Genomic DNA, 72,089 nt, shown 5'->3' with positions numbered 1-72,089 from the left:
TTTGTTGAGTTCTTGAGATCTTCATGCAGGTCTGGTGTAGTTGGAATTGGCTTGTGGTTTACTGGTAGCCAAATCTTTGTATAGCCTGTGTAGAATCCTTGTCCAAGAGGAACATTCTTTGATATTATTCTTTTTTTTGTATCCTCTTATGCATTATGGTTGACTTTAGCATCTTTCAATGTTGTTCTGTTGTATATCTGGTTCTTAGGTATCCTAGGATATTGTCGAGGTTGATACCTTGTGGGCCTTCTTTCTTGGGATGGACTTGAAGTTACTTCATATGCCCTAACCTTCGGTTTTGGCATCCATATTTGTCTTTTACCTCCATAGTACTCATGTTCCTTTAATCTCCATTGTGATGTTATCCATCCCACGTGTTTGTCTTTCTGTGTTGATTTTCTGTCTTTAATCCAAACCGGATCGTTGACTTTCACTAAATTTCTCGGAACAAACACTTGCTTGACTTTCCTTTGCTTTCTTGAGTACTTTGGCTGATATATCTTGGCTTTTCTGGGTGTCACCTTAGAGGTTTCAGTTGGGTCAACAATTGACTTGAAGTTTTGAAAGCCTGACTTGCTTGAAAAAGCTAATCCATGAGGGTTCTTTGATGTAGAGGCATATGCTGTCACACCTTCTTTGCTAATCGATGGAGGTTCCACTTTAGCTTTACCTTTGTCTGCAAGATTTTTCTTTGATTCTTGTGACTTGTGCAACTCTGCATCCAACATTTTTTGTTCTATTGAAGATTTTTGTTCTGCTCTTGCCATGGTCTCATCTTGATCTAACTGTGTCTCTATGGAGGGTGGCTTGAGATCTTGTTTTCCAATCTAACGTTCATCAATTGATTCAACTGGCAATGAGTGATTGATCTTTGGACTTCCTATTGCTTCCTGGTTGACTGAAACCTCATTCTTCTTAACTTCTGGCTTTGGTGGTATTCTCTGCTCAATAGCTTCCATGGTTGCCCTTTGCTCTGTCTCATTTGCACTTTTTATTGCTTGATTTGCTTCAAGCTCTTCTGAAGTTCTGTTTGATGGAGATGATTCATTTTCAATAAGCTTTGCTTTGGCATCGGTCTCCATTTTAACTCTGCTTGAGGACCCTGTGTTGTCGTTTGCGGGTGACCATTGTTGGTCTTCATTCTTTGTTGTCTGTGATGACTCCATCCTGTTTACATTCTGTATCTTTAACATCTTTTGGGCCATTGGCATTCCCATGATGATGTCATCTGGCATATCTTTTGCTGTGATCACGTGGAATTGAGCTTTGATGATCTGTGAACTTACTTCAATGGTGGTGCAGATGATTCCCCAGCATTCTACTCGTTTTTTTCCTGATATGCTCACAAATTCAGGAGCATCTTCCAGCTGTGGTTGGCCACATCTTTTCCAAGTGTGAAAAGACATGAGGGTTTTGTCTAACTAGAAATCTAGATTTACTTCTCTTGACACCTTTTCTTCGTGTTCACCAACAATGTTGCACTTGATCCTCTCAAGATTTGTATCCGAATTGACTGCTTTTGCTATGGCAGTGTCCTTTTGTTGAGCTTTATATGTATTCTCTTTGCTTTGACCACCTGCTTCGGTTGATGGCGACTCAAATGACTGTGATACTGCACTTTTTTGCAATTGTTGAGCATTGTCCTCCTCAATTTGAGTAACCTTTGATCTTAGAAGTGTTACCATATACATGTGGTAGTGATGTGTGTGAACACACTAGGACCGCCGGGGCATTTTTTCCCTCTTTAGGAGGTTTAAACCCCCGTGCATTGTATATACACCCATCACTCTAGGGCTATCAATATTTCCATTGCACACTAAGTAAAAAACTCTCTATTGTGTGCCTTGAGCTTCCTTCGTCTTCTCCAAGGTGTGCGTGTTTCTCTGCAACCCTAATTCCAACAATTGGTATCAGAGCAGGTCACGTCCTCCCGGGCTCCAGCACACGCCTCCTCACTTTCTCTGAATTCAGTGAGCTTTGGCGAGCGTTCGCAGGTCGACAAAAATTTTGGTAAAGCTCAAAGAGCTTGGTCTGCTCAGAATTTTGATTTGGGCTCATTTCAGCCTCCATTTCCACTACAGACAGTACTGCACAGGCTATTTCGTCATTTTGTGCAGAATTTCTTTCAGTGCCGTTTTCTGCATAACAGGTGCCTTATAGTCTTCTACGGTTTGTGCTATATAGCACAGGTTGTTCCCGCTCCATTTCTCCTATTTTTGGGCAGTTTTCACATCAGGTGCAGCATTTACCATGGCTGACAACAACAACACAGATGTGTTCAAGATGTTTGTTGCTGAGGACAGGTTGGATGGGGACAACTACCCTATGTGGGCTTCTATGATGCAACATGTTCTTGTGTCAAAGGGTGTCTGGAACATTGTGAAGGGCATTGATGTACGTCCTGATTCTGAGGATGTAGGCGATGTTGAGGATGTTGCAGGTCTTGCAGGTTTTGCCTCCGGTAGAACAAGCTCGTTGGGATGTTAAGGATGCACAGGCTCATGCATTGATTGCGTTGTCTGTGAAGCGCACCATTGTTCCTCACATCCGTTCATCAAAATTTGCAAAAGAGGCTTGGGATATTCTAGCAGGTCTTTATGCAAGCCGCAATGAGGCTAAAATTGCTTTGCTGCGTCAAGAGCTGGAGTCGAAGATTATGCATGAGGAAGAAGATATGGACACTTTCCTTGCTAGTGTCAAGGATATCAATGAGCAGCTTATTTCTGCAGGTGAAGTCATTTCAGACAGTTCCCTTGTGCAGACTGTTCTTGATGCCTTACCAGATTCCTACAAGACTTTTGCTAGTACTTGGAGACTGATGACCCAAGGAAATCCTGAAGTTGTCAAGTTTGATGCATTATGCACATTGCTGTTGCAAGAGTCACTTTCTAGAAAAAACAGGACTAGGCAGCGTGTAGTTGAACATGCTTTTATTGCTTCTCAAAGAAAGGGTGGTAACAGCAATGCAGCCACTTCTTATGGTTCTGCTGCGAGTGGAAAAAATTCTGTTCCTAATGCTTCTGCTGGCAGCAATTCGTCTGGAAATTCTAGTGATAAGGGAAAAAAGAAGATGCGTTGCCATTATTGTAAATCTAAAGATCACTTGATCAAGTCGTGTCCTAAGTTGAAGGCCAAAGAGGCTAAGAAAAAAGAGGGTGGTTCCACTGCAAATGATGGTTCCACTACAAATGCAGCCATTTGTTAACCCTCACGGCTCACGGACACCCATCACCTACGATGGACGCGTATTATGTATTTGGTAGAGTCAGGTACCGGGCTTGTCGGTCCAATAGGGAAAGGTAGAGTGATCGCCGATGAGAGGCGCACTTTAACTTGGACATTCAAGGGATTAGTTGGTTAAGCATGGGCGCCCAAGTGTGAATGGGGTGAGCTCCTATAAAAGCCAACTAAACCTAATTTTTACTCATTCTCTCATTTGTGCAATTGAAGAGTGCTCTTGCTCCATCTCCATCTTCTTCTTCTTCACCTCCTTGTGTGTGTGTGTGAGAGAGAGAAAGAGAGAGAGGGAGAGTGTGTGTGCGATCGAGCATTACGAAGGCACGACGGCGGCGAAGCGGTTGAGCGCGGCACGACTGCAGCTTCTTCTTCATCGTGGCGAGGAATCCACCACGAAGGTGAGCGTAGAGCGGTGAGTGACACACCCTTTGTTTTCTTGAGCTTGCTAGTTTAGGCTTGTTGTGTGCTTGGAGCCGTTTGTGGCTCGCACACGGTGTATTGGCAAGTCCCTTGCTTCGACAGTGCGGCAAGGAGCGCACATTTTTGGCGCCGCTGCCGGGGATATGCCCTACACTAAGCTCGGTTAGCACTTTACGCTTCCTTGTGGTGCAATTTCTATTATAGGAAAGGCAGGGAAGGAGTGTGTGGAAGATTTCTGTTTTTTGCGTTTTCTGCAATTGCTGTCAAGTTTCAATTTCTGCTATTGTCTGCGTTTTTTCAATTTCTGCATTTTCAAGTTCGGCGTTTTCAATTTCTGCAATTTTCTGCATTTCTGTCAATTTGCTGCAATTTCTGCGTTTTTTCTGCATTTTTTGCAATTTCTGCGTTTTTTCTGCATTTTCTGCAATTTTTGCATTTTCTGCGTTTTTCTGCATTTTTTTCAATTTCTGTATTTTCTGCATCAACGAAAAAAAAAAATTTCAAAAAAAAAATTTAAAAGGAAAAAAAATCGGAAATTAAAAACGCGAGCGAGTGGGCGGCGATATTTTTCGAAAATAAAAAACGTGACTCTTAAAACGGACGGGTTGGTTTGTATAAAAGATAGATCGGGATCGGGATCCATTTCCCAAGCCCAAGCCCAAGCCCAAGCCCAGGCCCAGGCCCCAGTCCTCAGTCTTATGATATATACTAGACTCACTCTTATATATATACCCTACTCCCTCAAGAGAGAATGAGAGCATGTGGGACAAGTCCTCCACTCTCCTCCTTTCTCTTCCCACTTGCACCCTTAGACTTTCTAGTTTGGGCCTAGTTCCCTACTGGAAATTGACAGTTTTAGGGATTCCGAGGGCATAGAGTGACCAAACGGAGGGCTGTAAAGCACGGCACGACCCTCTGACCGATACGCTCATTTTGAGCTATCACACGGCCCATTCCACAACACGCTCTAAAAAATATAGCAAAAAAACAAACAAAAAACACGCTAAAAACTAGTCACAAGGCCTCCTAGAGCAGCTTTTTGACACCTTAGGGTATCAAAAGCACATGCACTTACGCTCTGGGCGGGTGCTAGAACACGAGCATATTGAGGGTGCCTCTGTTCATACGGACACCCATTACCCATCCACGATAAGCTCTAGACCCTCAGCGGGGACACAAGGTAGCACCACCCAAGACCCTAAAATAGCCGCTAGTGATTCCTCCTCCGACTCAGAAATCATGGAAGCATACCCTACCCAAAACACTGAGAGAGAAGGCCATGCACCTCCCGAAGCTCCACAGCCTAGTACTAGTATGTTTAGCCGTTTCATGGAAACATTAGGTAGAGCTACTCGCTCGGAACCTGATGCAAATGAAGCACACGAAGGGGGTGGGGAAGTGGACTCTCCTTTCACATCGCACGTGGACCCCACACCCCCAAAGAGTTTCCATGTGGATATCCTACCAACTTCTTACCAAGAAGGCCCTGTTGAGCTGCCTCCTTCAGAAGTTCCCTCTAGAGTACCGTTGGTGACAAGTAAAACCATGGGGAGCAACATTGCTTCTACCTCACAAGAAACCGTTAACACGTCGACTCTAGAAGGATTGTTCATTAATGATCATTGGACATACGACCTCCACACTGAGGTGTTGACGGATCTACACTCTGGCCACGCCTACCATGTAGGATGGATAGAGATTGTACAATCCACCTCTAGTGCCACGAGCATCGAAGATCAACAGAAAATGATCTGTAATGTTATCCATGGCATTATTCAATCAGAAAGGCAAAACCGAGGGGTAAATATACTCTCAACTGGCCCCATGAGATTTCTGGATACGAGCAAGGCTCAACAGCCTACTCTATCACAAATGGAGACTCCTCTAATGAGCCCCATGGACCCATCTTACGTCATTTCACCTGGGGTCTCTATGCAATCTGAGCCTCCGAGCGAAAACTTTAGCTTCCCTAACTTGGCTCAACCCTCTATCAAGGAAAACACAGTGCTCACTCCAGGGATAAGCCTGACAGAGAATGTACCGATGACATCTACGGTTAGCGCAGTGCCACTACCTAGTGTCGTAGTACCTAATATGGGGCCTCCACCATATGTGCCTCTAGCCCCTTATGCACACATGGCCCCCACACCTCCAATTGTACCACTTGCTTATGCTCCTCGAGTGCCGCTCCCTAGCTCTTATCCGAGTGGACCTATGCCCGGTTATGTTCCATATCCTGCATCATCCACACATATGCCAAGACCGGTACCCGTTCCTCTCCCACATATGATTCCAAGAGTACCTCCACCGGCCCTGCCTCCTCACATAGGTGACTTGGCAGCGTTTGCTCAAACCATAGGTCGATCTATCGCGGAAAATATGCGTCATGCATCTGATAGAGAGCCTAGAAGTAAAGCAGTACAAATTGCCAAACTCACACAAAAATTCAATGGGGACGAAGATGCTAGGAAACACATTGAAGTGTTTGAACAAGTATGTGATTCCTTAGGGGAACACAACGAACTACATAAGTGCAATGCCTTAAGCTTGACATTAAGTGGGAAGGCTGGAGATTGGTATAGGACCCTAAGGGTGGACGAGAAAACAATCTACCCTACCCTTCGAAGGTTGTTTCTAAAGGAGTACATACGAGAAGGTGTGCTTTGGGGTGTAGCATCTCAGCTACAGAAGGCCGAACGTAAGGAAGGAGAGTCAGTAAGGGACTTCATTAGTCGTCTAAAGCACTTAAACTCTCGTTGCCCTGTAAATGAGCGCTTCAACAATAACCAATTGCTTGATCGATTTATTCGAGGGTTGAGGAATGAAGGAATCTATAATGGACTAGTGATTAGAGGTATCACAACCTGGGAAGATGTCACTGCCAATGCAATCCAATTAGAGGACAACTTGATGATAGCAGGCATGAGAGTGTCTACCGACACGAGATCCACTAGCTCACAAGCCATTGAGTATGAACCCATGACTGCAAAGCCCATTGCCAATGAGCCAAAGGTATTTGAGACATTCTTGACAGACCTCACCAAGGCAATCCAAGAGTCTCTTAAGGATAATCGACCCCCTCAAAATAGTCACATGTATCCAAGAAGGGAGCAACAATGGTGTTCCATTTGCTTAGGTCCACATAGCACTAGTGAGTGCCCTACGTTTAGAGTAAAATTTAATGGAACTTGCAACGCATGTGGTAGGTATGGTCACCAAGCTAAGGATTGTTTAATGATCAAACGTATGATGGCAAATAGACCACCTGTAGCCTGGACGGATGCGCCTCGAGCTCCTGTATTGATGCCTACTCCACCTGTTGAGCAACTACCGCAACACATGGTCCCTAGACCTCAAAATGTTGTACAAGCTACGCCGTTACCACCTCCTGTGCTAGGACCGCAGCCCCCGCATCCAAGAGTCGCCCCTATGAACCAAGTGGGTTGCGAGCCATCTAATGCTTATGCAGATGGTTGTGAGGAGGAAATAGACACTAGTATTGCCTACGGACTTGATACATTGGAAGAATGTCCTATATACTACATGGAAGATTGTTGGGGACAAGTCAAGCCGGTTTATCAAGCTGCTGCTCTCGCATCCAGAGGTCAAAATATCAACACCCAGGCTAGGAGGCCACCTCTTCAATGCTACGAGTGTGGGGGACCACATCGAGTAGCGGAGTGCCCTATTAGGCTGCAAAAGAATGCTGCACAGATGCAAATGAATCAAGGGAGCACGTCTGCAATGCCAATACTCACATGTAATCGTTGTGGCATAGATCACTTGATTGCCCAATGCCCCTATAACCCAAATGCGCTTAAAATCACACCCCTGAATTTGGTCGAAATTGCTAGTGTGACATCGCCAATACCACCCGTCGCACCCGCTTATGCGATTACACGGTCCATGCTTCAAGGGCCAAGACATATCCTCGAAGAGAGAGATACCGCGTCAGTTATCCAAGCAAAGAAAAAGAAGACACGAAGGAAGAAGTCGCAGAATACGGAAAATTCAAAGCCAAGTTCCAAAACAAACATAGGAACAGGAGATGACCCCGTGTATATGAATGACCTCGAGGATGATTCAGATTCAATCGAGACAATGGAGACTAGAACCAATACCACAAAGGGAAAGACCGACAAAGAAAACCGTAACATGGAACCAAATGAAAACCGAATAAGAGAAAACCATAAAGAGCCTCTGAAAACACCACAAGTGTTTCCAAATCCAATCCAAGACCCCCAAGATAAACTGCAGGGGCAAAAAGGGAAAAATTGTAAAAAGAAGATTGGGACGTACCCAAACCCTGTAGACGAGATCAAGCAGGTGAAACATCTAAGAGGTTTAGTGGAGGAGACTCAAAGGAAACTAGAACCAGAACCCATGCATGTCAAAATTCATGACACAGTGTTTACCACGCAAGTTCATCCACCCCACATGAACCATAGACCGTTAGCCATATCTAGTATCATCCAAGAAGGGAGTGAGGACGGGACATCAGAAAGTGAGCATACACCCTTCTTGTTGGAAAGGATGTTTAACGAAGGAATACCTGATCCCATTGAGGAATATGAGATTCCATCCTCACCAGTTCCTAGTCAAGGACCTACACCCTACAAAACGCCAATGAATGTTGCCAAACTAGTGGACTTCATGTCTTCTGAGGTCCGAACCACGATCATAGCAAAGCTGTATGGAGATCCTGAGTTATTCCTTGCACTTCGAGCATTCCTTAACGGAGAGCTACGAACGGGATTACCGCAGTTTGCGCAACCAAATAGGCCTGACTCGATTATGATTGATGAGGAAAATCATGTGCAATCACTTGACTTAGATGGACACGAGTCTGTGATCGAGGTACCCATTAACGAATTAGGGCAGTATTTTGAAGGCGACGAGTCTAATGCGACCCTACCCATCACTACCAAGGGATTAACTGTAAAGGGAATTCTTGATGGTGGTGCAGGAGTTAGCATCGTTACAAAAGATTGTTGGGAATCCATGGGAAAACCCCGCCTCAGTGTTACTAACATTGTGGTAAAGATGGCAAATGGTACCATAGCCAAACCTATGGGGATGCTCAAGGATCTTAAGATCAAAGTTCTAGGATACAAGGTGCGACATACGTTCATTGTAATGGATTTCTCTAAACACCTTATGTCATATGAAATGATTTTAGGACGACCATTCACGAGGGAAGCACAAATGGTTCACGATTGGTCTAAAAATCATGTCTATTTGCAATTCCAAGACTCTGTCCTTAGAGTGGATTTGGTGACTGGTAAGGTACACCCCTTAGGGAGTAAAACCATTATTGATCATCGCTCTAACACCACAGTTCACTCGGCCCCACTACAATATTGTTACACTTGTAAGAAGGATACAGACATTGGCCAAGATTCTCCTTATATGGATGTGTTACCGGGTATGACGGAATCAGACAATGTGGATTGGGTCCACCTAGCATCAACCATAGACACTTGGGGAAATAGGGGGACGACCTGGGTAACACCTGAGGGGGATGAAATTCCTGTACCCTTAAATATGCTACAAGCAATGCATATCGCTTCCGACAAGACTCATCCTAATGTCACGAAAAAAACATACAAGTGGGTCCCTAAAGCTTCTTTAGTGACCATAGCTAGTGCTAAAAAATAGAAGCCTTGTAAGAAACGTACCACTCGCTCCAAGAAAAGTAAGAAAATGTTGCGATGGATCCCTAAACGACTATTGGAAGCCCAAGGCTACTATCAAGGAAATGATCAAATCTGGGTGCCAAAACGTAGATTGTGCTCTTACCTATCACCCGACCCAAGTGAGCCCAATCCCGTAGCTCCAAAATGAATCAATGATCGTGGAAAGAAAAAAATCACAGAATGCTACACACCCGCTCCCGAGCTAGTTTGGGTACCAAAGAAAGAACGATTTGTTCCACCTAGCTCAGGAAGGGGGGAGTCCCATGAAGATTCTAGCTCCTCATGTAATACATCCATAGAGGTAAAAGCTTCTACACAGTCTCCATCTATAGTAGTGGACCTCCATGAAGCTACAAAAGAATCCACACCTCCCAGTGTTCAAGAATCACCTAATGAACCACTTCAAGTTCGATCCTGGGAGAGTACCTTACCACCCTTGCAGCTTGACAAGGCACCTAGGGTAATAGAAAATTACTGGCAAAAATCCTCACCTATTACCAACTGGAACAATTGGTTTCAAAGGGTGACAAGCTCATTTCAAACGGTATGATCTACCCAAGGAAGGGGGGAGTGTTTGCTGACATCCATCATTCATTTGTTTCCCTCTCAACCTTTTTCCCTGACCTCTTAATCTCCGATCTTAGGGAATGTACATATAAAGCTTTATACTCACAAAAAACAAAAAATAAAGAGCAAGAGCAATTAGCAAACGAGTATGCACATTAAAAGTCAAAACATTGACTCAGACCTACACATGTCACATCTGGTACAGTGAAACAGAAACCTATGCCATAAAAAACCTTTGATCCTCATCACTTGAGTGATGGAGGGTAGGTAAGATTAGTACGATAGGAGTGTTTCTGTTTTAGAGTTGAGTGATTAGCAAAGATCTCTTTTCCCACTAATGTGCCTCCTGGAGGTATTCCTTTTGTTTCATAGTGTGTACAGGAGCGTGTTGCTATTGATAGGATTTGGACCTTCATGGAACCTTTCTCTCGTTCACACTTCAAATCAAGCGCGACCATCAACACAAACAGGTGTTTCTTGTCCATTAGCATTGCCCTTATCTTTTTTGCATCCATGTTTGTCTGCTTTGATTGTGATTGGTAGCATACTATTCAGCGCATTGGCTTAGTATCCAACATTTAATTCAATGCAATCTTTTGTCATAATCACTTGTTTAGGGGTAAAAATCAAGTAGTCCGACTAAGCTAGTTTGACCAAGCTAGGTATTAGAGATCTTCTCTTAATACCATGGGGACTGCCTTCCTAATAAACAATGGTTACTTGGGTTCTTAATCCGATTTAGGCAGCATTGTATGAAATGTACTAGGGCTTTCTAGTGGGCTTAACCCTATTGACCTTTAGCTTAAGTATTATAAAGGGAGTTTACTAATGTGATGAGCCTGGGGAGGGTAACAGTGTTATATGACCCCCCAAAGTTACAAAATTAAAATGATGAAAATGAACAAACAAAAAATCAAAGTGCCACAATGTAAAATTTTAAGCTGGAAGAGAAATCTCAGCTTGATTTGGTACTTCACTCACATGTATTGCCTATGGTACTAGAGCCCTAGAGGTTCCCAGTGTGGGCGCTTTTCCTTGAAAAGCAAAAAACCCAAGGCATACAAAAGAAGCACACACATCATAATTGAATCACTGTGAAAAGACCTTGGGGGGTCAAAGAAAAAGTAATCAGTCAGGCGATGATTTCATGAGAAATTCCTTTTATGGTAGCTTAACTACAAGGTTTTCTAGATATAGCCTCTAGTGAGCCCTTGAACATGAATACTTGGCTCTCGCGATTAAACAACTTAATTGACCACAGAAAATTAAGAAGCTTACCCATGGTATTAATATTTGATCTCTAGTGCTTTTCGATCGTCAAATTAGCGACCCCAGACTTGTTTAATTTTTTGCCTTTACATCTGTTTATGCATTTGATTACATTGCAATTTAATGTTCATTGCTATCAACTTGTTTGAAATTCTTTGACCAATCAATTTTTCTATCTAAAACTGCATATGCTTTTTAAGAGAATGCAATTACTGTGCCAATGTTGTTTGATTTTGCAGTGACTGAAGAAGGCTAAGGACATTCATCTCAAATGCTCTTCCACCTCGACGATCCAGCTTCAACTCAATAGCTTCCGAGGACGGAATCTACATCAGAAAGGGGGGCATGTTAACCCTCACGGCTCACGGACACCCATCACCTACGATGGACGCGTATTATGTATTTGGTAGAGTCAGGTACCGGGCTTGTCGGTCCAATAGGGAAAGGTAGAGTGATCGCCGATGAGAGGCGCACTTTAACTTGGACATTCAAGGGATTAGTTGGTTAAGCATGGGCGCCCAAGTGTGAATGGGGTGAGCTCCTATAAAAGCCAACTAAACCTAATTTTTACTCATTCTCTCATTTGTGCAATTGAAGAGTGCTCTTGCTCCATCTCCATCTTCTTCTTCTTCACCTCCTTGTGTGTGTGTGTGTGAGAGAGAGAGAGAGAGGGAGAGTGTGTGTGTGATCGAGCATTACGAAGGCACGACGGCGGCGAAGCGGTTGAGCGCAGCACGACTGCAGCTTCTTCTTCATCGCGGCGAGGAATCCACCACGAAGGCGAGCGTAGAGCGGTGAGTGACACACCCTTTGTTTTCTTGAGCTTGCTAGTTTAGGCTTGTTGTGTGCTTGGAGCCGTTTGTGGCTCGCACACGTTGTATTGGCAAGTCCCTTGCTTCGACAGTGCGGCAAGGAGCGCACACCATTGTTGAGTCTTCTGTGAAAGGAGACTGTGTTGTTGATGTTGATGCAGAATGGGCTTTTAGCGCAGAGTGCACTTACAATCCTGCTGTCCAAGATGCATGCTTGTCAGTTGTTGCTGCAGATTCACATGTGTGGTATTTCGACAGTGGTGCTACAAAGCACATTACCTCACATCGAGAATTTGTTTCCTCTCTCGAGTCTGTCCCTCATGGGAATTCAGTCACTTGTGGCAACAACACCTCTTATCCAGTTCAGGAAGTTGGAAAGATTGTGCTCACTGCTGCTAATGGCAGTTCCTTCACACTTGTTGATGCACTTTATGTACCTGGGATCAAGAAGAATCTCTTGTCTGTATCTGCACTTGCTAGACTTGAACTTGTAGTCAAATTTGTGGATGACAGATGTACAGTTCATGATCTCAGTTTTGGTGATGAAATTGTTGCATCTGGGCTTTTGTGTCGTGGGCTGTATAAGCTCACTTTGTATGACAAGTGTGGACAAAATTCTGCAAATGCTGTTGTAGATTCAAGGGCTATTTCAGATGCAGAACTTTGGCATACACGTTTTGGTCATCTGAATTTTGCCAGTTTGCTGCGTTTGCAAAAATCTTATATGGCTGCTTCTCTGCCACCTCTTGAAGCACCTGTCAAACATGTTTGTGAAGGCTGTATTTTGGGTAAGATGCAGCGTTCTAAATTTCCAAAGGATGGTTAAATTCGGGCCACATGCAGGTTACAGCTTGTGCATAGTGATGTTTGTGGGCCCATGCAAACTCCGTCCTTGGGCAATAACCTGTACTTCGTGACTTTCATTGATGACTACTCTAGGCATGCATGGGTATTTCTGCTTAAAGCGAAGTTCGAAGTTTTCATGTGCTTCAAGCAATTTCTGGCTATGGCTGAAAATGTCTCGAAATGTACTATGGGCACCCTCCGTTCCGATCGAGGGGGGGAGTATATGTCTCATGAATTTAATGCATTTCTGGCTAGTCGTGGGATAAAACACCAATGTACAACGCCTTATACACCTCAGCAAAATGCTGAGAGGAAAAACAGGTCACTGACTGAAATGGCACGATGTATGGTCAAAAGTCAAGCTTTGCCGCATTCTTTTTGGCTTGAGGCCATCATGTGTGCCACTTATGTACTTAATAGGTGTCCTACAAAAGCTTTGCAGTCTATTACTCCATATGAAGCATGGCATGATAGAAAGCCTTCTATTGAGCACATGCGTGTTTTTGACTGTTTGGCATATGCTTTGGTGCCACAAGTGCAGTGTAGAAAATTGGATGATAAGGCTGTCAAATGTATTTTTGTTGGTTATAGTGCTGAAAGCAAAGGTTACAGGTTGTATCATCCGCAAACAAAATGTATTCTGGTTTCTCGGGATGTAGTGTTTGTGGAAGATTCTGTTCAGCCCTTGCTGTCATGTACTAGAGACAGTAATGTAAGCTCACAGGACATTTATGACACTTTGTTGCCTCTTTTCTGTGGTGGAAATACGAATGTAAGTTCCAATGAGGCAAATGTACAGCCTATGGGGGTTTCTAAAAATGTTTTAGATCAGCCTATTACTGATGCATATGTACATGATGTACTTGATGAGGATTGAAAATGAGCAGGCTAGAGGTATGCCAAAATGGTTGGTGCACACTTTGCATGACAGTAAATTGGATGCACCTTTGTCTAGTCGTACTCGTTCAGGCTCTCGCCATGCATCTTATGCATCAGATTGTTATGATTTGGTTGTGTCTAGTTTACATGATGTTGAGGAGCCTCTGTCTTTTGATGGAGCACAGAATTCAGAAAATTGGATGGTTGCCATGCAATCAGAATATGATGCACTTATAGAAAATGACACATGGACTTTATGTGATTTGCCTCCTGGAAAAAAGGCCATTGGTACAAAGTGGGTTTACAAGTTGAAACGCAAACCGGATGGTGAGATCGATCGCCATAAGGCTCGACTTGTTGCAAAGGGTTATGCACATCAAAAACGCATAGATTATGAAGAGACTTTTGCTCCCACTTGTCGTATGACTACTATTCGTTTTCTATGTGCATTCGCAGCTCATTTTGGTTGGGATGTACATCAATCAGACATTGTTATTTCTTTCTTGAATGGTGACATATTTGAGGAAGTTTATGTAACGCAGCCTCGCGGTTTTGTCATAAAAGGACAAGAGGACAAAGTGTGCAAATGTAACAAGGCTTTGTATGGGTTGAAGCAATCTCTTCGTGCTTGGTATGAGAAAGCTGACACTCATTTGGTCAAACAACAGAAAGCACATTGTATGTAAAGCGTGAGGGTGATGTATTTCTCATCGTGGTTCTTTATGTCAATGATTTGCTGATCACTAGACCAAATGAGAGACATATTGTTGAATTTAAGGCTGATTTGAATGCTACTTTCAAGATGAAAGATTTGGGACTGTTGCATCATTACTTGGGTATACAGTTTAAGCAGTGTGATGGTGGTATTTCCTTGTGTCAGAAAAGTTACATAGAGACATTGCTATGTAAGTTTGGACTTGAGGATCCGCGATGATGCTGGCGATCCTGCTGATGTCACTCTTTACCAAATTGCTGTTGGATGCCTCATTTATCTATGCAACACGAGGCCAGATGTTCAGTTTGCAGTCTCACAGGTCAGCAGATTTATCCATAGCCCAGGGTCTAAGCATTGGCAGGCTGTCAAGAGTATTTTCCGCTACCTTAGTGGCACTTTACATCTTGGCTTGTTTTATCCCAAGGGGGGATCATTGCCGCCAGACTTACATGCTTTTTCGGACTCAGATTGGGCTGGTTGTTTTGACACGCGAGTGTCCACATTAGGTTTTTGTTTCATGCTTGGAAGTTCATGTATATCATGGTTGAGCAAGAAGCAACCTACTGTGGCCACTTCGAGTTGTGAGGCTGAGTACAGGGCAGTCTTCACAGCTATGGTTGAGTGTGTATGGCTCAGACGCCTTATGGCTGATTTGGGTGTTGGACAAGACACTGCCAACACTATCTACACTGACAGTCAGAGCGCATTGGCAGTTGCGAGGAACCCAGTTTTTCATGCTCGCACAAAGCACATTGAGGTGCATTACCACTATGTCAGGGAGAGGCTCTCAGCAGGAGAGATCATCTTGGCTTATGTGCCAACACAGGACAACCTTGCAGATCTTTTCACAAAGGCATTGTCTCGTGAGAAGCTTTAAGCTTTCCACAAAGCTTTGGGCTTACTCCCCTTTGTGCACTGATCCTATCCTCAGGGCATGGCACTTCCCTTTACTCGTGTGCCAGCTCTCGTTCACCGCATCACTCTAGGGGAGATTTGTTACCATATACATGTGGTAGTGATGTGTGTGAACACACTAGGACCGCCGGGGCATTTTTTCCCTCTTTAGGAGGTTTTTTCCCCCGTGCATTGTATATACGCCCATCACTCTAGGGATATCAATCTTTCCATTGCACACTAAGTAAAACACTCTCTATTGTGTGCCTTGAGCTTCCTTCGTCTTCTCCAAGTTGTGTGTGTTTCTTTGCAACCGTAATTCCAACAAGAAGATCCATTGTACTTTCTGGAAGAATCCGTCTCTTCGGAGGAGATTTCGGTGGTAATATTTGTATATCCTTATGGACTTTAGCTTTCATTGACTTTGACTTATCTGTTACCTATTCTGGCAGCTTGAGGTTTGCATCATCTTCAGATAGTCTTTGACTTTGCTATCACTTGTTGAGGTTTATAAAAGGGCTTACTGAGTGGGACTATAGGACAGAGGATGAGGATGACCTCATAGACTTAGGCATGGGGTGCATAGGCACCCAATTCATCTCTTGGGACATGGTTCTGGTATTGCTTGTGCTTGAGTACATGGAGAAGGGAAAATCAAAGGAAAAGGCCGACCAGAAACCTCCTATAACCATTGTGGAGGAATCAAATGAATTTATTGAAGAGGTTGATGAGCACGCTGAAGCATCTATTGCACTTGTCCTCCTACAAGATCCCAGCTCTGGAGGAAGATGGGATGATAGAGGGAGACGAGGTGTTGGAGGAAGCTCCTGACCTCCAAATTATCACTTTGCATGCAGTGGTGGTGGATGGGCATCACTTCTTGTTCATTGATGACATTGCAAAGACACTAGGACTCAGAGAAGATGAGTCGTTCTCAGTGCTCGCTATCTATGCGGGCATGAAAGATCCCAGTGGAAAGCAAGAGAAGGTCAACTTTCAAATTGACTTTGAAGACCAAGGTCTCCCACCAAGCCTCTCATTCCTCTCCCCAGTGAAAACGAACAGAATTTGGTACAAACCGTGGCAAATACACTTATGGAAATCAAATCATATGCCTCATTTTATGAAAACATCCGGGAAAACGCTTTTCTTCCACACAAATCACTGATCATTATGGGTGGAGAAGATTGCTCTAGCATTGATTTTACAAGGAAAACTCTTGAAGAGATGGATGAGGAAACTGAGATAGCCACTTTTTAACTTTATCGATAGTAAATTATATCCTATAGCAAGTGTTGAAGTTGTTTAAAATTTTTTGCAGACCGCATACCATGTTGATAAGTTTGCAATACGTACTGCAGGTTCACGCAACAATCCTATGGGTAGAGATAGCTCCCTCTAGCACTACCTTGGCCATCTCGGGCCATCCGTTCTTTGAGTTGCATACATAGAGTTCTCCAAGAATGGTTCTGTGGAGCTCCTCAAGTGGAAAGCATTAAGTGCCATCCTTTCTGAAGATTCCCTTACCCTTAATGCTCACAAGTGTATCTTGGTGGATCGAGCGGCCGCATTGTATGCCTTTACAGGAAAGCACCCTGCGTCAGTCCTTTCCCACTGTGCCTTAAGCCTAGGTCAAGGGGTGAAAAACCCAGAGGATATTGTCAAAACTGTTGGTGTCAAGTTGGCCATTCGCCCTATACCAAAAGATGTAATTTACAAGAAAGCCAACCAGCCATGATGTGGTATCTAGAGCAATATACAATAATTTTGTCTTCTACATTTTGTTTATCACTTCATGTACTTTTTTTTTCTATTGCACATATTGGTCAATAAATATTTTTCTTCAACGCGTTAACACCTCCTCGAGCATCCAAGCACCCGTCTGACGTGGGACGCCTACCGGTGAATATTTTGTGAAACACAGCCGTTTCGGGTGCGTACGGAGGCCGTGGGACAACCAAAAGCCACGACAATGACAAGAAACACGGAACGGTCCAAAAAAATGCCCTGTGCGCCACGACGCGCATGGGGCAGTTTTGACTTGGCACGGTGCACATGGCATTTTTCTTGCCCGTTCCGCATCGCTGGTCATCACCCTTGGTCAAAACTGCCCCATGCGCACCGTGGCACACAGGGAATTTTTTTGGCCCGTTCCGTGTCGTTGGTCATCGCCATGGCTTTTGGTCATCCGACGGCCTCCATACGCACCCGAAACGACTCCGTTTCACAAAATAATCATCGGTAGGCATCCCACGTCAGACGGGTGCTTGGATGGTTGAAGAGGTGAAATCTAACTACTTGATTAATTCAAATACTTCAACAATAGAAAGTACACAATCAACTATTAGAGTTACACCGAATGAGAGAAAATTGAGTCGTTTATATTACATCAAAAGATTATAAATCTCATAAACAGAGGTTACATGGGGAAACTAATTCTTATGGAGGCACCCTTCATTACTCATATTGAGCGCTAGAGCTAGATCTATATTTTTTAATGTAACTCGCTTGGCATGCACCATACAAGATACACCATCTTGGAACAACTGCACCAAAATATCCTTGGTGGCATCCTGTAAATCCAAAACAGCCGCACGCTGGATACATGTAACTGAATCTGAATATTCGTCCATAATTTCTCTTACCACCTGAGAAAAAGCTACCTTTGGTATTATTGGCTCCGTGCTCTTCTGATATTTGTGGATCTCAGGTAGAGCAATTGTTCCAAGCTTCCATTGCCTTTTCTTCTGCACTGTTGGCGGTGGTGGAGGAGCCGCTTGTTTAGCCCATTGACGAGAGTCATTCTTGTACTTTTTCCTCCTCTCTTCTTGGTCTTGTTGCTCTTCAGGTGTGAGCTTGTCCTTTTTCTTTTTCGCACATTGTTTTTCTCTCTGAGGAATTTTTGAAGGTCTGGAGCTCCCAGCCTTTGCTTGTTGGGTGGCTTGAGCCCTATCCTCTTCCGCTCTCTTCTCGACCTCTACTCGTGCTTGTAAATTAGCCAAGTGGGCTCTCTCAGCCTTGGCGCTCTGCCATTCTTCCTGCTCTCTCTGCCTTCTTTGTTCTTCATGCAATTTCTGTGCTTTTCTATCTGCTGCCTCTTTCTTTTCTAACTCTCTCATTCTCTTCCTCCTCTTGGAATCTCATGCTATTGAAATAAGATCACCGGGTATTACTTTGATCACCCTTTGTTTGACTCGTGGAGGGAATTTTCATGACGTAGTTGTGGTTGCTTGAGCTTCAGGTGTTTCTGTTGCTTGATCTCCTATTGTTGTCGTTGCTTGATCTTCAGTTGGCTGCCGTTGCATGAGCTCCAGGTCCTGTTTCCTGTGTTGGTCTGTTAAGACCTACAAATGGTTCGATCTTTGGCAGAGGTGTGTGATTCGCATGCTGTAGTAGATGGAGATCACCAAAAATCTGTCGCATGGTGTTTTGATCCTCTGTAGTTGAAGGTTGGGGGAGCGGTCGGGTGTTTGGAGCTGGTTCTTGTGGTTGAGGCTGTGGATTTGAAGGGATGGATTCTGTACGAGGTGTTGGTTGTGAATTTTCAGTGTTGTCAGTGTTGGCAGTGGTCTCATCATTGTGCGTGGTGGTCCGACTATTGAACATGTATTGCGGGAGTTTGCGGAAGAATTCTCAAAACAAGGTATAAAGCATAATACTGTATCACAGATATATGCTTTTAAACAAAAGGAGAACAAAAAAGTGAAGGAATCATCCTTGAGATTCAAGCAATACGTACATCGAGAGGTTCCCAGTGAGATAATTACCGTAGGATGAGAGATTGTCTGTGCTATTCATTGAAGGACTTAGAAACGAAACCTTGAAAACGGACCTGTAATGGGGTTGATCAGGAAAGGCTTAGACAGATTCTGCATATTCTCTGATAATTGCCTAACACTTAACCAACCACCAATACAGGACTACACAGTATGTATGCACTTCAAACCTTCAGATACTTCATCGACAAGATCAAAGGGAATACATATATCTCATATTTATACTCAGGATTTCATCAATTATTCATCAGACATAGATCAGAATCAGAACAGACAATAGATAGATAAATATAACTGCCGCCTTCCATTTCCCATCATCATCACACACCAGCGTCATCCCCATACTTCCTTACATCATCGAAGATCACAAAAGATACAAAAGCCCCTACAAAAAGTTACATCCTTTCACATAATGTCTTTTCCTACTTACTTCCTAATAGGTTTCTGATTATCTCCTGAGTTGACTCTGACCTGATAACTTCCTGATTGGAATCTGAAGTCATCCTGACAGTTCCCTGACTGCATATTAATTATGGTAAAGGTCCCCTTTACCACCTGGCACACCCGGTGGTACCAAAAAGAAACTTTTTGGCGACCTGAACCCACAATTCCCTTGATCACTCCTTTTGTTCAACCTCCAGCACACCATCTTCTTGAGTAAGCATTTCTTCAACTTTGTCCTCCACATTTTGCAATTCTGTATCTCCCTGATCATCTACTATCAGCTGTTGCAAGCTTTCATCTTCATTAATCTGCGCTTGCTACATCAGATTTGTTTCAGGTACAATCTTCTCCTTTTCTGCAACCACACTGTTTTGCCCCTAATCTGCAATCTCTTCAGAAAACTTTTCCAATTCCTGATTATCTTTTTTCACATGCTGTGCAATTGTATCCACTAAAGTATCCAACATTGGAGTCTTTAGTACATCATCTTCCTGAACACCCTCTTTTTCAATTTGTTTGCTGTCCTGTGATTGTTTCTCAAGGAGAGAGTTATATTTTTCATGTAACTCCTCATACTGAAATTTCAGTAACTCATACTCCTCCTTGTTTTCTTCTTTGGCAAATATTTCATATGGTTTAGACATCACTTCTTCTAGCCTGACTCCCAGATTTTGCCAAATTTGTTCTCCCTGCTTCCTCAGTTGAGCCTTCATGTCTTCAACCTCCTCAGGTGACAAGTACCATCCATCAATTGACAACTCATCATCTGTGCATTCTCTAATTTGCTTTTCCACATCTTTACAGGCTGCCACTCTATTCAGTAGAACCCTGTTGTCTGCTTCTAAAGCTACATTAGTATTTGCTAAATTCCCCAACTCCATAGTCAATACTGCTTTCCACTCATTCTGCCACACTTTGTACATTTTTGCATTGCTCTCTCTTCTGTGCAAATGACCCTGAAACATCTTTAACTTTTCTTCCATTTTCTGATTTTGCTCTGATGCTGCCTTGAGCTTCTCCTGCAACTCTTCAATTTCCTCCGCTGCCATTGTCTTTTTACTCAACTGCCTTGCCAATTCTTCTTTCTCCTGCTTAGCATAACTTGGGTTTAATCTGTATCTTTGTTGTACCACTGGGACTGCATCAGCCTTCAGGTTGATCCTGTGTTCACAAAAAGCTGGATCCACTCCTTTCATGTCATTGTAGTGCCAAGCAAATACATCCTTGTATTCCCTGAGTAAACCCTGCAGTCCTCTTTTAAAATTCTGATCCAGATTGACACTGACCCTGACCTTCTGAGAATTCCCCTCTATTCCTAGATCCATGTCTTCCAAATCATCTTCCCTTACCCTTGAACTTTTTGAAAGATATTCCTCAAAATCTTTCTCTACCCTGATCTCTGTCTGTTTCTGTTCTGCCTCCAAATCAGATCCTTCAGGAAACAGCTTTCTCTTGCCCAATTTTTTCTTCAATTTCTCCACCTTGGGATCATTAGCTACATATTTCTCTGCAATATTTTGTACATCCACTTCAAATATTGGAATGACATAAGAATTTACCCTCAAAAATTCCTCTTCCTCATCTTCTTCCAATTCTGGAGCCATATTGATTGTTTCTGCATGCAAAGGTCTGCAATCAGGTGGAAGTATTTTACTGGCCACCATCTTCATTCTCACTTTTTTTCTTGCCCTGTCTCAATATCACATAATCTGCTCCCCAATGTTGCTTGACTTTTGCTGCTCTAAGCCAAGGTCTCCCAAGAATCATAGGATATGACTGAGAAGACTTTTCCAACTGCAACACCACAAAATTGACTTTAAACTTGAGACCTCCAATCTCAATTTCCTTATTCCTGACAATCCCTAAAATGGCTGGATCCTCCTCTGATCTGCCATTTTCACTTGAAATGGTGCCGGATCCCAACAGGTAATGTTCATCTTCCTGCATGTTTCCTCTGGAAGTACATTCACTCCTGATCCTCCATCAATCAACACTCCTGGCAAAAATATCTGCTCCATCTTTACACTGATCACTGGAACTTTGTAATCAACATCTGCAGGTTGCATTTTTGCTACCTCAATCTCCTGATCCGGATCTTCATCTGTCTGTAAGTCAATCGGATTCTTTCCCCCATACTGTTGTTGTAACTTCTGCATGAATTGGTCTGCAAAGCTTGGTACCAAACTCAAAATCTGCCTCAAACTGATCTGAGTAGGTGCTTCCATTAATGCATCAAAAAACTCCTCAGACATCTTGACTGCAGCTTTCTTCTGTACAGTCAGTGCCTGATCATGTCCTTTACCAACTCCTTCCTGTATTCTGTCCGCCGGATACCTTACTATTGCCTCAGGGACTTCCTGAGTTTCCCTTCTTTTATCCTCCTATCGCTTGTTCACTTTATTTATCTCCTTCAATACTCCCATTCTAATCTGGTCCTGAACCTTCCAGTCGATTGGTTGTTGTTCTTCTTTTTTCTGAACCTTATCCCCCTTTACCTTTCCTGACGACCTGGTTACCACCATAGCTCCAGGAACATTATCCCCCTCTTTAACTCCTTCAATCGAGACACACTCTGTACAATCACATTGGAACAGGTTGCTTGATTCCCCTCTTCCACAGCAGCGCTCATTAGGCATCCGGGCCCTATCAGGCTCCACTTTGGCATTCATCAGGAACTCTTCAGATTCCTGTTCTTCTTCTTCCAACATGACAACATTTAACTGTGCAGGAGGCCTTTGTTGAGGCTGGCCGCCTTTATTATTATATTGTACTATAGGGATCCCCCTCTCATTCCTGTGTTTGCACCACAGGGCGCATTCAGGTCCCTGTATGTGCCCTTGTGTTCCACAATAGGTACACGGTAAATTTCCTCCCATTCTGTCCTGATTCCTTTGATTACCCCACCCTTCTTGGGCTTGAAGTCTCTGAATAGGACCTGAATTTCCCCAGTTTCTAAAATTCTGTGGCCTTCCCTGAGGCCCTCCTGCAATCATGACATTCGTTGCAAGTGGATTCATTCTTTGCTGCACCCTTTCTGGAATGCGTCCCCGATAATTTGGATTGTACCAACATCTTTCATCACTATGGCCAAACACTTGACATGTTTGACAATAAGGCCTCTCTGGCATACCCAGTTTTGTAAGACCCAAATTCTTCAATTGACTGACAATCATCTGACTGATGTCTTCTTTTCCAGGAACTGTCTGCTCCCTGCTTTTACCCTTTTTCTCTTTGTCCTTCTCCTGCCTGGAGGATTTCTTATTTTTCTTCTTACTTTTCTTCTTCTTTTTCTTTTTCTCTGACCAATCATCATCTTCTTCATCAGAATCCTTTTCAGACTCCGAGTCTTCCTCATCTGAGGAGTCATCTGTTTCTTCATCATCTTCTTCATCCTCTGAATCTGATTCTTCCCTTTTGGAAGATTTCTTTCTCTTCTCAAGGCTTCCATACCTTCTTTCTGCCCTTGTGGCTGCTTCCACCAACTCATTGAAATCTGCTTCATTGTTGATCACTCCTCTTCCTGCTATTGAACTGCGCAGCTCCAGATTCAATCCTCTACAAAAATAATTCCCAACTATTCAAATGATGGCCTCTGTGCTGCCAACAATCTGTTGTTGAGGTTTCTAAATTTCTGAGCATAGTCTTCCACTAGCAAATTTCTTTGCTTCATCTTTCTCATTTTGATCAAGATATCCTCAGGGGTCTTTTCCTCCCTGAATCTTGCCAAAAATCTGTTTCTTAATGCTTCATATGTTGGAAAAGCTGCAATACCATACTGCATAAACAAAGCCATTTCCTTCCCCTGCAATGTGGCAGCAAAATGCTCCTTCTTGGTAGCATCATTATGGATCACATTGTATCCACTTGCCATCCACCTGGTCTCAAACTGCCCCACATGACTGTCAGCATCCTCCTTGGATTTCCCGCTGAACTTGGCCGCCCCCACTTTCGGGTTGGGTGCTGGTTGAGCCATCACTACAGGTTGTGGTTGGAGTTGATTCACTGGTACTGGTACCGGTACTTGTCCTTGATTTATTTGTCTCAAAGGGTCAAATGGTAATGGTGGTGTGTGTGTTTGAAACTGGAGCCTTCTTGGTCTAAAAACCTGATTGACTGCTAATGCTCGCACAAACCTTTGCAGGTTCAGATTAGAAATCTCCTCATTCTATTGCTCAAAATCTTCGGTATTGCCAGAAGAAGTACTACTTTGCCTTTCAGGAGTTGACGGTTGACTGCCTTCCTCCTCTTCTTCTATTGCTGCGGATGAATCTACTCCTTGCCTGCTACGAAAACGTGTCCAATAAGGATGTTGTGCAGACTGGCGACCATCCTCCTCTTCACTCATACATTAAGTGGGCTTGCCAGTTGCTTGTCGGCTGAGAGCGTACTTCCTCCGAAGTTCCAAGTATCTCCTGAGTTGCCGGATGTTCACAAACGACCAACTTACAGGGAGATTATATATGCCAACCGGATGAATGCACCGGAAGAGGATCACCACTTTGATTCTAATACACTTCTGCACATCCCTAGGCAATTGTGGAAAGTACTCTCGCAGAAAAATTCTATCGTACTCCTGCTTTTCTTCTTCCTCTCTTACCCAATTGCGAAATCTGATTAGCAAATCATTTCCTTCTTCCTCTTCTGACTCCCAATGTCGAAATTCATATAGCAGGTCTGTAACATCCTCCTCTGTCATCAGAAACACTTCAGTCCTCTACGCCACAGGTAAGGAACAGATCCGAAACATTTTGCAGGATCACCAAAGTGTAATGGGGTTGATCAGGAAAGGCTTAGACAGACTCTGCATATTCTTTGATAATTGCCTAACACTTAACCAACCACCAATACAGGACTACACAGTATGTATGCACTTCAAACCTTCAGATACTTCATCGACAAGATCAAAGGGAATACATATATCTCATATTTATACTCAGGATTTCATCAATTATTCATCAGACATAGATCAGAATCAGAACAGACAATAGATAGATAAATATAACTGCCGCCTTCCATTTCCCATCATCATCACACACCAGCGTCATCCCCATACTTCCTTACATCATCGAAGATCACAAAAGATACAAAAGCCCCTACGAAAAGTTACATCCTTTCACATAATGTCTTTTCCTACTTACTTCCTAATAGGTTTCTGATTATCTCCTGAGTTGACTCTGACCTGATAACTTCCTGATTGGAATCTGAAGTCATCCTGACACTTCCCTGACTGCATATTAATTATGGTAAAGGTCCCCTTTACCAGGACCTTCACTTGAAAGCCTGTAGCACATTTGAACAGGTTACAAGGGAAGCGTTATATCTTGTTGATAACTGCAAAGCATATGGGGAAGTTTCAGAGGATACTGATTCAGTAACCAGTGGCTCTTCATCTATTAAGAGTGAACCCTCTACCAAGAAAGATGCTCAGGCTTCTTTGATGCCGACAGCTAACCAAATGATAGAGGAAGTAACGAAGAGAATGCAGCAACATATGAGATCAAATCCGGGGATGAGACAGCCTCAGAGGAGGAAATGTGACATATGTGGGGGGGATCACCCAACGCTGTGGTGCACACAACAGCCGAAAGCACCAGTTTTGCGAATGGATGAGTATTGAAATAGTGAGCAATAGAGAAAAAATGGACGAACCATGGCACGGATGAGTGTTTTTACAACAAAAACTATGTGAGAAAAAGGCCGTATGGACCTCCAGCAGGACCACCCCATCCACCTTCTCCAAGATATCAAGTTGGGCCAAATGTGAATATGATAGCAAGAGCAGACAGACCTCAACCTATGTTGGGTCAACAACCTCCATTACCACAGGAAAATAGGGCCATGATTATGTATGCTCAACCTTACGAAGCATCACCAGGAACAAATAATACACCTCAAATTTCTTATTACGAGGAACCGAATGAGCCTTACGTAACTAAACCTGAACCACAGATGTACGTAGATGAAGCCTATCAACCATGGGGAAATAACGAGGTAAGGCACCACCAACATATGTAGCACAACCTTCGAGGGATCAATATTTGGTGGACAAAAGAACGCAAATGTTCATTGTGAACCAGAACTATAAACCAAGAGGATACCGTAATAGGGCGGGACAACCTATGGGACCACCTCCTCAAAATCAACCACCAATTGGATCGTGCTATAACTGTGAAAGTGCAGATCATTGGGAGCGTAGTTGTCCTTTCAAAGGCGAAAGAGTGAAAATTTTTGGGTTTTGTGACGGGTGTGGTGTGAATCACATACTGCCAGATTGCCCAAGGAATCCGGACAACAAGGGAAAAGCAACTATGAATATTGTGGGGGTGTTACCAAGTGCAAGCAGTGGGTCCAAAACAGAGCCCAAGCCAAGGACTTAGAGAAAAACAAGCCATTGGAAGAAAAGGTCGAGTTGCCAATACCCATTGAAAACGAGAGTTTATCTGTGAGAACACATCGGAAATCTTGGAAGGAAAAATGAGATAGAATGAAAACAAGAAGGATAAAAACCCAAATTTCCATGCAAAATGAATTACATGAAACGAAAGAGCAACTGAAACAAGAGAGAGATAGTAAAACTGCTGAGGACAACAACAAGCCGAGGAAAGCATCCTCAGGGAGATCAATCTTGGTCGAGAAAGTGCTAGAGCCTTTAGATGCTCTATTACAAGCGTATGAAGCAAGGCTAAAAACAAACCAAACCTTAGAGCAGAGATGGTTGACTTATCCTCAACTGGAAGTGGAAACAAAGCGTTTGGAAATGTGTAAACACCTCATTGAAACAGCCCAGGCATTGATGGAACCTAATGCGATTAGAACCCCAGAACAAGAAGTGCCGATTCACAAAGAGCGAGAAAAACTGAAGATCAATGAATCAGAACAAGTAAACGGACCCAAGCCTGAAACTATATTGTCATTGGATCACCGAGTGTTTCCGAACACCACTGATGATGCTAAGTCAATGACTGTAATGCCAATTCCAGAAGTGGAAGAATCGTGGCCACAACAATTATGGGAAACCATTAGAAATAGAAAGAATGGAAGCGCGATGTTACAGTCTGCACCAATTCCTGAGGTTAACATGGAAAACGAATTTTATCCAGGAGATGTAGGAATGGAGGTTTCGATGGAAAGCAAAGCTCAATCCCTGAAAACCTTGCCTTCATTTATAGGTGAACACAAGGCACAATCAAAGATAAGATTAGTTCCATCCCAGAGGAGAGCTGTTCCACAAATGATCGACTCGAAGAGTCTTCAAGAGATTTTGTCGACACCTGTAACATGCACAATCACACTGTCAGAACTCTTGAGAGTCATACCACACTTATGGGAAGACATGGAAAAACATTTGGAGAACAAAGGAATAAAGATTCCTCTTCAGACAAACCCTACGGTAGAAGAAAACAAACGGGAAGGTCAACCCAAAGCCCAACCTGTGCCCATAAACAAGGTCGAAGATTACTGTGAAGGTGAGGAAGGTAATACAACCTTACCTGTCAAATATCAGGATATAAAGATGATAGATATCCTAGATAGTGGAGCGGGAGTTGTGATTGCTACAAAGAAAATCTGGGAGAAATGGGGCCGTCCAGCTCTCAGAAAGACGAGAATGAAACTGCAACTTGCAGATGGGTATGTAGAGAGACCATTGGGAATCCTGGACCAAATAGTTGTAACTTCGTGTGGAATTAACTATGAGCACACCTTTGCCGTGGTAGATTTCGGAAAAACGAACAACTTTGATATTATTTTGGGGCGACCTTTTATGCGTCAACTCAAAATGATACAAGATTGGGGTACGACCAAATTTACCTAAGGCATGAGGAGCTAATAACGAAAATCAACATGAAGGATCATAGCTATAGAGACGTTGCAAAAACACCAGTGCAAGAATTTGATTCAACCATAGTGAATGGAAAAGAAATACTTGCATGGTTACAAACGAAAGCACATGTCTGGATGTGTGGAGCATCTGATTGTGGAGACTTAATCAAAGAAGAATGTGTGTTGGAAAGGTCCGTAGAAGACGAGACTTATCTCCTAGAACCTTTCCCTGAACATTTATTTGAGCCATTTGGGTGGACTCAAATATTGTCAACCTTGGATGTATGCGTTAACGAATGCACGCCCACAAAATTTTGTGACGATGAAGGATACGACCTAGAAATGTTGCAAATGGCAGCGTCATCCTTGAGTCAGGATCATAGAGCGAGGAACAAGAAGAACCACTACGTGAGACTGAGTGTAAAAAAATAATTTATGAGATATCTATAGTGGACGATAGGAATCGAACAGAGGAGGAATTCACAGACTCACTAAGTGATGACCTTCCATCAATGGGTGACGAAATTCAAATGATAGATGCTGATGACAAAAGATCAAGTGGATTAGAGACTAATAGGAAGTATATGTCGAGACCGGACACGTTGTATGAGTTTCCTAACCAAAAACCTAGTCGACAAGAGTGGTATAGATCAAAGAGAACAAGGAAACCAAGAGCTAATAAGCATAAACCCATGCCTCTTGTCAATGACAAAATGGAATATCTAAGGCTTGTAAAAGCTGACGATTGTGTAAAAGACAAGGTCATTGGCCGGTTTATCAAAACTAAACCATGGAAAAAAAAACAAGAAGAACAAGCGCGAAAAGCAAACGACTGAGACACATAAGGAGGAGGAAACAGGGTCTAGAATGACCAAAACAAAGAGGAAAGCGGAGTACAGTAAGCTCAAACAGACCCTCAAAGACATATGGACAACTGAAATGGAAACAAATGAGGACACGAACTCTGACAAGATGGATGTGCCATCCCATTATAAGAAGTATACCATACAAGATAGAAAAATCATAGTGCAACAACCGATGAGGAAATTGAAGAAACCTGGTACATCAAACGACGGTCCTGAAAAAGCCAAACGAATAGATCTAGCGGAGCCAAGAGAAGATCCAAAACCTGCATATATTGCCACGGATCTTACTGAAGAAGAGGAAAAGCTTTTGATAGCTACTCTAAAACAATATAGAGATGTGTTTGCATGGTCATACAAAGATCTTAAGGGGGTGGATCCAAGTATCTGTCAACACACAATACCCCTTAAGAATGACGCTAAACCAAGCAGACAACGTCCTTATACTTACAATGAGATGTTTGCAAGGAAGATCAAGGAGGAGATAGATAAGCTGAAAGAGGCAGAGTTTATTTACAAAATTGAGCATACTGACTGGGTTTCACCGATTGTGGTGGTCCCGAAGAAAAATGGAAAGTTGAGAGTGTGCATCAATCTCAAGAAAGTAAACGCTGCTACAATTCGAGACAACTATCCCCTACCCATTACTGATCATGTAATAGAAAGAGTGGCAGGAAAATAAGCTTACAGTTTCTTATATGTCTTTTCAGGCTACAACCAACTCGTAATTAAGCCAGAGGATCAATACAAGACGGATTTTGCAACTGAATGGGGCATTTTTGCATTCAGGGTAATGGCTTTTGGCTTCACGAATGCACCAACCACATTTCAGAGGCTGATGGGTCATGCTTTTAAAGAATATCTAAGATAGTTCTTAGAAATTTACATGGATGACTTGTGCGTTCACTCTCTCGTAAGATTGGAGCACATAGAGTACTTGACCAAAGTATTCAACAAATGCAGACTGTATCGGATTTGCCTGAATCCGGAGAAATGTGTCTTTATGGTAAGGCAAGGCAAAATATTGGGACATATAGTGTCCAAAAATGGTATTTCAACAGACATGGAGAAGATCAGCGTAATTGTTGATCTACCACGACCAGTAAAGGTAAAGGAGGTACAGGCATTTATGGGCCATTATGGATATTATCGCAGATTTATCTACTCATACGCTATAATTGCAAAACCTCTTTACGCGTTGATAACTAAATTTGAGTGGACAGATGAGTGCGAGAAAGCTTTTCAAACTTTGAAGCAAAGATTGATATCCGCTCCAATTTTGAAGGCTCCGGATTGGGAAAATATATTTCACGTCCATGTAGATGCATCAGCATATGCTATAGGATGCATACTTGCACAACTTGGAGAAAACAACATGGATTTTCCTATCAGTTACTCCAGTAGACAACTAAACAGTGTGGAGAAGAATTACACAACAACTGAAAGGGAGGGTTTGGGTATGATCTATGCAGTGAAAAAGTTTAGACATTACCTACTTTCCAATAAATTTGTATTCTTCGTCGATCACCAAGCACTACTATACTTGGTAAACAAACCTTGCAGTACGGGGCGGATTGTACGATGGTTCATCATACTGCTTGAGTTTGACTTCACGGTTGTAGTAAAAAAAGGAACTACACACCAAAGAGCGGATCATTTATCTAAAATGGTGCATGGAGAAAACCCTGTAGGAGTTGATGATGATTTGCCAGATGCATATCTCTTCAACATAGTGAGGCGGTCCGGGGCGGGCAACAAGAAGAGCAGCCTCTAAACACCCTTCGAGGCTCCCGTGCTGCTCAAATGGGGCTGGGGAAAGCACAATCAAAGATAACAACAAACCACAGCCAGAAACCAATACAAGAAATAGGGCACCACCTAGTTCTAGATGCGAACTAGGACGAACGCGATATCTCCTTGTAATCAAACACACAAAGGTAGGGGAATGCGAGATAGCCACACACACCAAACACAAACATTCGCCAAGCCAGAGAGTTAAGAGCACAAATCAACTTGAGCAACTCAGTCTTAGCCTTAAAGGCTAGATGCACACAAAGCTTGATTAGAAATAAAGAGACAACACAAAACATGACCTTGCTTAGGTCAAGTTGTCTCAGGGTCACAGGAGCCCTCTCACCGAGCACCCTCTTACAAATGACTTTTTAGGCAAACAATTCAACAAGCCCTCAAACCATCAAGCATGAAATAGCACAACAGACTTCAAGGACAATATACCTTCAACCACCTGATGAGCCAACTTATCAAGCCAATTTGGAGAGAAGAGTCGTAGTTGCAGCATACAATTGCACCCAAAACTATGAATCTTATTTATGGACAAGAGTAGGCTACAAGTGTGATGCAGAGTATAGTATCACTTCACTCCTCTAGATGGCATAACTAACTTCAAGCTTCTCCATGCACCTATGTGTAGTGATGGAATAGAGCACTCACAATGCACACACTCTACACAACTAGGCTTGAAGAGTGGTGTGTTATGTGTTGAGAATGGTGTGGTGTAGTGTGATCATGTGATGATTTACAAGGGAGAGAAGGGATCTATTTATAACTTTTAGAAGCCCCGATTAGGATTAGACCGAATCAAGTTTATTTGAAGAAATCAAAGATTATGCATATTTTATTTTATTTTTAAATAAGGGTGGGTCTCTCTTATCCTTTGAGTCACATGGATGTGAGCTCAAGGGAAGATAATTATTAAGGATGAAAGGAGAGAGGATTGAGTGAATAATTTGGGAGTGCCTACTCTAGTAGAGGGTGGATTTTACAATAATGTTAGTGGTTAGTAGTTAGTAATTATCACTAAAAAATATTTACAAAATCATTCACCAAATGGTGAGATATATGATGAGAAAAGTTAGTTAAGGGATAAGCTTGTAAAGCAAGGTTGAAGCTTTGGAGAAGTTGACATTCACCTCTTTACAGCACCGGAAGAAGAAGCGGTCAGCATGGCGAAGTTGCACGTGTCGATGAAGCTATGTTATCTCAAAACTTTGGATAATTCATGATAAAAGCCTTCATTTGCAGAGGTAACCTTGGATTTTTGCTGATTTTTTGAAGTTCTTTACAAAGCTGAAGAGGGTATGGTAATATGGACATATATGTAGAGAGAAAGGGGAGCACCTAGGGGTGTAGAAATGGAGGATGAAGGCTATGGAGGTATGAGAGAAGTGGAAATGGTGAAGAGGGTAAATTAGGACATGGGAGTTGCAGGTTTGGGAGTGGGAAGGAGAGGAAGGAGTGTGTAAGAGTGAGTAGGTGTGTGGAAGGTTGAGAGAAATAGGAAGATTTTTTGGGTGTATGAGGTGGCAATTTTGAAGTCGGCCATAAATTTCATGTAAAATCGCCCTTGACTTCAAAATTTCTGAAAAATTATGGAGAATACTTCAGCTCACGAGCTACGTTTTGTCTTTTGGAAGTATCCTCAAACTCGGATCATAAGAAGGTGCCAAAATTCGAGCAAAAAGCTATCCCTGCAGCACCTAATAAAGCTTGAAGTGGGCCACTATTTGATTCTTTTTCCTTTGTACTCTTCCAAGTGAGCCCCCCATACATCAACCATGACCTAATATTTCCAAGGAGCTTGCACACATGTATGGTATAGGATAAGTATCAAATATAATATATACTTGTGGGGTAAGAAGATAGGCTAGCTAGTCATGAAAAATGGACACATGGGATGCATGGTGGCAAAAAATATATAAAATAAAAGGAGGAAAATCATGAGGGAAGGGACCCTCAATTATTTTCTCCTTTGAGTAATTTATGGAATTGATTTGAAGATAAAATCTATGTACTTGTGAATATTTAACTGGGAGGGATGGAAAAAAATATGACGGAGCCGATAAGGTTATTGGTGAATTTTTACAATGAAGTCACATAAAGGTTTTTCAAGGCTTGTGTGAGTTGAGCTTAAGGGATATAATGATAGTAAAATATGTATAAGAAATGACACGCGATGGAAGCTAGCATACTTAGGCCTGATAATGCACACCTAGGAATATATATTTATATAAATAAATAAAAATTGAAAAAAAAAACCCCTTTATACTTAGGTCTTTTATTTGATAGAAAATCTTTACATATAAAGAGGACCGTAATATTATAAATTTAATTTTTTGTCTCCTAGCCCAATGACTCGCTCAATGGTTTGATATAAAAAAATATGATAAAAACCTAAACGCACGCACACTATTTATAATGAAAAAGCGAGCCTAATCATTGTGCTAGGGTGTTTTTGTGGGGTGAAGTGGCTTCTTAAAGTTATTTTATGAGAGCCGAAAAACCGCTATCATTTAGCCCTTCCCTAGATGATGGTACATTCATGTACCATCAAAAGGCATATCTTCCAATGAGAGTTTTTTCGATCCTTCGTGATATTTGGTGGCTTAGTTGAATCTTCATCTTGTAGTACCAAGATCAAAGACTTATATGGTATTGTAGTTGCTCCATGCTCTTGTAGATGCTCTGGTAGAATTCGACTCAAGTAAGGCGTTAATCGATACTCATTCACCTTCTTGGGGTGCTCCTTGCCATCCAAATCCATGAGTTGATAGTAGCTAGAGTTGAAGGTCTTCTTGACAATGTATGGTCCCTGCCATCTTGTATTGAACTTCACATCAAAGCGATTGTCAAGGCGATTATCGTACCTTAGCACCAAATCTTCTTCCTTGATCCCTTTCTCTTTCACCTTTTTGTCGAGCTTGTCCTTTATTTGCGTAGCCTTTCTTTTATAGAACTCATAAGCCGCCTCTCGTTTCCATTCTAGTTCTGTGAGGGTGAGAAGTCGATCTTCCCATGCTGCTTCTTCTCCTTGTGCCACCTTTCCATGAAGTCGCATTGTTGGAATGTTGAGCTCGATGGGTTGCAAAGCTTCTTGACCATAGACTAGGTGGAAGGGTGTGAACTCTGTCGCTTCCTTGTAGGGAGTCTGATAGGCCCACAATGCTCCATCCAAGAAGTCATCCCATAGCTTTGTCTTGTTCTTTACCATCTTCCGGATGATTCCTGCAATGATACCATTAGCCTTCTCTACCAAACCATTTGACTGAGGGTAGTAGGGTGTGCTATGCTGATGTAGAATGTGAAGCTCATCACAAACTTCCGTGAGCAAGCCCTTCCTAAACCCTGGACCATTATCAGAAACAATCTCCAAAGGTGTGCTAAATCTGCAACAAATGTGAGTGTACACAAACTTGCTTACTGTCCTCTCATTCACTCTAATTGCCACACTTTGAGCTTCTACCCACCTAGTCATGTAGTCTATGGCCACCGAGATATACAATTTTCCATTTTAAGTCTAGTCCATGGCCATAGAGCATCATTTTCCCATTTTCAATTCCATTCAATGCAACCACATAACAAACTGACGTGGACCATGTAACAGACGCTTGTTTCCATTAATCAAACAATTGTGGCAACTTTTACACCAATGTTGAACATCAATGTGCAAGCTTAGCCAAACATATCCAGCAAGCAAAATCTTTTTTGCAGTGAATTCCTATGCAAAATGACCACCACACGCTTCCTCATGCAAACCTTCAAGAATGGTTGGAATCTCCTTGGTTGTTGGTATTCTCCTACAAACTTGATCTTTTCCCCTTTGGTAAAGGGCACCTTCCAAAAAAAAATATGAACTCGCCTTCTTAATGAGCCTCCCCTTTTAGCCTTTGTGAAGACCTCTGGAAACTCGCCCTCTAAAATGTAGCTCACAGTGGGAGCCAATGACTCCATCCCCTAGTACCTTGGTTGCTTTATCACTGTTGCTGCCATCATAACCTGCACTTCACTCTCAACACATGCAACTGATTTTTGTGCAAGTAAATCTGCATCTTCATTTTGTTTCCTAGGGATATGATATAGTTGCACTTCTTCAAATTGACTAAACAACCTACGAATGGCATGATATAGTTGCACTTCTTCAAATTGACTAAACAACCTACGAATGGCATGAACTTTTGTCCTTAGGTTTTCATTCTTACATGCCCAAATGCCTAAAATCTGCTTCACAATGAGAAGTGCATCTCCCTTTACCATGAGACGTCATATACCTTGGACAATGCACATTTTTAAACCATGAAGTAGTGTGTCGTATTCTGCTTCATTGTTTCTAGTTGAACCTGGTAGATTGACCTTCTCTTTCATGACCACCTCTCCACTTGGGTTGAGCAATACTAGCCCCCCCCCTTCTTTTCCTGTGACTCGTCGAAAAGCTCCATCAAAGAACAAGGTAAAAGCATTAGGAATACTTTTAGGTGGTGGCAATGGTAAGGTCTTTACTTCAGGCACCTTAATCTCCTTCTCATGTACCCTATAAGTAAGGATCCCTGCCAATTGTGCACGCACACTATCTTCTACTTTGAAAGAGTATTGAAACTCTTGCAACTCCATAATCCACTTTGAGATCCTAGTACTAAGATTCATTTGAGATGACACCCAAGGGAACAAATTTTCTGCAGTGAGAATTACAAAAGGTTTTGGTAGCAGGTAGGATCTAAACTTTCTCACCGCAAACATGAGAGAAATCATCATGAGTTCTGCTTCTGTGTAGCCTCTCTCCAAAGCATTCATGACCCTACTAGCAAAGTAGATGGGTCGCATCCTGGTACTGTGGGGATCTTGTTGTAGCAAAACCGCACCAATTGTTTCTTTCCCAGCAGTAGAGCTAATGAAGAATGTGTACTCCCAACAAGGAGGCATGATTGTTGGTAGCTTTGACAAAATGATTTTAATGTTACAAAATTACTCTTCAAGCTCATCAGACCATGCAAATTCTACTTGTTGTGTCAACTTTTGCAAAGGATGAAGCAACTCCGAAGCTAAGTGAATAAAGCGTGACATATACTTCACCTTTTGAATGAATGAGATGACCTCTTTGAGATTCTTGGGTGATGGGAGCTCAATAAGAGCTTTTGCCTTTGAAGGATCCACCTCAATGCCTTTATAGGAAACCTTGTGACCAAACAAGATTACTTCATCCTCACCTATGTGACATTTGTCGGGGTTGAGTTGAACTCCCATGTCGTAGAGCTTCTTTAAACCTTCTTCTACCCTTTGTAGATGCAATGATTTTGAGCTATAAATGCAGAAATCATCAATGAACACCCTAATTGACTTTCAAAAGAATGCTTGAAACACCATGTTCATGAAGCGTTGGAAAGTTGCAGGAGCATTTGACAGGCCAAATGGCATGACTCTAAAAGCATAACAACCCCAAGGAGTGATGAAGGTTGTTTTTAACTGATCTTCTAATGCGATACCTATCTGAAAGTAACCTAAGTAGACATCACACACAGTGTACTTCTCATGACCAGCTACCTCATTTAATATCTCATCCTGAAATGGGAGGGGAAAGTGATCTATTTTTGTTGCCTCATTGAGTTGACGGTAATCCACACACACCCTCCACTTGCCGTTTTTCTTAGGAGTGACAACAACGCGAGAGACCCACTCTGAATTCTCCAATGGATAAATGAAACCTGCTGCTAGAAGCTTTCTTACCTCCTTGAGTAAAGCCTGCTCCTTGATGACTCCTAGCCTTCGTAGCTTCTGAGCTTTAGGTGTGGCCTCAGGCTTCAACTCAATTTTGTGTTGAACAACATCTACTCCACGCACATCGGTGTAGTCTTTAGCAAAAATCTTAGGAAATTTCCTTAACACACCTTTGAACTCCTCTCTTTCATCCTTTGTAAGTGTTGTAGACAACATACCTTCTAACATTCCTTCATCTTCCACATTTTGGTTCTCTTGGGAACCTACCTCCTACAAACCTTGACAAGAGGTCTCTTGGTTGGTTGGCTTAAACCTTACCCCCATGACTTCGATGGAAGACTCCTCTTCAGTAATGCTACCGCTACTTTCTCCTTCTGAAGTGCTATCGGTCCAGCCTTCCTCCGTCTCACTTTGAGATAATTCTTCATGGAGCTCCTCTTGACGTTGCTCCTTCATGTCAAAGACAACCTTCTTATGATTGTCATTCCTGCAAATTAATTTTCCACTCTCCCAATCCTGCAAAGCTCGCATTTTCATTAGCCATGGTCTTCCTAGGATAAATGGATAACCACTTCCCTTGGTCGACATAACATAAAAATCCACCGCCTTCTTAATGCCAAAGGCCTCTACAAATTTTTTTTTACAAATGTCTACACACCTAGCTTTGCTATTGTTTGCCATCTTCACTTTGATTTCAGGTGTCTCATGGATGTGCATGCCTAGTCTTTGCATGAGTCCCTCTGTCATGATGCAAATTTGTGCACCCCCATCCACTAGACCTTTCCTAACCAATCTTCCTTTGATGTAACAATCTAGCACAGGTGTAATATCCTCATTCATTTCAACATGTGCAATTTTTACAACACGAACACTCTCTTTTACCTTTCTCCTAGTGCTAACTGCCTTTGTTAAATCCCTCCTAACTTGTGGACATAATGCAAGAAACTGAGGCCATGAGATATTAGGACCCTTACCTCTCATGTCTTCCAATAGGTTGTATGGAGCCATACCATGTCCAAGAGGGAAGTCTTGGAGGTTGATACGACGTCGAGTCCTCTTAGCTTCCTTGGTCTCCTTTGCCTTCTTTTTTCGTCCATGGTCACTTTGTGATGTAACCCCTTCTTTCTCCTTACCTTTTCATCGGCCACGCTTAATGCCATTTTCTTCCATGTCAACCTCTCTTGAATTTGTCACCTCTACCACATGCACATTTGGGTCTGGAAAAGGTGGAACTCCTTCCACTCCTTGTGGAGGTGGTCTTGCTCCATCTGGCCTTTGTAGAAGTCGTGGTTGTTGACTAGTTCTTGTTGGAATTAGGGTTGCATAGAAACACACACAGCTTGGAGAAGACGAAGGAATCTCAAGGCACACAATAGAGAGAGTATTACTTAGTGTGAAATGGAAAGATAGATAGCCCAAGAGTGATGGGCGTATATACAATGCACGGGGGAAAAAACCTCCTAAAGAGGGAAAAAATGCCCCGGCGGTCCTAGTGTGTTCACACACATCACTACCACATGTATGGTAACAAATCCCCCCTGGAGTGATGTGGTGAACGAGAGCTGGCACATGAGTAAAGGGAAGTGCCATGCCCTGAGGACAGGATCAGTCAACAAAGGGGAGTAAGCCCAAAGCTTTGCGGAAAGCTTCAAGCTTCTCATGAGACAATGCCTTTGTGAAAAGATCTGCAAGGTTGTCCTATGTTGGCACATAAGCCAAGCTGATCTCTCCTGCCGAGAGCCTCTCCCTAACATAGTGGTAATGCACCTCAATGTGCTTTGTGCAAGCATGAAAAACTGGGTTCCTCGCAACTGCCAATGCGCTTTGATTGTCAGTGTAGATAGTGTTAGCAGTGTCCTGTCCAACACCCAAATCAACCATAAGGCATCTGAGCCATACACACTCAACCGTAGCTGTGAAGACTGCCCTATACTCAGCCTCACAACTCGAAGCAGCCAAAGTAGGTTGCTTCTTGCTCAACCATGATATACATGAACTTCCAAGCATGAAACAAAAACCTGATGTGGACACTCGCGTGTCAAAACAACCAGCCCAATCTGAGTCCAAAAAAGCATGTAAGTCTGGCGGCAATGATCCCCCCCTTGGGATAAAACAAGCCAAGATGTAAAGTGCCACTAAGGTAGCGTAAAATCCTCTTGACAGCCTGCCAATGCTTAGACCCTGGGCTATGCATAAATCTGCTGACCTGTGAGACTGCAAACTGAATATCTGGCCTCGTGTTGCATACATAAATGAGGCAGCCAACAACAGTTTGGTAAAGAGTGACATCAGCAGGATTTCGAGCATCATGTAGACTCAATTTAAAACCTATTTCCATGGGAGTGGCAATAGGTTTGCAATCCTCAAGTCCAAACCTACATAGCAATGTCTCTATGTAACTTTTCTGACACAAGACAATACCACCATCACACTGCTTAAACTGTATACCCAAGTAATAATGCAACAGCCCCAAATCTTTCATCTTGAAAGTAGCATTCAAATCAGCCTTAAATTCAGCAATATGTCTCTCATTTGGTCCAGTGATCAGCAAATCATCAACATAAAGAACCACAATGATAAGTACATCACCCTCACACTTTACATACAATGTGCTTTCTGTTTGACTGTTACGAAAGCCTTGTTTGACCAAATGATTGTCAGCTTTCTCATACCAAGCACGAGGAGATTGCTTCAACCCATACAAAGCCTTCTTACATCTGCACACTTTGTCCTCTTGTCCTTTTATGACAAAACCGCGAGGCTGCGTTACATAAACTTCCTCAAATATGTCACCATTCAAGAAAGCAGTAACAATGTCTGATTGATGTACATCCCAACCAAAATGAGCTGCCAATGCACATAGAAAACGTACAGTAGTCATATGAGAAGTGGGAGCAAAAGTCTCTTCATAATCTATGCCTTTTTGCTCCTCAACATGATGTAAGCTAGACACAGCCAAAGCATAACAATCTGATGCATAAGATGCATGGCGAGAGCCTGAACGAGTACGACTAGACAAAGTTGCATCCAATTTACTGTCACACAAAGTGTGCACCAGCCATTTTGGCATACCTCTAGCCTGCTCATTTTCAACCCTTTCCTCATCAAGTACATCATGTACATCTGCATGAGTAATAGGCTGATCTAAAACATTTTCAGAAACCCCCATAGGCAACAAAGTGTCATAAATGTCCTGTGAGCTTACATTTATTGTCTCTAGTACATGACAGCAAGGGCTGAACAGAATCTTCCACAAACACTACATCCCATGAAACCAGAATACGTTTTTTTTGCGGATGATACAACCTGTATCCTTTGCTTTCAGCACTATAACCAACAAAAATACATTTGACAGCCTTATCATCCAATTTTCTGCGCTGCACTTGTGGCACCAAAGCATATGCCAATACAGCCAAAAACACACATGTGCTCAATAGAAGGCTTTCTATCATTCCATTCTTCATATGGAGTAATAGACTGCAAAGCTTTCGTAGGACACCTGCTAAGTACATAAGTGGCACACATGATGGCCTCAAGCCAAAAAGAATGCAGCAAAGCTTGACTTTTGACCATACATTGTGCCATTTCCGTCAGTGACCTGTTTTTCCTCTCAGCAACACCATTTTGCTGAGGTGTATAAGGCACTGTACATTGGTGTTTTATCCCACGACTCGCAAGAAATGCATTAAATTCATGAGACATATACTCCCCGCCTCGATCGGAACAGAGGGTGCCCATAGTACATTTCGAGACATTTTCAGCCATAGCCAGAAATTGTTTGAAGAACATAAAAACTTCGGACTTCGCTTTAAGCGGAAATACACATGCATGCCTGGAGTAATCATCAATGAAAGTCACGAAGTATAGGTAATTGGCCCAAGGACGAAGTTTGCATGGGCCCACAAACATCACTATGAACAAGCTGCAACCTGCATGTGGCCCGAACTGAACCATCCTTTGGAAATTTAGAACGCTGCATCTTACCCAAAATACAGCCTTCACAAACATGTTTGACAGGTGCTTCAAGAGGCGGCAAAGAAGCAACCATATCAGATTTCTACAAACGCAGCAAACTGGCAAAATTCAGATGACCAAAACGTGCATGCCAAAGTTTTGCATCTAAAATAGCCCTTTAATCTGCAACAGCATTTACAAAATTTTGTCCACACTTGTCATACAAAGTGAGCTTATACAACCCACGACACAAAAGGCCAGATGCAACAATTTCATCACCAAAACTGAGATCATGAATTGTACATCTGTCATCCACAAATTTGACTACAAGTCCAAGTCTAGCAAGTGAGGATACAGACAAGAGATTCTCCTTGATCCGAGGTACATAAAGTGCATCGACAAGTGTGAAGGAACTGCCATTAGCAGCAGTGAGCACAATCTTTCCAACTCCCTGAACTGGATAAGAGGCGTTGTTGGCACAAGTGACTGAATTTCCATGAGGGACAGACTCGAGAGAGGTAAACAATTCACGATGTGAGGTAATGTGCTTTGTAGTACCACTGTCGAAATACCACACATGTGAATCTGTAGCAACTGACAAGCATGCATCATGGACAACAGGATCGTAAGTGCACTCTGCGCTAAATGCCCATTCTGCATCAACATCAGCAACACAGTCTCCTTTCACAGAAGACTCAACAATGGATGCATTTGTAGTGGAACCAGCATTTGCAGTGGAACCACCCTCTTTCTTCTTAGCCTCTTTGGCCTTCAACTTAGGACACGACTTGATCAAGTGATCATTGGCTTTACAATAATGGCAACGCATCTTCTTTTTGCCCTTATCACCATAATTGCCAGACGAAGTACTGCCAGCAGAAGCATTTGGAACAGAATTTTTGCCACTTGTAGCAAAACCATAAGAAGTGGCTGCATTACTGTTACCACCCTTTCTTTGAGAAGCAATAAAAGCCTGTTCAACTACACGCTGCCTAGTCCTGTTTTTTCTAGAAAGTGACTCTTGCAACAGCAATGTTCATAATGCATCAAACTTGACACCTTCAGGATTTCCTTGGGTCATCAGTCTCCAAGTACTAGCAAAAGTCTGATAGGAATCTGGTACGGCATCAAGAGCAGCCTGCACAAGGGAACTGTCTGAAATGACTTCACCTGCAGAAATAAGATGCTCATTGATATCCTTGACACTAGCAAGGAAAGTGTCCATATCATCTTCCTCATGCATAATCTTCGACTCCAGCTCTTTACGCAGCAAAGCAATCTTAGCCTCATTGCGGCTTGCATAAAGACCTGCTAGAATATCCCAAGCCTGTTTTGCAGATTTTGTTGAACGGATGTGAGGAAAAATGGTGCGCTTCACAGAAAAATCAATCAACGCATGAGCGTGCGCATCCTTAACATCCCAACGAGCTTGTTCTGCCGTAGGCAAAACAACTCTAACAGCTGCAATCCTTGCAGCAAGACCTGCAACATCCTGTACATCGCTTACATCCTCAGAACCAGGACGTACATCAATGCCCTGCACAATGTTCCATACACCCTTTGACACAAGAACATGTTGCATCATATAAGCCCACATAGGGTAGTTGTCCCCATCCAACCTGTCCTCAGCAGCAAACATCTTGAACACATCTATGTTGTCGTTGTCAGCCATGGTAAATGTTGCACCTGATGTAAAACCTGCCCAAAAATAGGAGAAATGGAGCGGGAACAACCTGTGCTATATAGCACAAACCGTAGAAGACTATAAGGCACCTGTTATGCAGAAAACGGCACTGACAAAAATTTTGCACAAAATGACAAAATAGCCTGTGCAGTACTGCCTGTAGTGGAAACGGAAACCGAAATGAGCCCAAATCAAAATTCTGAGTAGACCAGGATCTTCAAGGTTTCCCAAGAATTTTGTCCACCTGCGAACGCTCGCCAAAGCTCACTGAAATCGGAGAAAGTGAGCAGGCGTGTGCTGGAGTAGCTGGCGACTAAGCTCTGGAGGACGTGACCTGCTCCGATACCAATTGTTGGAATTAGGGTTGCAGAGAAACACACACAGCTTGGAGAAGACAAAGGAAGCTTAAGGCACAGAATAGAGAGAGTATTACTTAGTGTGCAATGGAAAGATAGATAACCCTAGAGTGATGGGAGTATATACAATGCACGGGGGAAAAAACCTCCTAAAGAGGGAAAAAATGCTTCGGCGGTCCTAGTGTGTTCACACAAATCACTACCACATGTATGGTAACAGTTCCTTCACCTGCATTCATCACTTGGTAATTCAAGTTAGGTCTCCTTGGCTCCCCACGGGGCCAAGGACAATTATACATCCCATGTCCAGACTCACCGCAATTCCAACATTGCAAGACTATCCTAGGTCGTGGATCTCGCTCTTCAGGTTCTTTGCTTGTCCCTTTGGACCTACAGCTTGTGCAAGGTGAATTGACAGGCTGCTTAAAGATTCATTTAACTTCTCAATCACTTCTGCCGTTACCTCAAGAAGCTCCTTAGATGTTGATTCTTGTGACTTACCTTTGGGCCTAAGACCTTCTATTGGAACCTCCCCCCTTAAGCACTTGAGTTTCCTATATTTCTCAGCAGCCCTAGTTTCAGCTGCATCAAAGGTAGCAGGTGCACCCGCCTCAACTTTTACCTTAAGGTCAGGAAAGAGTCCGGCTATGAACCTCTCCTTCTTGAGAAATTTTGCACCATCACCAGGGTTAGCAACATTTCGTATCCATAGAGCCCAAAGACGTAGAAACTCTTGCTTGTACAAGTAGTAGTCATCTAAGTCTTTTTGCTTATGAGAAACAATGTCTTGCCATAATTTCTGAGTGTTTTGGGGATCAAAGAAGTATTTCTTGAAACGATTCAACACTTCCGTGTAATTCCCCTTAACTTCCTCAGGCAAAGAGTCGAACCAAGTGCTAGCATCTTTCCTAAGGACTACCTCAAACATTTCTACACGTTCCTGATCAGTTACTATCCTCTTCATATGGCAAGACATTTTGAAATTTGCTAAGAATACTTCTGCATCCTCCCCAGGATCTCCAAAGAACAAGGGGTAGCCACTCATTTGCCTAGTTGTATCCATGTTGCTGGTTTTACTCAAAAATTTCTTTTTCTTTTTTTATTTTTTGTGTTGAAAAATCAAATTTCAAAGTAGAATGAAAATATAAACGTCAAAGCTTAGATCATAGCGAATCAATGGCAAAATGAACGGATTGACTGAGTCATTGATAGCCGCTACTTGCCTAGGTTCAAACATACGACAGAAAACATGTTGAAATTGTAACTTTGTGCCAACTATTGCATGCACGTCTTGTCTAGCCAAAGGATTGACTGTATGATACAAGTCCTCTTGATTCATCAACCTAGCTAAAAGAAGATAAACACATGTACATCAAAAGAGACATTATAGTCTACAAGTGGGAGTATAATAGGATTTGGAGATTGTAGAATATCTCTTAATGCTTCAGCACCAAAGAGGAATACAATACGTTGTTGAAAAAAGATTTTTCTATTAATGCGAACATTTATCCTAATACCTTGCACCCAATGAAACTGATGAAATTGAATTGCATGAGCAAGATTAGGAGGTGGTGGATTGTTCATGTAAACACAGCTAGTTTTTGAAGACATACCTTGTGTATGCTAACACAACCGCTCGTTCCTCAGTGGGGGCACCAATTTGAGGCGGTCCGGGGCGGGCAACAAGAAGAGCAGCCTCTAAACACCCTTCGAGGCTCTCGTGCTGCTCAAATGGGGCTGGGGCAAGCACAATCAAAGATAACAACAACCCACAGCCAGAAACCAATACAAGAAAATGGGCACCACCTAGTTGTAGATGCGAACTAGGACGCACGCGATATCTCCTTGTAATCAAACACACAAAGGTAGGGGAATGCAAGATAGCCACACACACCAAACACAAACATTCACCACGCCAGAGAGGTAAGAGCACAAATCAACTTGAGCAACTCAGTCTTAGCCTTAAAGGCTAGATGCACACAAAGCTTGATGAGAAATAAAGAGACAACACAAAACTTGACCTTGTTGCCAATACACAAATTGTCTTAGGGTCACGGGAGCCCTCTCACCGAGCACCCTCTTACAATTGACTTTCTAGGCAAACAATTCAACAAGCCCTCAAACCATCAAACATGAAATAGCACAATAGACTTCAAGGACAATATACCTTCAACCACCTGATGAGCCAACTTATCAAGTCAATTTGGAGAGAAGAGTCGTAGCTGCAACATACATTTGCACCCAAAACTATGAATCTTATTTATGGACAAGAGTAGGCTACAAGTGTGATGCAGAGTATAGTATCACTTCACTCCTCTAGATGGCATAACTAACTTCAAGCTTCTCCATGCACCTATGTGTAGTGATGGAATAGAGCACTCACAATGCACACACTCTACACAACTAGGCTTGAAAAGTGGTGTGTTATGTGTTGAGAATGGTGTGGTGTAGTGTGATCATGTGATGATTTACAAGGGAGAGAAGGGCTCTATTTATAGGTTTTAGAAGCCCCGATTAGGATTAGACCTAATCAAGTTTATTTGAAGAAATCAAAGATTATGTATATTTTATTTTATTTTTAAATAAGGGTGGGTCTCTCTTATCCTTTGAGTCACATGGATGTGAGCTCAAGGGAAGAGAATTATTGAGGATGAAATGAGAGAGGATTGAGTGAATATTTTGGGAGTGCCTACTCTAGTAGAGGGTGGATTTTACACTAAGGTTAGTGGTTAGTAGTTAGTAATTATCACTAAAAAGTATTTACAAAATCATTCACCAAATGGTGAGATATATGATGAGAAAAGTTAGAGAAGGGATAATCTTGTAAAGCAATGTTGAAGCTTTTGAGAAGTTGACATTCACCTCTTTACAGCACCGGAAGAAGAAGCGGTCAGCATGGCAAAGTTGCATGTGTCGATGAAGCTATGTTATCTCAAAACTTTGGATAATTCATGATAAAAGACTTCATTTGCAGAGGTTAACCTTGGATTTTTGCTGATTTTTTGAAGTTCTTTACAAAGTTGAAGAGGGTATAGTAATATGGACATATATGTAGAGAGAAAGGGGAGCACCTAGGGGTGTAGAAATGGAGGATGAAGGCTATGGAGGTGTGAGAGAAGTGGCAATGGTGAAGAGGGTAAATTAGGACATGGGAGTTGCAGGTTTGGGAGTGGGAAGGAGAGGGAGGAGTGTGTAAGAGTGAGTAGGTGTGTGGAAGGTTGAGAGAAATAGGAAGATTTTTTGGGTGTATGAGGTGGCAGTTTTGAAGTCGGCCATAAAGTTCATGTAAAATCGCCCTTGACTTCAAAATTTTTGAAAACATTATGGAAAATACTTCAGCTCATGAGCTATGTTTTGTCTTTTGGAAGTATCCTCAAATTTGGATCATAAGAAGGTGCCAAAATTCGAGCAAAAAGTTGTCCCTGCAACACCTAATAAAGCTTGAAGTGGGCCACTATTTGATTCTTTTTCCTTTGTAGTCTTCCAAGTGAGCCCCCCATACATCAACCATGACCTAATATTGCCAAGGAGCTTGCACACATGTATGATATAGGATAAGTATCAAATATAATATATACTTGTGGGGTAAGAAGATAGGCTAGCTAGTCATGAAAAATGGACACATGGGATGCATGGTGGCAAGAAATATATAAAATAAAAGGAGGAAAATCATGAGGGAAGGGACCCTCAGTTATTTTCTCCTTTGAGTAATTCATGGAATTTATTTGAAGATAAAATCTATGTACTTGTGAATATTTAACTGGGAGGGATGGAAAAAAATATGACGGAGCCGATAAGGTTATTGGTGAAGTTTTACAATGAAGTCGCATAAAGGTTTTTCAAGGCTTGTGTGAGTTGAGCTTCAGGGATAGAATGATAGTAAAATATGTATAAGAAATGATACGCGATGGAAGCTAGCATACTTAGGCCTGATAACGCACACCTAAGAATATATATTTATATAAATACAAAAAATTGAAAAAAAAACCTTTATACTTAGGTCCTTTATTTGATAGAAAATATTTACATATAAAGAGGACCGTAATAGTATAAATTTAATTTTTTGTCTCCTAGCCCAATGACTCGCTCAATGGTTTGATATAAAAAAATATGATAAAAACCTAAACGCACGCACACTATTTATAATGAAAAAGCGAGCCTAGTCATTGTGCTAGGGTGTTTTTGTGGGGTGAAGTGGCTTCTTAAAGTTATTTTATGAGAGCCGAAAAACGGCTATCAATAGAAATGGTTCCAAGATGGAGTGAGGACGTAATTCCTTTGTTGACTATTGGGTCATTGAATTTGACAAGACAAACATCTACCATTGCAGCATCTAGATCATTGGTAATGCTGGCTGGAAGGCTATACAAACAGGGATCGGATCAAATCCTTAGGCTTTGTGTTGAATCAAGTGAACAGGACTTGTATCTGAACCAGGCTCATGTACAAACAATGGGGATTCACAATGGGCATGCACAGACGTATCAAAGATTAATGAGAATGGGTGTATATTGGCCGAAAATGCAACAAAGTATTCATATCCATATCAAATCATGTGTTATCTGCACTTTTCAGAAGCGGATTGAACATGCGACTCTATTCAAATTATCTGTAGCACCCCGATAGAGGAACTACATTGTAGAATACATCACCACCGAAATACTGCCTGAAGGGATGAGTAGATCTCGTATCAAAACGATCACGAAAGAGGTAGAAAACCATGTATTGATTGAGGATAATCTTTACAAGAGGGTAAAAGACAATCAATTGAAAATGTGTGCGACGGAAGAGGAATATGTTCCTATCTTAGAGCAAGCACATGGCAGACAAGCTGGGTGAAATTTCTCAGCTGACAAAATGGCCAAAGCAGTTCTTAACATATGGTGGCCCACACTATTCATGGACGCCGAAGAGTTTGTGAAACGATGTGATGATTGCCAGAGGACAAAGATTCCTAGAGCACGAGATGACATGCCCTTGAGGCCAATGATGGGGGCAAGAGCGTTTGCAAAATGGGGAATAGATTTTGTAGGACCAATTGCGCCTCCCGGATATAAAACGCACGCTCAATACATTATTGTGGCAACAGATTACCTAACAAAGTGGATTTAAGCGAAAGCAACAACCAAAAATGATGCAAAAAAGACAACACAGTTTTTGTATGAGAACATTTTCACCAGGTATGGCTTACCAATAGAGATAGTGAGCGATAGAGGGACTCATTTTGTCAATGAAGTGATCGAATTCCTATTGGATGAATTCATGGTAATTCACAAGAAGTCAACTCCCTATCATCCACAAGCTAATGACCAAGCAAAAAGTACGAACAAGATTTTGGTGACAGTTCTCACGAAAATTGTTAGTGAATCGAGAGTCGACTGGGATCAGAAGATGTATTCATCTTTATGGGCATATAGAGTAGCGTACAAAACCTCAATCGGAACGACTCCATTTAACATGGTTTATGAAATTCAAGAGATTTTGCCACTTGAGTTTCTTATCCCCACACTTAGGGTTGCTAAAGAATTAGAATGGACGGGCCATGAATTATCCAATCAAATAAATAACCTGGAAAAACTGGATGAAACTAGATTGAGAGCTGTTGCATCAATCTATGCGTAAAAACAAAACATGAAATCATTCTTTGATCAACATGTTATCAGCAAGAAATTTGCTACGGGGGATTACGTCTTAATGTATACCCTGAAACAACATTCCCGGAAACTCAAAAAGTGAGGCAATGGACCCTATGTGATTCATGACATATCATCTAGTGGTGCCATTAAGCTTGCAACATTAGAGGAAGAGGAGATGCCTAATTGGATTAGTGGATGCAGATTAAAGAAGTACAACCTACCACTAACCTCAGAGATGCTTGCAAAAATCCATGCTGCGAAGGAGCGCAAGAACAATGCAAATGAGACAAAAGCTTAAGCACAGGAGGAGGGTAGAATCAGGATTTTAAATCAAAAACAGAAGTTACAACAACAAAGACTTACTCAACCAATAGATACGGCTCAAATTCCTCTTTCTATAATTCACACTGACGAGCAATGGGAAATAGGAATCGATGTTCGCATCAATGTCAGACTTCCGAATGACAGACATCAATGAGCATTGATTGACACAGGGGCAAGAGTCAATGTGGTCAACTTCTCCACTTACAAGATGATTACCGACGAACCCCTAGTGCATTCCACACGATATTTACAAGCCGCGAACGGGGCAAAAATGCCAACATTGGGCATAGTAAACTTACCAATCAATATTGATGGAAATAGTTATCCACATCAATTTCTCGTAATGAAAGACGGAGGAATCAGAGAATCAATATTTTTGGGAGTTCCATGGATGAGGACGTACAATGCAGTTACCGAATGGTCAGAATATGCACTGATGTACACACACAACTCTAACACGTACATGACTCCATTTGCCAAAAGAGATCATTCGTGGAAAATTATCCCCATCGACAAAAAGCAATCAGCTCATCAACCAAAAACACCAAAAACGGCTGTTCGGAAAGTATGGATAAAGAAAACCGTCGTGCAGAACAAACAGAGACAGATATGGCTGCCCAAGGCACAACTCCCGACGACAACAACACCATATCAGAGACCTTCAGGAGCTAATCCAGAGAGGAAATGGCAACCAAAGCTGGAGACAACCAAAAATTCAGGGACAAAGATCGAACGGCAACCAAAAAGTCAACATAGGAAGCCTGAACTAACAAAATGGCAATGGAAACCTAAGAAAATTCAGAAACCTACATCAAAATCGGCAAATATGAAAAAAACTACATACAAATGGATTCCAAAAATAGTTGCCATCATAAAACAAACAATCAAGGAAAGAGCAATTGAACTGCAAGCTCTTCTGTTCCATAAACAACTAGCCTCGCCATCCGAAGCCACTGAAAATTACATTCAGTCCCCGCATCTTGCACAGCACCTTGTTTCCCAATGCATTGTCTTAAACATGAGGATAGGGCCACATTACACGTCCGTGCATAGACACATATTTCAAAACCCATGCACATGCACACAACCTTCATCCGGGACGACTCAGTTTAGGAAGGGGGGAGTAACTGCTGAATCTAGCAGCAATCAGGACCATTAACACTAGAATGGTAACAGGACACTTTTGTGTCTTATTAAGTGACCATTTTGCTTGAATTATTTGAAGAGTATCAAAATGAATTTATAGGTGCTATATATCCACAAAGTTGCCTTATGAGCTAAAAAAAACTGAGCATTTTTTTTGGAGTATCGATCTCACCATTAACCTTACTCTTGCACAACATTTTTGAACCTAAACTGTGTGAAAAAACGGGTCCTGTTTTTGGCTCTTTTCAATTTCTGGCAACTATACCACTCTAAACTTCCTGTTTGTGAGGTTTAGATGGCTAGAGGTTAGGCCTTCATAGTTCTCAACATGTTTTGATTCTTGTAGGGAGAGCTAAGTGTTAAAATTGAAAGTTATGACCAATTTACAAGAATTGCATAATCCTGTTTTTTGACCAAAATTAGCACTTTTATGATTTTTTTGGTGGCTTTCTTGATACCCAAATTCAATTTTGACTGTGTAAGTGTAATGTATAACATAAAGCTAATCTTCCTTGAGTTTTGGGGGACCTAATATGCTATATAGCATAGTATATGATGATGGTTGAAATTTTGATTGCTGAAGAATACGATACATTTTAGAGTAGCAAGTATAACTTTTTCATTATTGCTAGTTTCTTAGACGAATTGTGTGTATTTTGTAGGTAGTAACCATATCTAATCATAGACTACAAACTTGGCTAGATATTGAGTAGTTTCTATGGGTTTCTAGAGGTCATAATGCCAAACCCAATTTTTTCATGTTTGCTGTATTTAGCACTTTATCATTGCCCCCAAGGTTCCAATTGTAAGAGATCCATTATCCTTTTGACATGCTCCATGGCTCCTTTTGAATCCAAAGGCCCAAAGGGAACTAAGAAAACATGTATATAGCATCTGTATTGAGTGTGACTATAGAAACTTTGATCATAGGTCCGCAGAATGGCAAAAATGTAACTTTTTTGTACCTATTTTTTTTCCCAAAAACAAATTAGTGAGGTAAAAGCAACCATATGTTTTGGTCAGCAACCCATTGAAGTTAACGGGGCATTTTATCTCAGGTCCTACAAAAATCCCCACTCTTATTTATATGCAATCAACCGTAAGAAATTGCTGTTTTGGGCAAAATGCACTAGTCCATCAACTTTGGAGGCTTGTAGTGACCAAGGGATGAGAAAAATTACAAGTTTCTCATTTTTTCCATATGTAGTAGTTATTGAACTATAAGCTCATGAAAGGATTTTTCAAAATGAGTGGATCTACTATGGTTTTGGAATTTTTTCCCAAAACCCTGAAAGGACACTTTTATGTCCTGTTAGGTTACCATTCTAGTGTTAAGGGGTCCAACGTGTATATATGTACATAATGCGTGTGTTTGTTGTTTTTATTTTTATTTTTTAGAGTTCAATTTCGAACAAAATTGATCAAAATCTGGCATTTTTTAGCGTTTTTATCATCTAACCAGCATAATAATGAGCTGTAATGACAAAATCCGGAGCATTGGGATGCTTCTAGTGAAAATATATGCTTAGGGGTGAGTATAATAATTTTTGGCTAATTTTAGCCAGTTAATAAGTATTGTCAATTTATTTTGTTTGATTTTCGTTAATAATCTTCCAAAAATTAAAAAATATCGCCCACAGTGTCAGAATCAAGTTCTAGAAGCAAATGCCGAAGTATCATGATAGGGTTATCAAGCATGGAAGATATGAAGCTAATCTGAAGATGTCAAATTTTAGACTTAATGATCATGACCACATTTCGCCAGAATCGCATCAAATGGTCATACGACGCTAGAACGACGAACGGTTCGACCCACAGATGGTATGCAGATTATATCGAGATCAAAGGTAAGAAAAATCAGCCCTATGCCACGAAAACCTCGGAAAGATATAGGTCAGGTAGGTCAAATTGTAGCTCATTGTTCATTTTCACATTTTGAGAGAAGAAGAGAGCTTCTTGACCTAGAGCGAGCTGCCACATTTCTACCCCATACGGACGATCGGAGCCAGCATTTCATACCAGATTTCACAGGTATGTTCTTTATCAAGGAAAGATCAAGTCTATTACCCATGCAAGCGCGAATCATTGCACAAACGGGAAAATGGATCAAATCGAAGTCGGAGGTCAAGGGCCCTTAGAGGCATCAAAACAAAACTTTTTTCAAGCACAAAACACATCAATGTGCTCCTTACAATGTCAGGAGTAGGCCATATGATCAAACATCAAAATGGTGGTGGTACACCGATCGCGATCGGTGTACTTCACTGTCCAAATTTGACAGAAGCATTCTCTCGATCAACTTCGCCAAAAAACTACAGGTATCAAAAATCAATTTGGGAACTATGCAATGATCGCGATCGGTGCCCCCAGATGCAGGTTTTGCAGCTTTTGTCTTGGCCCAGGCTTAGAACTCAGTGAGGGATACACTCTCTTGAATTTTCATGGAAAATGAACAAATTTTGCTCATGGAATGGGCCAAATTTGTCAAACACACTCGAATCGGAAAAATTTGACCTACAACTACCAAAATTTGACTGAAAATTATGACGGATGGTTTGAAAGACATACTTGTCCAACTAGGAGTCAACACAGTAATAGAAAACCCTGAATGGGGCTCAGAATCTCCTACAAGGACGAAGATGACCATTTCAGTCTTGAGTGATCACACAAGGGAATAATTTGGCCGAGCTAATGCCAAAGACTAAAAGGCGACTTAGAGATACCCAAATATCCCACTGGTATCCAAAGAATTCCTGAAAAATGCACAAGTCTGGAAAATCTCCAAAGATGGGGTAAAAAGTGCCGGATCAAGTCAAAATTAGACAGCGGAGTAGGCTGATGATAGCAACACATCATGGAAGTAGTAAAAGCTCAAAAACTAACATCAACTAACTCAAGGCTCCAACAAGAACTCATCAGGAAAACCAACAAGAATTCATCAGGAAAACCCAATATGGTTAGACTTAGTAAAATAAGGTCAAACAGTGAAAAATTGCTCTAATTTGTTCATTTTTAATCCAAACTTGAAAATAAATCATCAGTGGGCTAGGCAGGCAAAGGGGACCAAAGCCATCTAGTTTTCACCCAAAAAAGCCCAGGTACTTTGATCGCGATCGGTGTACCTCAGCATCAGATTTTGACCAAAACCTAACAGATCTCTTGAACACATCTTGTTCAAGTCACGCATCAAGTTTCAAGCCAATCGGACATCAAAAACCCATGAAAAACCAAAGTCTAGTCCAAAACTCCCTTGTAACCCAAAATTGGGACTTATAAACTCAAAAGTGGTTCAAACAAAAGACACAGTGGACCAAAATGACCCTCTAGCTATCAGCAAACCACTCATGTGATCAAATCTCATTTTGGCCTCTGTACTATGATCTCGATCGGTGTACCTCAAGCCCAGATTTGGCTCATATTTCAATCAGTCATAGCTCTAGTCTTCCTAGTCCCACTGGTGAAATATGGACAAGAATGGATGAGATTTGTTCAATTTATGATCAATTTTAACTTTTGAACTGCTTTTTACTAAAAGTCTAAATGCTACTGGTTGCGAAAGAAAAATCCTGACAGCTTGTGATTCTAATGACACAGAATGCCTTGCCAAAAGAAAGAGAGGCAGTGGACAGCAGCACCATATGGAGACATGGTAAAGACAACTATCATGCCACGGGAAATATGGAATCTCCATCAAAGGCTGGAGGTCACAGAAGCAGTGCGGGCTGTGTATTTGGAGCAGGTTTTCAGATTGCAGCCATGGGGAACAGACTACATGAGGGCCCATGAGCTCATGAGCTCGATACAGTATGATGGGCAAGCAATGCTCACTGACAAGGATGGATCAAAGGTAAAAGTAAAGATCACAAAAGAAATCATCAACGAAGATTTGCATTTCCTTCTAGGGCAGCACGACTTGTTGGCAAAGACCAAGTCATTGGATAACGAGAAGGCATTTATCAAAGCAAAAGGAAACAAGTACAAGTATAGTGACATGATATACGGTGAGCTAGAGTTACCGATGAGATTGATCTCTTAGCATTTCAGAGTACAAAAGCCTCCTTCGCTACACCGAGCCGATCCTGCACATTGCAGTGGTCATGGCTCTAGCAATAGATGAAAACGCGATTATGGTTCTTACATCTTAGAGAACTTGGTCAAAGCAAATTTGAAGGGCTCGGCAAAGAACAAAAGCTACATGAGCGCAGGGCCAATGCTAACAAGAATAGCATACCAAGCTTTGGGAATGATTGAAGATCTGCCGGCGGCCAGTTCTCAAACGGCCCTGATTCAGAAAGCAAAGCTAGTTGCTCATTTAGTAAGAACGACCACAAGAGAAACATCATTGCGCTCGGCCAAGGCATCCAACAAAAGCTCGAGTGATGAAGAAGCGATGGAGACTCAAGACGAGGGAAACTCTCAAGGGTCTAAAGACAAAGGACCATCGGAATTTGAACAAAGCGAGGAGGAAGACACCAGCACACCACTTGAGAAAAGAAAGAGGGAAAGAAGTACAGTGCCGTAGTCCGATCTTCAAAAATCATATGCAGAGGCCCAACAAAGAGTTGAGGAAAGAAGGACCAAGTTGCGGGGCTGATAGAAAAGCGAGAGCTACTGCAACACAACAAGCAGAAAAAAGAAGATTTGAGAGGGAAAGACAGGCAAGAATAGAAGAGGTAGCTCGAATACAGGCTGAAAAACAAAGGATAGCCGTGGCTGTAGAATGGATGTATCTTCTCAGTCCATTGAAGGAGCAAAGGAGAAAGAAGAGGTTGATGATACGAACCAAGCAGAGCAGCTAAAGAAAGCTCAAAGAGAGAGGAATGTGGAAGCACGACGGGCGGCGGATTTGACTCGCCAAAGAATCATAAAGATTTTAAAGAAAAGAAAAGTGGACGTGTCTGCTTCGCAGCCAAGGGAAGATGCATCGAAAAAGAGGTGTGAGCAAGAAGTGGAGAAATCAACACCTCCTCCCTCGCCTAAATCACCATCTCCTCCCTTGCCGAAATCTCCTCCTCCTCCTCCTCCTTCTCCATCAACCCAAAAACCACCACCTCCTCCTCCTTCATCCTCACAAAAAGAGTCTATGCCTCCTACGGAAGCAATAGGATACCAAGAAGCCAGTCAGGCTATTGTTGATTTTGACTACGGGAAAACCTTACAGGAATTAGAAAGACAATTCCAATGCCAGCACATGGTGCTGAGAGAAAAATAAAAGCAGGTACAGGAGGCTCAACAAAAGCAAGCATTTGGGCAAGAGGAGTTAGAGAGCCTATGGGCACATTTGGAGCTCACAACGAAGGAAAAAGACATTGAGCGACAGCAAGCTCAGTCTCTGATCAGAGATCTGGAGAACGTCAGGATGGAGTTGACCACCAAGGAAAAAGAATGCCAAGAATTGACAGCAAAGGTACAGAAAGCAACGGAATAGCTTGCTTACGAAAGCGCAAGGTTTCAGAGAGTTAACAATTCATACCTCACTATCAAAAGTCCTCTGACAACCTTGATGGCAAACCAGGAACCTGCTGGAGCATTGGTCTCCACATTAGACAATACCATAGTAGTGAACACCCTAGCGGCGCTGAACGAGGAGCTAGAGCAAGAAAGACTTCAGAGGAAGCTGCTTTTATCGGGAATGATGCCCCAAACGGCGGCTAACGAGCAAAAGGTAAAAGAGCTGGAGCAGCAACTCGCACAAGCAAGGGCCGAGTTAGAGACTCAGAAACAGATCAGCGACACATTGTTGAAAGAAAAAGAAGCATTGAGTTCTCAACCGCAAACCAGAATAGTGGAAGCCCAAGTGCAACCGCAACTGCTGTCAGGACAAGAAATGCCTGATTTGCCTAAAACTTCACATGAAGGAGAACAAGGACAGGGATTGGCCAAGGCAGGCCTAGATATTAGAGATGAGCTCACTGAAAGCATCAAGGCCATGCCAAAGGGACCAGCAAAAGATTACATGATATATGAAAAGAAGATAATGGAGTCAGCGGCCCTGGCATTCTTACAGCCAAAAGAGCAGGTGGAGGGATTTGGCCATGAGTACCTACCTTTGGCCTTGATATGCCACGAAGCAATCCTATGGAAGGAGAAGATGCGTCCGACCCTGCCATGAAACAAAGACGGGGGTTACGAAGGTGGAGCACTGACAGCTGAAGAAGCACAGGTACTCATTGACGACCACCCAAAGTGGAGGCAGAAGTGGTTGGACAAGCGGCCACAGGATCTAACCAACTACCACAACGCTCCTCAACACACTCAAATAGATCCCACTTTTTTCCCAGTTCCTAGAAAACGCACATGGAAGGAGTTTGTCGCATGGAAAGGCTCAAGGTAGCAAAAGTTGAACTACCTAGTCCTGACAGCGCAGAATCCTCCTACAGTAGCCTATGTGGTCAACACTCTTAACTCAACAATCACTTTGCTACGGGATGTCCCCGACGTAGACTGTCAAATGTTGGTAAAGATAGCCGGGATGATCATCACCTTCATCTAGGTGTTCAAAGACACTGAAGGCAACGATCATCCATGGAACCAGTTCCTAGAAGGGCATAGAGGGAACTGCTCGAATATCCAAGATTCACCGCCATGACATATTCTGATGGCAATGTACTCAAGACTAATGTACCTGCCTTCACATTACTTGCAGACGTTTGAAGAGGCCTTTGTCACAGGTTTCTTTGAAATCGACTCAAGGATCTTTCATCCGATGGCGAAGGACCTCAAGGCACGGTACGTAGCATACCAACACACTTTAAGTGAAAATCCTTTCAGACAGCATCAAGAAGCCTTGGAAGCTGTCCTTCGAACATAGATTTTTTTAGCAACACTTGCTTCCTTGGATCCCCATCAGCGACCAAAGCTCTGAACATGCACGAGGAAGTGCAAGGATAAGGAAGGGGGGAGAACGAAGCAATGTATGGTTTCCAGAGAAGGAGTCACATTTTTGTGGGAAACCCTTGTAAAATTCTTTTGTAAGAGAGCATCTCTAAGCCGAGAACTTGTAAAAGAATTTATGATTATTTTTCTGGGAGAAATTGTATATTAGAGAGCCAATTAGAAGTTTAGGAGCTTTTGGCCAGACAAGCCATTTGTAAAGACCTAAACTATAAAGGTGAAGTTTTGTAAGTTTGAACATCATCTTTTTTATGAGACAATAAGAAGACAACGTACGTTTGAGAGCTTCTTCTTACTCCAACTTGTAATCTTTGCTAGGCTACGGTAATCCAAATTCAATTTCATTTATTGCATTGTGTTCCTCTTACTTTGCTCTTCCATTCAAGTGTAATCATTCAAGATTCGGTGTAGGTTTTCGACTACGTGTTTGAAACCTTAAATCGCTGTTTTGAGTGCTTATATGCATATTTTATGTTGTTTTGACCCTAGGAGAGGCTTTAGGGACCCTAAAACGACCCTTTAGGATCACCTGTTTGCTGTTTTTACTGACTTTGGGATGAACGATCGCAATCTTTGTACCTCTCCATAATGCTATGACACTGATGGGACATGTTTGATAGTCCTCTGTAGCTTCCCTTCAAGTTTGGTGCGAATCCGATATGATTTGCATGGTAAACGGGCGTGATGACTGTAGAGATGTGTAGAAGGACATAGGCAGATTACTTGGCTTTAGTGTGTATGATTTGCTTGCAGAGTTAGTAGTCGCATCTCATCGAGTTCACTTCATTAGGAATGAGACCCTAGTGAGTTTCCATGTCTCATCTTGGTCGTTTCCCCTGTATTGATATTTTATGTTGATGCCTGAGAGCTATGCTATGGATGTCCGTCGATCGCGGCGACCTGCAAACATCAGGATACCTTGAAACCATTGTTGTAGTGCTTTACCCAGTGCTTATGTAGTGGGTACACCTTTTGCAGAGTTGACTGTAACTTTGCCTCCCTTAGTACCCTTATCACCTTTCAACTTTCTGACCTTTGCACCCTTGCCATCTATTCCTATTGAGACTTTACTGTTGCAACAATAAATGCATGGAAAGAGGGTCATTGCACCTTGCTTGCACCCTAACATACACTTGAGTGTTTTTAAGTCTCCTACCAAATGCCACTCAACTTGGAACGTTCCAACTTCTGAAACATGCAATCTCTGTCCTTCTTGCTGTTGTCAAACGACATCAATGATTGTTGTGTGATTGAAATACCATTTGAGAGTCTCACGTGTCTCATGTGAGAGATGAAAAGCTGCCAGCCATCAAATATTTTTCTATGACTGAACACCTAAACAAGTGTTTCCCTTCTCATTGGCATTTAGCTCCACATCGACACCCACCAAGGCCCTGCTCATCAACGTAACACTTACCCTTTCGAGCCGTTGACTTTTAACAACTTGGCACTCATCAAGCTTCATAACAAATATCACTTTCCCATCACACTCTTCTTGTCTCAACCCATAAAATCTTATCATTGACTCTTGGAGCTTCAACAAGTCAACATACACACTGTTGAACTGGATGTAGCGGAATAATTTGTTTTCTTCTAATGGCATGTCATGCTTCACATACTAAAATCCGCTCAACAAGCTTGCAATCATTATTGGCACACTTTTTTGCAACACTGACACTGTAAGGTGTTGGTAGAAACCGAAAAAAACCTTTTGTCCGATGACCGAGTGTGACACTTTTATACAAAGCTTCATAGGCCTTGAAACTTATTCCTGCGCTGTCACACACCTCCATCATCTGTTGAGACGACACAATGTTCTTTAGCTCGCTAAAATACTTTTGCCGCAAAACATTAGCAATGCTAGCGTTGGATGGATCATCTAGTAGCTCAACTTACTCCTTTGGCTTGATGATATGCTGCAACAGAGAATGTCCGGTTGTTTGAGCATCGGGATCAATTTCCATCATTCGTGCCAAGTTTTTGCATATTGAATTACCGTTACACCAAGCTTCAGAACATATAGGAAATCAGAATCTTGCATCAGTATTCTTACCGAGTTTGACGGACACGTCTCTTTTGAGCTCCATCACTTGTGGATAGCAAGGACATTGCTTGTCTCTTGCGCTTACAAATATGGTAGCCGAGGGGAATGTGTATGAGATGATTGATTCACTGACGCATATTGCGTGAAGTGTGTTTTAGTTGAACATAATTGTCTAGTCGGTGCTCTTGCTCTTTTTTTGTTGTTGTAATTTTTCATTGAGATTCGTCATCCCATCATTTAGTTGCTTCATCTTCTTGTTGGCTTTCTCTCTAACTTGCTACAGATCTTTTGCAGACTTCTCTTGTAGTGATGAATAGGCAGCCAAGAGTTGTTTACTTGCTTTCCTTTCATTCATAAAAGCTGAATACAATCTCCAGCAGTAGCCAAACAGTCCGCCTCTTCCATATCCAATAAAACGCAGAAGCTCAGTGACATTACAAAAGGGTAGTAGTGCACTATTTGTTGGATCACCTGGGTAAATGTGGCCATCAACCCATAAGTTGATTGCCTTGCACCCAATGCTTTGTAGATGATTTGCAACATTGGGATTCGATGTGCCAAGTTGCACAATAGAATACTCCTGCTCCAAATTAAAGTTTAATCGATATCGTTTTGGCCTGTTAGTAATGTCTTGCAGTGGAGGGCGATTGAATGACATGTTTGTTAGCTAATCAAGAAAAATAGTGAGAGAATGTGTAATGGTGATTGCTGCAAGCACAAAATTTTGGCATGTTAGTAATGTCTTACAGTGGAGGGCGATTGAATGACATGTTTGTTAGCTAATCAAGAAAAACAGTGAGAGAATGTGTAATGGTGATTACTGCAAGCACAAAAATTTGGCTATGGAGGGAAAAAGTGGAAGGTACTCAAAGATAGTAGAGAAGGATTATGTTGTGGAGGGAAAAAAGAGAGGGAGTGAGAGTGTAGCTCAATCTCTTTTGAATTCAAAATATTTATCATAAGGGCTTTAGAGAGAGAAATGCAGCTACACACAGAGGTAATGGAGTTCTCCATTGCTCTCAACTGAAGCTGAAGTGGAGAGAGAGAGAGAGAGAGAGAGAGAGAGAGAGAGAGAGAGAGAGAGAGAGAGAGAGAGAGAGAGAGAGAGAGAGATAGCCTTATAGGAAGAGAGTGAGAGAGAGTAGATCTGCAACCTTGGAAAATCTACACTTTTTGTCAGATGTAGGTAGCATAGAATGTCCTCTTGATGATTGGGGGGTGGAAGTTAATGGAGAGAAAAGGGGGGAAAGAGAAAGAGTTGGCTCACGTTTTAGAGAGAGAATGCAGTAAGGGAATATGCAAAATCTACTTTTTTGGCAGGGGGGCTGAAAGGTGCTTCTTTTAATGAGAACTAAGTGAGAGAGAGTGTTTTATATGTTAGAGAGAGAGGAGAGAGATGGGGAAAGACATTTGAAAATTCAGTTACCTACCTCTCTTTTGTGTTAAAGTAGCCTATTTTCAAAGTACAAAATATACAAATGGTATTTTCTAAAATCTCAGCATAGGCCTTTTTGCCCTCTCTTCTAGGCTTGGTCAAACTTGACTTAAGCTTTAAGTATTTCCTTAAACTGCCAAATAAAGAGGCCCTCCTATACCCCATTCCTTCCTAATGCTTAGCGAGAAGAAAAAATCTGCAGTAGTTCAACTTATTAGCATAGATAAACTTGAGTCACAAATAAAGAGAGCAACTCATAAGAAAGCAAAGTTGATGGAGCATTTATCAAATGAGAATATTAGACCGGGGGTTTGCGTTATAGAAATTTGAAATACTCTTGCTAGATATATATATATCCAAATACTCAAGCATGATATATATATACCCTTAAAATACACCTAAAATAATTGATAAGGAATTTATGTAAGCGAAGTTTGTGTATGAATGTAGTGCGACGAGAGAAAGTAAACTTTGTCCAAAGGTAAGTAACCCAAGTTTACATCCGCAACAAGGTTTAAAATGCTTGCTTAATGTCACGTCCCTAGATTAATGGATGCCTTGGATCCCATCTCCCATGCTCGTGTGAGATATCACCTACTACTACATAAGTGCTACAATAGCTTTGATGATAGCACTTAATACATTCTTCATAGCTACTAAGAAGCATTCAAAAATCATAATACAATGCTACATCTTGGAGATATCCTCCTATAACACATACTTAGGAAAATAGGGAAAAATACAAAAAAATGGGACAATTCTTTGTCTTGCATGGACATGAGGTGAGGTTTTATTGTGCTAGATTGTTGCACAAAAGAAATCTATGGTACAATTTTTAGTGGATTCTGATGAGTATGCAAGATCTAATATTGTGTGTTTTCAATGACCATACTATACACTAGGGTGTGTTCGCACATGATAGTTTACACACACACACACACACACACACACACACACACACACACACACACATAAATCAAGTTTTCCACACACACATGCTTCATTGCCAAAATGATTAAAATATAAGTTACAAGAGGGCTTAGGTGACTAAATTGAAAAGAAACCTCAAGATGCTAGGAGGAAAAGGCATGAAGGTTGGGCTTCAAGGTAGATTGAGACATGGAATTCAAATGAGCTCCTAGGTAGATAAAAGCATGGAGCTCAAACTTAAGTATCTCAATATTCACCTCAAAACTCAAACATACATTCAAGCTCTAGATAAAGGCATGGAGCTCAAACTTAAGTTTGAGCTCCATCTCAATATTCACCTCAATGCTCAAACTTACATTCAAGCTCTAGGCCTTCAGATACCTAGCAGCTCAAGCTTAAGTTTAAGCTTCATGACTCAATCTACTTAGCAGCTTAGGCGAGCTTCATACCTCAATCTACCTTAAATTGCAATGGTTTTGAATGACTCACTAAGCTATCTAATGTCAAAATCTACTAATAAAAATCCTTCAACTATTTCAAAATATTTGACATAAAGGTCAAATTTCTAGGTAGATATAGGGATGAAGCTCAAACTACTAGGAGGAAAAGGCATGGAGCCTAGGCTTCAAGGAGGTTTGAGTCATGGAGCTTGGTTGAGCTACTTAGGTAGATATAGGCATGGAGCTCAAACTTAAGTGTGATCTGCTAAGGTGTCGGGGCCAATGTTGTGGCAACCAAAAAAAACAATGGTGCTTTCTCTCTAGCGAGGCCCTTTCGATAGATCCTCTGCATGGTCCTCCTCGCAACCTCTGAAATGTTGAAGAGGAAAAAATTGTAGCATTCTGCATTATGCAAAGCTCAAACGTGTAAAAAGGCACCGAAACATCGGCTCTCTCTCTCTCTCTCTCACTCTCTCTCTCTCTCTCTCTCTCTCTCTCTCTCTCTCTCTCTCTCTCTCTCTCTCTCTCTCTCTCTCTCTCTCTCTCTCTCTCTCTCTCTCTCTCTCTCTCTCTCAAGCTAGAGCTCCATGTACCTAGAGCTCAAATTTAAGTTCGATATCCATGTCAATATCTACCTACGAGCTCGTAGTTATGTTCGAGCACAAGGCCTTTATCTACCTAAGGTAAAGGGGCCAGCCTAGTGGCGACCGTGAGTTGTATGTATGCTACGGGCTAATTTTATGACACTTACACATCTTGAGCACGCTTGCCATGCCAGTGAAATGGTTAAGTTGTCCGCGTGTTGCTATAACGTAGATTGCAGGTTTGTAACCACTCTATAACACAGATTGCAGGTTTGTAACCGCACTCCTGCCATATTACATTGTTTCGGTGCCTTTTTACACGTTTGAGCTTTGCGTAATGCAGAATGCTACAATTTATTTCTCTTCAACATTTCAGAGGTTGCGAGGAGGATGATGCAGGCAATCTATCGAAAGGGCCTTGCCGGAGAGAAAGCGCCATTGGTTTTTTAGGTTGCCACAACATTGGCCCCGACAGCTTAGCAGCTCAAAGTTAAGTTTGAGCTCCATGACTATATCTACCTAAGCAACAGCTCAACCAAGTTCCATGCCTCAATCTACCTTGAAGCCTAGGATCCATGCCTTTTCCTCCTAGTAGTTTGAGCTTCATCCCTATATCTACCTAGAAATTGACCTTTATGTCAAATATTTTGAAATAGTGAATGGTTTTTATTAGTAGATTTTGACATTAGATAGCTTAGTGAGTCATTCAAAACCATTGCAATTTAAGGTAGATTGAGGTATGAAGCTCGACTAAGCTGCTAAGTAGATTGAGTCATGAAGCTTAAACTTAAGATTGAGCTGCTAGGTAGCTGAAGGCCTAGAGCTTGAATGTAAGTTTGAGCTTTGAGGTGAATATTGAAATGGAGCTCAAACTTAAGTTTGAGCTCCATGCCTTTATCTAGAGCTTGAATGTATGTTTGAGTTTTGAGGTGAATATTGAGATGGAGCTCAAACTTAAGTTTGAGATCCACGCTTTTATCTACCTAGGAGCTCATTCGACCTCCGTGTCTCAATCTACCTTAAAGCCCAAGCTTCATGCCTTTTCCTCCTAGCATCTTGAGGTTTTCTTTTCAATTTAGTCACCCAAGTCTCTCTTGTAACTTATATTTTAATCATTTTGGCAATGACTCGCATGTGTGTGTGGAAAACTTGATTTATGTGTGTGTGTGTGTGTGTGTGTGTGTGTGTGTGTGTGTGTGTGTGTGTGTGTGTGTGTGTGTGTGTGTGTGTGTGTGTGTGTGTGTGTGTGTGTAAACTATCCTGTGCAAACACACCCTAGTGTATAGTATGGTCGTTGAAAACACACAATATTAGATCTTGCATACTCATAAGAATCTACTAAACATTGTACCATAGATTTCTTGTGTGCAACAATCTAGCACAATAAAACCTCACCTCAAGTCCCTGCAAGACAAAGAACTGTCCCATTTTTTTGTATTTTTCCCTATTTTCCTAAGTAAGTGTTATAGGAGGATATCTCCAAGACGTAGCATTGTATTATGATTTTTGAATGCTTCTTAGCAGCTATGAAAAATGTATTAAATGCTATCATCAAAGCTATTGTAGCACTCATGTGGTAGTAGGTGATATCTCACACGGACATGGGAGATGGGATCCAAGGCGTCCATTAATCTAAGGACCTGACATTAAGCAAGAATTTTAAACCTTGTTGCGGATGTAAACTTCGGTTACTTACCTTTGGACAAAGTTTACTTCCTCTCGTCGCACTACATTCATACACAAACTTCACTTACATAAATTCCTTATCAATTATTCTAGGTGTATTTTAAGGGTATTTATATAGCATGCATGAGTATTTGGATATATATATATATATATATATATATATATATATCTAACAAGAGTATTTTAAGTTTCTATAACACAAATCCCCAGTCTAATATTCTCATTTGATAAATGCTTCATCAACTTTGCTTTCTTATGAGTTGCTCTCTTTATTTGTGACTCAAGTTGACCTATGCTAATAAGTTGAACTACTATAGAGTTTTTCTTCTTGCTAAGCATTAGAGAAGGGAATGGGGTATAGGAGGGCCTCTTTATTTGGCAGTTTAAGGAAATACTTAAATCTTAAGTCAAGTTTCACCAAGCCTGAAAGAGAAGGCAAAAAGTCCTATGCTGAGATTTGTAAAAATACCATTTTGTATATTTTGTACTTTGAAAATAGGCTACTTTAACACAAAAGAGAGGTAGGTAACTGAATTTTAAAATGTCTTTCCCCATCTCTCCTCTCTCTCTAACATATAAAACACTCTCTCTCAATTAGTTCTCATTAAAAGAAGCACTTTCCAGCCCCCCTGTCAAAAAAGCAAATTTTGCATATTCCATCACTGCATTCTCTCTCTAAAACGTGAGCCACCTCTTTCTCTTTCCCCCCTTTTCTCTCTTGTAACTTCCACCTCCCAATCATCAAGAGGACATTCTATGCTACCTACATCTGACAAAAAGTGTAGATCCTCCAAGGTTGCAGATCTACTCTCTCTCTCACTCTCTTCCTTTATGTCTTTCTCTCTCTCTCTCTCTCTCTCTCTCTCTCTCACGTCAGCTTCAGGTGAGAGCAATGGATAACTCCATTACCACTATGTGTAGCCGCATTTCTCTCTCTAACGCCCTCATGATTTTGAATTCAATAGAGATTGAGCTACACTCCCTCTCTTTTTTTCCTCCACAACATAATCCTTCTCTACTATCTCTGAGTACCTTCCACTTTTTTCCTCCATAGCCAGATTTTCCTACTTGGCAGCACTCACCATTACACATTATCTCACTATTTTTCTTGATTAGCTAACAAACATGTCATTCAATTGCCCTTCACTACAAGACATTACTAACAGGCCAAAACGATATCGATTAAACTTTGATTTGGAGTAGGAGTATGCTACTGTGCGACTTGGCACATCAAATCGCAATGCTAAAAATCATCTACGAAGCATTGGGTGCAAGGCAATCAACTTATGGGTTGATGGCCACATATACCCAGGTGATCCAACGACGAATGCACTACTACCCTTTCGTAATGTCACTGAGCTTCTACGTTTGATTGGAGATGGAAGAGGCGGATTGTTTGGCTACTGCTGGAGATTGTATTCAGCTTTTATCAATGAAAGGAAAGCAAGTAAACAACTCTTGGATGCATATTCATCACTACAAGAGAAGTCTGCGAAAGATCTGCAGCAAGTTAGAGAGGAATCCAACAAGAAGATGAAGCAACTGAATGATGGGATGGCGAATCTCAATCAGAAATTATAGCAACAAGAAAAAGAGCAGGAGTGCCGACTAGACAATTATGTTCAACTAAAACACACATCACGCAATATGTGTCGGGGAATCGATCATCTCATACATATTCCCCTCGGCTACCATATTTGTAAGCGCAAGAGGAAAGCGATGGCCTTGCTATCCTCAAGTGATGGAGTTCGAAAGAAACGTGTTCGTCAAACTCGGTAAGAATACTGATGCAAGATTCTGATTTCCTATATGTTCTATAGGTTGGTGTAACGGTAATTCAATATGCAGAAACTTGGCTCAAATGATGATGGAAATTGATTTCGATGCTCAAACAACAGGACGTGCTCTGCTACAGCATATCATCAAGCCAAAGAAGTTGGTTGAGCTACTAGATGATCCATCCAACGCTGGCATTGCTAATGTTTTGTGACAGAAGTATTTCAGTGATCTAAAGAACATCGTTTCATCTCAACAGATGATGGAGGTGTGTGACAACGCAGGAATAAGTTTCAAGGCCTATGAAGCTTTGTATAAAAGTGTCACACTCGGTCATAGGACAAAAGGTTTGTTTTGGTTTTTGCCAACACCTTACAGTGTCAGTGTTGCAAAAAAGTGCGCTAATAATGATGTTGCAAGCTTGTTGAGTGGATTTCAGTATGTGAAGCATGACATGCCATTAGAAGACAACAAATTATTCCGCTACAACGAGTTGAACAATGTGTATGTTGACTTGTTGAAGCTCCAAGAGTCAATGATGAGATTTTATGGGTTGACACAAGAAGAGTGTGATGGGAAAGTGATATTTGTTATGAAGCTTGATGAGTGCCAAGTTGTTAAAAGTCAACGGCTCGAGAGGGTAAGTGTTACGTTGATGAGCAGGGCCTTGGTGGGTGTCGATGTGGAGCTAAATGCCAATGAGAAGGGAAACACTTATTTAGGTGTTCAGTCATAGAAAATATTTGGTGGCTGGTAGCTTTTCATCTCTCACATGAGACACATGAGACTCTCAAATGGTATTTCAATCACACAACAATCATTGATGTCGTTCGACAACAGCAAGAAGGACAGAGATTGCATGTTTTAGGACTTGTAACGTTCCAATTTGAGTTCCATTTGGCAGGAGACTTGAAAACACTCAAGTGTATGTTAGGGTAAAAGCAAGGTACAGTGAACCCCTTTCCATGGATTTATTGCTCCAATAGTAAAGTCTCAATGGGAGCAGATGGCAAGGGTGCAAAGGTCAGCAAGTAGCATAAATTGTGGATGCTTGGGGCGAGACACACATAACACATTACACAGTGTGGTGAACATTTGATATTTTTAATGAAAATACAGCTGTATGCAAAACTAAAGTTTGTTTTTTTTTCAGCACATTTTTTTTGCACTTTTTTCCTCGACACTTATGGTTCATTAGGCATTTGGAGCAGCCAAGGAATGGAGCACTCATGCTATCAAGCAAAAGCAGCCCGTCCAGCTTCGACATCCCCTCCCTTTGAGCGTGCATCACAGAGAGGAATCCCATGTTGGGGCATTGCACAAGTCCAAGCGATTGTCTATTCTCGTGCATCATGGTCCAAACGACGTACCAAGCTCTGTCGATTGCATGGGCCAAGAGAGAAAGATTATATTTCCAAGGTGAGCTGAGGCGGAACTAGTTTGAGTGGATGATTTGGCTAGTTCAAGATCACTATGCCCTCTGTGTACGGTTTGGCTTTGAGCAATTGGCTCTGAGCAAAGAAAACAACAGAGTACTCATACCGCTATGTTCTATTCGTGGTATGAAAAAAAGAACACTCCCTTTCATAGCGAGACAGTTCACATGCAACAGCTGTGTGTGAGGGGAGATTGAAGGAGGATATCACGGCTAGGAGGGATACTAGGGTACGCACACAGATGTGTGAGCATGGACATGCGCTGGATGGAGTTGATCCGCAACGTATACCTCCTCATGGAGAGATGCAGCAAAGTCATGGATCGACAAATGGAAAGCCCCATTTCCATGCCGTCTTCTTTGACGTTCGTTATGTTTGAATTTTAAACTAAACTGCACTTTTGCCAGCGCTACGTGTGTCAATAATACCTTTTGTTTAAGGGAAAATTACCAATATATCCCTCTAATTTGTGGAAATTCCCAAAATACCCCCAATGTTTTGTCATAAATTCCCAAAATGCCCTTCAAAGTTTCCAAAATTCCCAAAATACCCCTGGTTGTGAAATTAATTTCTCCAAAGATTAAAGATTTTGTAGCTTTTCATACGAAGACTCATTGCTTATCAATATAAGATGCTAAATCTAGAATTTGAGTTGATTATGTAGGCTTTGGAGATAATGAATTGCTTCATTATCTTTAGACATAATTTCCTTTTTTTATGAGGTAATTTGTGACAAATTACATGTTAAGCATGCAAAAACGGATCTCAATTTCAAAAAAGGAATAAAGATTAAAAAATCTTGAACAATGTAACCAAAATAGATACAAGGGTATTTTGAGAATTTTTGAAATTTGATTTGGGAATTTCCACAAATTAGAGGGGTATTTTGGTAATTTTCCCTTTGTTTAATGTTTTGTTCGGGTCACGGTAGAAGTCGTTTGGCCTCAACTTTCAATTCCCGCTTGAAGCCTTGGAGCATGATAGTGGGACCTCAACATCAAGTTCAATCTGGAGTCAAGCTCAACTTGAACCTCAACCTTGAGTTCAAGCTAAAGCATGCATGCTTTGGGACTTGAACCTCAACCTCAATATAGAGCTTGAGCTAGAGAATCAAAATTTGGACTTCAAGGCCTTCATGGATAAAGACCTTATTTGCAACTTTGTATAAATTTGCTAAACTCTTTGTATTGTTTTTGTAGAACAAAATGGCTAAGCACATGGTGGGAAACTATGCCCTAAAGCTTTTGAATGAAGGTTGGCGTTTGAATGATGTACCCATATGCAATAAGGTTGGTGGTTGAATGATGTACAAGGAAACAAGAAAAAATGTCCCTTTTTTGCGCATTTCTCTTCAAATTACTAAGGATGTCTTCTCCCCTCAACCCCACCTCCATATGATAGTGTAGTAATAGCCTAGGAAGCAAGCCTCTTTACTTCATTCTGGATACTAGCACATGCTTGAGATTTCTCCTTTATGCGTGAATTTAAGCTCGAGACTCATTTGCATGTGGCTCCCAAGGGAAACATGAGCCTCATGACATCCTTGGAGATACCAAGGGCATAGAATAGCACGTTTAGGCTTGAACTTAAGCTTGAGCCTAAATTGAATATTCTATTGTAGCACTAGAGTACAAGACTAGCCTCATAGCATCCTTGGGGATAGCAAGGGGACAAAATAATGCCTCCAGTCTCGAACTTAAATTCGAGCCTCAACGTCATATGCTAGTGTAGCACTAGGGGTAAAAGGCTAACCCCATGACATCCTTTTGGCTACCAATGGCAAGAGGCTTGAACTTAAGTTAGAGCCTCAACTTCATATGCTAGTGTAGCATTAGGATGCAAGACTAACCTCATGACATCTTTATGGCTACAAGTGGCAAGAGACTCGAACTTAAGTTTGAGCCTTGCGTTTCTATGTTAGTGGTCCACCATCATGCAAGGTTAGCCTCATGACATCCTTGAGGCTACTACCAAGCAATAGAGCAACACCTTTATGCTCAAAATTAAGTTCAAACCTTGCATGCATTTGCTAGTATATATAGTACAATTGTGCAAGGCCAACTTCATGAAATTCTTGTGGCTACCGAGGGCATAGAATAGCGCCTTGAACCTCAAACTCAAGTTCGAGTCTCAATTGAATATACTAGTATAGCACTACCATCCAAGGATGTCTACCAATGGCAAGAGGCTCAACCTTAAGTTCGAGCCTCGACTTCATATGCTAGTGTAGCATTAGGATGCAAGGTAAACCTCATGACATCCTTATGGCTACCATTGGCAAGAGGCTCAAACTTAAGTTTGAGCCTCGCCTTTCTATGCCAGTGGTCCACCACCATGCAAGGATAGCCTCATGACATCCTTGAGGCTACTACCAAGGGCATAAAGCAGCACCATTATGCTCAAAATTAAATTCAAACCTTGCCTACATTTGCTCATGTAGCACAAGGGTGCACCATGCAAGGCTAACTTCATGAAATTCTTGCACCTATCAAGGGCATATAATAACACCTTTAGGCTCAAATTGAATATACTAGTGTAGAGCTACCATCCAAGGATGTCTACCAATAGCAAGAGGCTCAAACTTAAGTTTGAGCCTTGACTTCCTATGCTAGTGTAGCACTACAATGCAAGGTGAACCTCATGACACCCTTATGGCTACCATTGTCAAGAGGCTTAAACTTAAGTTTGAGCCTTGACTTTCTGTGCTAGTGGTCCACCACCATGCAAGGATAGCCTCATGACATCCTTGAGGCTACTCCCAAGGGCATAGAGCAACACCGTTAGGCTCAAAATTAAGTTCAAACCTTGCCTGTATTTTCTAGTGTAGCACAAGGGTGCACCATGCAAGGCTAGATTCATGAAATTATTGTGGCTATCAAGGGCATAGAATACACCTTTAGGCTCAAATTGAATATACCAAGGATGTCTACCAATGGCAAGAGGCTCAAACTTAAGTTCAAGCCTCGACTTCATATGCTAGTGTAGCACTAGGATGCAAGGCGAACCTCATGACATCCTTATGGCTACCATTGGAAAGAGGCTCAAACATGCTTCACCTTTTTATGCTAGTTGTCCACCACCATGCAAGGATAGCCTCATGACATCCTTGAGGCTACTACCAAGGGTATAGAGCAACACCATTATGCTCAAAGCTAAGTTCAAACCTTGCCTGCATTTGCTAGTGTAGCACAAGGGTGCACCATGCAAGGCTAACTTCATGAAATTCTTGTGGCTATCAAGGGCATAGAATAACACCTTTACGCATAAACTTAAATTCAAGCCTCAATTGCATATACTAGTGTATAACTACTATCCAAGACTAGCCTCATCCTCATGGCATCCTTCTAGCTACCATTGGCAAGACACTCAAACTTAGGTTTGAGCCCTATCTACATCTCGGTCTACATATGGTTGTGTAGTACTACCATGTAAGCTAGCCTCATGACATCTTGTGGCTACCAAGGGCATAGAAGAACACCTTTAGGCTTGAACTTAAGTTTGAGCCTTGCTGGAATATGCTAGTGTAGCACTACGGTGCAAAGCTAGCCTCATGACATACTTGTGCCTACCAAGGGCTTAGGGCATAGACTAACACCTTTAGGCTCAAACTCAAGTTCAATCCTGAATTGAATATGCTAGTGTAGCAATAGGATGCAAGACCTACCTCATGATATCCTTGTGGTTATGAAGGTTGGCAAGAGTCTTGAATGTCTCATGCATATGTGAGGCTCATGATATCCCTTGTGGATAACAAGGTATCTAGTGTAGCACTACCATGCAAAGTTAGCCTCATGACATCCTTGTGGCTACCAATGGCAAGAGGCACGAGCATAAGTTTGAGCCTTGCCTACATATGCTAGTGTATAACTATTGTGCAAGGCAAGCCTCATTACATCCTTGTTGCTACCAAGGATATAAAACACAACCTTTAGGCTCAAACTTAATGTTGAGCCTCGTTAGCATATGCTAGTGTAGCACTAGGGTGCAAGGCTAGCCTCATGTCATCCTTATGGATACTAAGTGAATATAATAACACCTTCAGAATCAAATCTAAGTTTTCCCCTCAACTGCATACGCTAGCTTTGCACTAGGGTGCAAAGCTAGACTCATGGTATCTTTGTGGCTACCACGGGCAAGAGGCTCGAACTCAAGTTAGAGCCTCACTTGCATATGCTATTATAGCACTATTTTGCAAGGATAGCCTCAAGATGTCCTTGTGGATATCAAAGGCATAGAGAAACACAGGGCTTAATATAACACCTTTAGGATCAAACTCAAACTTGAGCCGAAAGTGAGTATGCTAGTGTAGCATTTGTGTGCAAGGCTAACCTCATGATACCCTTGTGGCTATGAAGAAAGGCTAGAGTCTTGAATTTTTCTTGCATATGCGAGCCTCATGACATCCCTTGTGGATACCAAGGATATAGAAAAACACCTTAGGATCAAACTTAAGCTGGTACCTCAAGAGCATATGCTAGTGTATGGCTAGCATCTAGGATGCACCTCATGACATCCTTGATACCAAAGGAAGAGACTCGAGCTTAAGCTAGAGCCTTGCATGTATAGTGTATCCCTAGTGTGCAAGGCTAGCTTCATGACATCCTCATGGCTACCAAGGACATAGATTGAAACCTCTAAGTTTGAGCCTCCATTTCACATGTTAGTGTAAAACTAAGGTGCAATGCTAGCCTCATGACATCCTTTAGGCCACTACCAAAAGCATAGAGCAACACCATTAGGGTCGATCTTAAGTTCAAGCCTCATTGCATATGCTAGTGTAGCACTAGGGTGCAAGGCTAGACCCATGAAATACTTGTGGCTACAAAGGGCATACGATAACACCTTCAGGCTCAAACTTAAGTTCTATTTTCAACTGCATATGCTAGTGTAGCATTGCCATGCAAAGTTAGCCTCACAATAGCCTTGTGGATACCAATGGCAAGAGGCTCGAACTTAAGTTTGAGCCTTGCCTACATATGCTAATGTAGCACTATCGTGCAAGGTGATAATCATGACATCCTTGTTGCTACCAAGTGTATAAGAAAACACCTTTAGGCTCAAACTTAATGTTGAGCCTTGTTGGCATATGCTAGTGTAGCACTAGGGCACAAGGCTAGCCTCATGCAATCCGTATGGCCACAAGAGGCATAAAAACTAGGTCGGACCCTGCGCTCTAGCCCTTGGCCTGAAATTACTCCCCCCCTTGTAGAAGCGTTTTCGTCCTCGAAAACAAAAGTGGTAGGATCTTCATAAGAACACTAATGTTTTCCACAATGGTATCCCTCATGGATCCAACTGTTTGTTCAAGCAACATGGTGCAATAGGAGCTCCAATATAGTCAAGAATAACATCTTGATTTTGCATATTGTTGTCCATTTGCAACCATCTTGTATTACTGTTCCACCCAATCATAGTGTGTAGACTCCATTTAGAACGCACATGAGCATGTTAAACAGTTATCCCAACAAAGATGTACCTAAAAGAGTACCGCTTTTCACTTTCCATGAAGGTAACTTGCTGACATAACTCATCAACCAAGTGTAAGTCCTTGACTTGTTCTCAAATTTCATCAGTAAACAACCCCACCATAACTAGTGTTCAAGATTAAGAACTTGACTTATACATGAAGAGACTAAACCTAATCGCAAGCATGCTTTATCTGATGGTAACCAAAATCCAAGTAGAGCAATAAATGCTTATTAATTGGATTGCTTGGTGCTAATGTATGCACTTTGCATATCCTTTAGTACAAGATTACACTTTATAATCTACCTATCCCCTTGGATAACTGACAGTACTTAGGCGTGTTTCCCCCACGGCTTATAGACAGTCTTCTTAGAGGACTAGTAAATGGGGATCACAATATCGTACAACATTGCTAAGGAATCAACAATATCTGGAATAACCATCGTGCTTAACTTGAAAAATCCAAAAGCACCCAAACCGAGCCAGGCCCTCTATTGGTGATTTCTAGATCCAAAAGTAATCTCATAGAGATACTGCACAAAAAGTGCAAAAT

At 41.8% G+C, this 72,089-nt stretch overlaps 1 pseudogene; it reads right to left on the bottom strand.

Annotated features, from left to right (window-relative positions):
• Positions 1–19,728: 19,728 nt before the first annotated feature.
• On the bottom strand, positions 19,729–22,263 carry LOC147431483 (uncharacterized; annotated as a pseudogene).
• Between the last annotated feature and the right edge of the window lie 49,826 nt (positions 22,264–72,089).

Source organism: Adiantum capillus-veneris, chromosome 21 (genome assembly GCF_014529385.1).
Source record: "Adiantum capillus-veneris isolate H3 chromosome 21, ASM1452938v2, whole genome shotgun sequence".
Classification (NCBI taxonomy): Eukaryota; Viridiplantae; Streptophyta; class Polypodiopsida; order Polypodiales; family Pteridaceae; genus Adiantum; species Adiantum capillus-veneris.
Note: the sequence above shows the minus strand (reverse complement) of the source record. Positions and strands in the feature narration are given on the sequence as shown.